This window comes from Dama dama, chromosome 8 (genome assembly GCF_033118175.1).
Source record: "Dama dama isolate Ldn47 chromosome 8, ASM3311817v1, whole genome shotgun sequence".
Taxonomy (NCBI): domain Eukaryota; kingdom Metazoa; phylum Chordata; class Mammalia; order Artiodactyla; family Cervidae; genus Dama; species Dama dama.
In genome coordinates this window covers 232,144-301,605 of record NC_083688.1, presented here as the reverse complement: position 1 = coordinate 301,605, position 69,462 = coordinate 232,144, and the positions used below count along the sequence as shown (strand labels likewise).

The window sequence follows — 69,462 nt, the reverse complement described above, 5'->3', positions numbered from 1 at the left end:
GGTGAAGAGAACACGCACTGCCCCCCAGCAGCATTCTCTGTCTGGGGTGGACCCCCCAAGTCGGCCAGGTGCCAGGCCGGGCCCCCAGCCCATTGCCCTTGCCTCTTTCCCAAGGAAATGCCATTTTGGCCGGGGGGCGGGGGGGGGGGGGGGAGGCGTTGTCTGTGAGAGGCGCGCAGATCTGGCTTCTGGACGAAGGATGATGTGTGTAAAGCGCCCGGGACATCGTGGATGCTCAGCAAACACTGGCTGGGTGGATTGGGGGCAGCAGGAACTCCCTGGAGCGTGGAAGAGAACAGATTCGATCAGGCGTGTTCCACAAACGTTGCATTCCAGGCCTTGATCTGGGCACTGGGGCCTCAGATTAAAACAAAGTCAAACTGAGCCCTATTCCTCCCTCCCCTCCAGGTGCTCGCTCGCCCGGTACTGCAGAGGCTGGGTTCTGGGTCAACAGTCGATTCCAAGTCAGCGTGGGGTGTGCTGGGAGACGAGATGTAGGGAGAAGCAGCAGGAGGGGAAAGCCTGGGCCACTTCTCAGAGGTGATCTTAGTTAGTGCCTGTCCCTCTTTGGACTCAGTTTCCCCAAATATAAAGTGGGCTTGAAAATGACCAGATCACTGCTGGTTCTGTGCCAGGCACATGGCTAACTGAGCAGAAGGGGTAATGATTCCAGGGTGGTCTCTACCTGGACGGAGGTCCGTGGGCCCTTTCTCCCCTTCTGAGCCTGAGCTGGGGGAGGGCTGGGGGTCGGGGATGAGGCTGTCTGTTTCCACAGAGTTCCTGCAGTTTCTTCCCCAGGAGCCCAGTCCCGCAGACCCCAGGTCTCAGGGGCAGGGTGAGGGGCTGGGGCAGACCCTGAAGTGTGCTTGACCGTGCTTGACCAGACGCAGTCAACCCCCTCAACTACGGGGGTGTGCATGTTTCTGGTGACCGCAAATCTGGGGAAGTGTTAGAGGTGTCCTGACCCCTGGAAGCACTTGGTCTAACAGAAGAGGCATGGATTTCCTTCTGTGCCCCCCAGCACCCAGTCAGAGGGGGCAGGCAGTACGGCAAACTCACCCTCTGATGAGGTAAGTCTCTCCAGAATGTCAGAGCTGGGAGAACCTCTCTTGAGTCTCCAAGGCTTGGCCTGGAGAGACCCACTCAGGATCCCAAGGGCTGGACTCATGTGGGGAGAGAAGGTGTGTCTCACGGGCACGGGGGCAAACTGCAGCCAGCAGCCCCCCAAAGACCTCCAAAGTCAGGACTGTGCAGACAGCCCTCCAGACCCGCGACCCCCAAGTCTGTGGTCTGGTTCCTGCCCTAGGCTGGGCAGTCGGCAAGTGCAGGTCCTGCCTCCCTTTTACAGGTGGGGAAACTGAGGCCAGAAGGAGGAGGTAGTTTTCAGGCCGTGAGACCTTCAACTGATCTCTGCCAGCCTGTCTTTGCCTCATGCTAGCTCAGTGCCTGGCTCTGAGATAAAGCTCAGTGAATCTCACTGTGATTATTACTAATCATTATTGTTGTAAACCTCCAATGAGGCCCCAAGCGAGGCGGTTAGAGGCCCAAGGCTTTGGGAAGGAGGGGATTTTTATTTATTTGGCTGCATGTGGGATCTTATTTCCCAGATCAGGGAATCGAGCCGGCGGCCCTGAAGGGGAAGCGCAGAGTCTTAACCACTGGGCCACCGGGGAAGCCCCTGGAGGAGGTGATTTTTAAAGGGGAGGCGAGAGAGGCCTGGGGGGAGCAGCGGCCGGACCGAGGGCAGAAATAGGCACAGCGCGCACCGCACCGGGGCGCGGGTCCCGGGCGCCTGGCCCCTCGTCGCCATCCCCGGGGGCCCTCGTTTCCACGGTGACCGGGCCGCCCCAACCTGGCGCCGACCCCTTTGCGGGGCGCAGAGGCGGTGCCTCCCAGCGGGGAAGGGGGCTCAGGCCGGCTGCACCCAGCCCGCGGCGACCCTCAAAGGCGGCACCCGCGGGGCCGGAACCGGGCTGCGGGGCGCGAGACGGGGCGCGGCGGGACCGGGCTGGGCTTGCCGGCCCGAGCCCTCCGCCCCTCCCGCCGGCAGGTGAGCGCCGGCCCCGGGGGGGCCGGAGCCGACGCTGCCCCCGGCCCGCCCCGCTCCCCGCGCGCCTTCCGGGCCGGCCGGGCTCTCCCGCAGCGCCCGCCTCGCTCCGCTAGCCCCGTCTCCGGCCGCGGGGAGGAGGGAGAGCCCCTGATGGGCAGGGTGGAGGGCTCCAGGGTTGGGGGCGCCTGGGCCCCCAGTCCCAAGGGGGCGGGGGCACTGGTCCGCTTCCTCTTGAGGAATCAGGAGACAAGACTAGAGATTGGATTTTTTTTTCAAATTATGTATTTATTTTTGAATAGGTCACTGAAGCATACGTTGTAACTGCAGTTACACAGGAAGAATACACAGTAAAATAGCCAACCACCACCCAGGTCCACACCAGCCTTCCCGGTTTACACACACACACACTCACACATACACACACTTCTCAAGGCAGGGTTGTGTCCAAGTCCCTAGTCCCCTCACTCTCAGCACAAGATCCAGCACAATGCATATCAGGGGTCTTGGAGGTTATCTACCCATGTGAGCATGTGTGTGGCCACACACACACACACACACACACACACTCACCATACCCAGAGCTGGCTGGGGGCACCTCAGGGGGTCCAACCAGGAAACATGCAAATGGTGGCAAGTTTGGACAGGTGGCTGAGGCGTGATGAATGAGATGGCAGACAGACAGATGGATGGGCTGGTGGACAGACAGACAGACAGGAGCTGCCAGGAGGTGACTGCCTGGCTGGGAAGGGCTGTCTGGGAAGTGATGGATGGGACACAGAGGACTGAGAGGGACCAGGAGGATGGGGGAAAGAAGGAAGTGGGACAGATAGATGGACAGACAGACTGACAGATGAGGGAGACGGATGAGGGGTTGGGGAGGGGTGGATGGGGGCAGGGCCGAGTGATGAGCGGCCCTGATGAGAGAGGGGACAGGGTCCTGCTGGGGGACTGCAGTGGCGACGATGCACAGAACTGGTGAGGGTGGACCTCTCACTGCCGGCTGGCTGCAGACAGATGTACAGACAGAGGGGCCTGGGGGTGGGCGGATGGGGGAGGGGAGCAGCTCCTGTCCTGCCCCAGGTGGTCTCTGCCGAGCCCTCTGGAGCTGCATGCCTGGATGGGGGTGTGTGCGTGCGCGCGTTCAGTCATCCGCGGTGCTGGCGGGGCCGTAGCTGTGTTTCCAGCACTGGTCAGTGTGTGTGCGGACTTGTGAGGGCACAGGGCCGGTGGCGGACGCGGGAACAGAGGCCCAAAGTGTGGGCTCCCTGCCCTTCCCTCGGGACTGACAGGGCCCTGCTGGGTTTGTCCAAGGCATGGTGGGCAGGGGGCTTCAGGCAGGGCTTCCGGGGAATGGGGCCTGGTGTGCCTGTCAGTGTTGTGGAGGGGGGGCAGGGGTCAGGCTTGGAGGTTTTCCGAAAAAAACAGAGCAGCATCCCTCCCTTCCTCCCCGAGTGCCTCCACCAGGTCTGCAGCCAGACTGACAGGACATGGGCAGGGAGTGGCACCTGAAAGGTGCTGTGCCCCCGAAAATGGTGTCAGCGATAAAAATAACCCCGGCTGACATTTGCTGAAGACCCACCATGTGCCAGGCCGTGTGCCAGAGTTGGTCACACTTTCCGGGCTCCCCCACAAGGTGGGTGTTGTCTTATATTTATCCCCACTTGACTAAGGAGAAGGATGCTCTCACAGGAGGTGGTGGCTGCGGGAAGCCAGCAGGGCACCCTCAGCCCCTCTCCAGCCGCTGCTCTTACCACGTCCGCACAGAGGACCCTGCTTGGCTGGGGGACCCTTAGAACACAGAGCAGGGAGCTGACCAGGCCAGAGAGAGGACGGGAGTGACCTCTGGAGGCCCCTGGGTTAACGCTGGGGGCCACAGAGCCTGATGGGTCCTGGCTTTGCACACTTGAGTGACTTGAGCAGTTTCCTTGTCTAATCCTCAGTTTCCTTGTCTGTGAAATGGGAAACATGCTGCTCGCAGGGGCTGTTGTGAGGATGACACAGGATAATGTAGGAACAGCACCTGGCAGGTCAGAGCACCTAAGGGCCACAGGAGAGGACCCTGGAGCTCAAGTAGAGCCAGGGGGGCCCCTGGTCACCCCACCTTCAGCAGTGGCAGGACCCCCCCCCCACACACACACACTTAGTCCCATTGATCCTTGTCTCCGGAATTCAGCCTGAGCCTCTGGGCGTGGCTGAGCGGCAGACAGTAGCCTGGACCATATTCACACCTCTTTAAGAGGGGGAGCCACCGGTACCCCCCAAAGTACCCACGAGGAAAGTGAGGGAGAGACGGAAGTGGCTAGCCAAGATCACACGGTGCAGTGAAGCCACCACATGGACTCCTTCCCTGCACACAGCTGCAGGCCGGCCTGTTGGGGGGACCCCTGGATGGAGGTGGGCTGCATCAGGCCCCCAGGGAGCTGCCGTGCCAGTGGGGGTGGGGGATAGACGACAGGCTAATCCACAATGACATGCAGAGTGCTCAGCGGGAGGGGAGTGAGAAGGGGAAAAGGAAGAACGCAGGGAGGAAGGGAAGTAGGGCGTCCAGGGGTGGGTGGCTCCTGCTGGTTTATGTGGATCAGTCAGGTAAAGGAGGCAGGGAGCCCGCCCTGGAGACTAACTGGGGAGGGAGTGATCCCGGTTAAGGGAGAAGTAGGTGCAAAAGCCCTGGGGCAGGGCTGCCTGATTCCTGTATCCAGGTTCAGTCCCTGCAAAGGTGTTGAGGCTCTTGCCTGCAGCTGAGAGCCTCTGAAGGTCAAGAAAAGTGATTAGTGGGGCTTCCTTGGGGATCTGCTGGTTAAGACTCCAGGCTTCCATTGCCTCCACTGCAGGGGGCATGGGTTTGATCCCTGGTTGGGGAAATAAAATCCCACATGGGGAGCGGCCAAAAAAAAAAAGAGAGAAAAAAAAGAGGGAAGTGATTCCAGAGAAGGGGCCAGGAGCCAGAGGCCAGGGGCCAGTCTGCACGGTCTCTGTAACCTCCAGCATGTCCTTTCCCCTTGGCGGCCTCAGTTCCCTCCTTTGTAAAATACAGCACTTGGACTTTATTTTTAAGACCATTCTGTGACTCCGTCAAGGGTGGGTGGGAAGGTAGGGGTGGAAAGGGGCGTCCCCCACGGCTTTGAAGATGCTCCTGACCTTGAGCGGGAGCTCTAACCTTCTGAAGCTCTTTGCCCTCCTCTGCAGAAGGGGTAGAATCCTGCTTCTCAGGGCATTTGTGTGTCTCTGAGGTGGCGCTGCAAAGCTCTGAGGTCAGCGCCTGGCCTAGAAGCGGGGCTCAACGGATGGGCTCTGCTTTCCTCGGAGTTTTTAAACACAGGGTGAAGACTGGCCCCCAGAAAAGGGAGGAAAGCCAGCTGTTCAGGGTCAGCAAAGGCTTGTGGGAGCCGGGTCTAAACTGGGCTTGGGGGCGGGAGAGACTGTGGCCAGGTTGGGGAGAGAAGGCCAAAAGCAATGAGCAGCTTCGGCCGGGAGTCGGGTGTGGTGGGAAGGGGGCTCTGAATCCGGGTGGGAGGCGGGCGGAAGATGGGTGCCTGGGAACATTGAGGGGAGAGACATCTCATTCCTCCCCGCCCTGGACTGTGGCCCGACCCTTCCCCACCCCTGATCCAGGCCCCAAGGGCAGGATTTGCAAGGAACCCACTTCAAAGGGTCCCTGGAAGCTTGAGCAAGCCCCAGAGGAAGCAGCGCAGCCTCTAGCCCAGCTCCGGGGGCAGGGGAAACCCTGCTATTATGGGGGGCTTCCTCCCACACTGCCTCCTCTCCAAATGTGGGCGCCCACCTTTAAGTTCCCCTTCCCCGACCTCAAATCACCACACCAGGGGAGCGGAGCTCAGGAACATGTCTGTTCGGCCAAGTTCACCCCAAAACCCTCACCTGAACAGCTGCCCTTCAAGTCTGCTTTGCAGCTGCTGCTGGGGAAGATGTTTATTTGAGAGAGATGCAACCCTAGTACTTGCATGTGTGTGCAACGCACAGACATTTCCTGAGCGCCTGCTGTATGCCAGCTCCACGGGGCATGGCCAGATGGAGTAAAACTGGGCTTCTGTCCCAAATGGAGTCCCTCTGCCTGAAGGGGAGGGAAGGTGAGGAAGTAATTATAACACCGGGTGAAGCTGAGGTTTGTTCCAGGGTGAGATGATTGATTCGCCTGGGAGTGCCCAGCTGGCTTTTCAAAGTGACTTTTGACTGTAAAGGTAAAAGTAACTAAGATTTAATGCTCACTCACCATATGCCAGACACTATGCTAAGGGCTTAATGTGTAATCTCCTTTAATCCCAGCAGCCATCCTGGAGGCTGGAAGCCATTATTATCATGCCCATTTTACAGACGTGGCAGTTGAGATTGTAAGACTTGCCCAAGGCCACACAGTTGGTTAAATGGCAGAATTCAGGTCTGCTGGACCCGTGATTCGGTCATTCACCTACCAGATCTGTCCTGGCCCACACTGCCGGCGAGATGCTCTCCTACATTTGGTGGCCGGGGGGAGGGAGGGGGGGTGGGATGGGGGGCCCAGTGTCTCTCCTCCTATGTTGCTCCAAGGCAAGACTTGACGAAGGAAAAGGAGAGGACCTCCCTGGTGGTCCAGTGGTTAAGACTCCACACTCCCAATGCAGGGGGCCCAGGATCAATCCCTGGTCAGGGAACTAGATCCCACATGCCACAACTAAGACCTGGCACTGCCAAATAAATGATTTTTAAATAAGTAAATAAATAAAACAAGATGGCTAATTGTAAAAATAGAAGGGACAGGAGTTGCCAAAGTGGAAAGGGCATCTGGGGAGATGATACAGTTTGGACAACGGGAGGCAGATATGAGACCACATGGTGTGTTAAAAAAAGAGAGGCTAGACCGGGCTCTGGGGTGAAACACACTTAGCTGTTTAGTTCTACCTCTGTGGTCCTGGCAGTATGACTTTAGGCAGGTAAATTCTTCTCTGAGCCTCAGTTTCGTCACCTGCAAAAGTGGGGACAATATTAACTTCCCCTTCTAGGGATGCTGGGAGGATTAGATGAGTTCACATGGGTAAAAGTGGCTTGGCACATAGTCGGCGTTTGAGAAAATGAGTGCATAGAAGGGAGAGAACTGGCTTAGAGGATCAGCGTCAAACGTGACCGTCTGTGGAGAGACTCCTGTGTCCGGGCACTGTTCTAGCTGGTGCCAGGACTGAGAAGGGCTGTTGGATTCATTCCTCGCCTCTGGGAGCTTACAGTCTAGTCCAGAGACAGTGCAGAGGCTCCGAAGACAAGTAAGAGTTGAGCTGGCTGAGACCAGGGTCCTGGGGGGCATGTAGTAGGGAGTTCCAGGGGTTCGAGGAGAGCCCCCATCCCTGGGGGCTTCACTGCAGAGGTGGTCGCTGGATTGGCCTTGGAGACTGCTGCAGGGCATCATTCCAGGTATCCAGCCGCAGTGGCCCTCTGGGTTCTGAGGAATTCAGCACTTCCAGAGGCCGTGGAGAGAGGTACCTGGGAGACGGCATGCCAGATCTATCTAGGCTGCCTGGGCTAGGACTCCAGTTATTTTCCAACTTAAAAAAAAAAAAATCTGTTTGGCTGCAGTGGGTCTCAGTTGCAGCACACGGGCTCTTCATTGCATCAGGCAGCCTCTTCCATTATGCCGTGCAGGCTTAGTTGCTCTGCAACACGTGGGATCTTTGTTCTCTGACCAGGGATCAAACCCATGTCCCCGGTGTTGCAAGGCAGATTCTTAGTCACTGGGCCACCAGGGAAGCCCCTATTTTCCAGCTTTTACAAGCAAGCCTGATCCTTTGCAAAAGGATGCAGGAACAGTGCTTCCCTCATGGGTGAGACTGTGGTTTCAATGTTTACCTTTGTCATCTGGCTGCCCTCAGCACTTCCGTCCCCCAATAAGTCCTAGCAAAGGTAGGCACCTGAGCAGGCTGGTGGGCTGAAATTGGGGATTAGCAGGTGAGACCCCTGCAGCCACATCCACACACTCACACTCACACACACACACTCACACTCCCACACACACACTCACACCCCCCACACCCCCAGACACATTGACACACACTCACTCACACACTCACACACACTCTCACACCCACCCCCCCACACACTCTCACACCCACACACTCAGACTCTCACACCCACACACCCCCACACACACTCACATACTCTCACACCCACACACTCACACCCACCTCCCACACACCCACACACTGACACACCCCACACACACTCACTCACACACTCACACACACTCTCACACCCACATACTCACACACACACACTCTCACACCCACACACACCAACACACTGACACACACACTCACTCACACACACACACACCCACACACTCTCAAACCCACACACACTGACACTCCCACACACACCCACACACTGACACACACACTCACACACTCTCACACCCACACACACTCACACTCACACACACACCCCCCACACACTGACACACACACTCACACTCACACACACTCTCACACCCACACACACTCACACTCACACACATACCCCCCACACACTGACACACACTCACACACTCTCACACCCACACACACTCACACTCACACACACACCCCCACACACTGACACACACACTCACTCACACTCACACACACTCTCACACCCACACACTCTCACACCCACACACTCACACACACACACACTCACCTGGGCCCCACTTGCCTGTAGCGGAAGCCCTGCTTGCTGCAGTGGCGCTCAGGCCCCAGGGCTCTCTGGGGCCCTCACGGGGTAATTCCGTCTCCATTAGGGCTTATTATGTCACTATAAATACCGCCTTTCGTGAGCTCTGTAAGACTCACTGAAGAACTCTCCTTCTCAGCACCCAGTCAGCAGAGCGGGAAGGACTCAGGGTCAGACAGGAAGAAAGCAAAGGGCGTGTCGCAGGTGAGTGACTAAAGGCCGAGGTGCCGCGCCACGCCCTCCGGCCGCCGACCATCCCGCCCACAAGCCTCTGCTCCTGTCCTGTGTCACAGATGAGACGCAGCTCTAGGCTCTTAGCCCCCAGCTGGGCACAGCCTCCAGGCACTCAGCTCCCAGCCAGCAGGGCCTGCCTGCAGCCGGCATGAGGGTTCCAGGAAACGTACACATCCCGCACGAGGCCTGAACAACACCGCAAGGTCTTTCACACACCTTACCAACCCCTTCCTTCACTCCTCAGTTCATAAGTTCAGCAGAAGTTTGCTGGATTCCAACTATGTGTCCGATGCTCTTTCCCACAAACTTCCCTGCCCTCTTGGACAGCATCTTCTGGAGGCACACCCAGCATACAGAGCCTGCAGTGGTGTACAACACAACATGTACAGTCTTACAACATACCGGAAACCTTACACTCACCATGCAATGTCCATAACCCAGAGGTCCAACACAACTGCAAAACCCTTATGCATACCATGTACTACAACACGCACACACATACACGCACACACACACACCCCTCACCGGCATCCACAGGGCCCTGTGCACACCTCCCGCCCCCTCCCCTCAGCCACAGAAGCTGCTTCCTCTGGCTGAACCACGTGTAACCATAATAACAGCTGAGATTTAAGAAGTGCCTTCCGTTGTCCTGGCCTCTGAGGTTAACGTGCACAGTCATTTTCATCTTCATAATAACCCTCTGAAGTAGGTTCATACATCTTCCAGATGAGCAAACAGAGCCTGCAAGAAGTGAAATGTCCAGAAACTCATAGACTGACTCCACAGGTTACGTTCCCGACCTCTGCCAAGTACGACACGCTCACAGTCACATGTAAATCCTCTCTTGTCCACACCTGCTTTCACACACACACACACATCCACATACTCTCACGGACACTTGCGCACTCACGCGCTTTCAGAGGACAAGACTCTCCTCCCATTATCTTGGTCAAAGGCTTTAATTATACCGCCCCTACACCTGTAATTAATCCCTCCCCCCTTTTCCTGGGGAGATGTCTGAACCCGCTTCCCAAGGGCGGGCACCAAGGCCGAAAGACCGAGATGTCCACATCTGGCAGGGAGGACCCAGGAACCAGAGTAGCCCAGTGTGGCTATTGGGTGAGAAGGTCTAGGGGGTCAAGAAGAGGATGGGGTGAGAGGGGAGGTGGGCAGAGGGGGCGGTGGTTTCCAGGAAGCCAGGCCCGCTACAGCAGCTCCTCCCGGGCTGGGCTGGCCACGTGGCGGGTTGGGCAACGGGCAGTGGTGGGTGGACAGGTAGTCAGGCAGGAGAGAGGACACTTCCCGTTTGTTTCACTAATGCCAGGCACTTCTGTCAGGAAGGGCGATGAGCTCACATCTAGGAACCTTTGGAGAGAGGCTCCTTGAAGGAGCAGGTGGGAAGCCAGTGTCCTCCAAAGTGTTAAAACGGACCAACTGATTCTACCATTCCACGGCCGGTGGGGAGGGGTGCTCTGCACGGCAGCCTCCAGGCCACCCTTTCCCAGCATGGACAGCAGTTAAAGTAGAGACTGGGTTGGTGTAGTTGCCAAGTCGTGTCCGACTTTTGCGACCCCATGGGCTGTAGCCCACCAGGCTCCTCTATCCATGGGATTTTCCAGCCAAGAATACTGGAGTGGATTGCCATTTCCTTCTCCAGGGGATCTTCCCAACTCAGGAATCAAACCCAGTTCTCCTGCATTGCAGGCAGATTCTTTACCGACTGAGCTATGAGGGAAGTCCATAAACCCAGATTAAAATCCTCACTTCTCTACCTTTGAGCTGTGCAACCTTTGGGCATATTGTTTAGGCTGTTGCAGCCTTAGTTTACTCCTCTTGTTCAGTCGCAAAGTCTTGTCCAACTCTTTGAGACCCCAGGGACTGCAGCAAGCCAAGCTTCCCTGTCACTCACCATCTCCTGGAGCTTGCTCAAATTCATATCCATCGAGTCGATGATGCCATCCAACCATCTCATCCTCTGTCATCCCCTTGATCTTCTGCCTTCAAGCTTTCCTAGCATCAGGATCTTTACCAAAGAGTTGGCTCTTCGCATCAGGGGGGTCAAAGTATTGGAGCTTCAGCTTCAGCATCAGTCCTTCCAATGAATATTAAGGGTTTGACCTCTTTGCTGTCCAAGGGGTTCTCAAGACTCTTCTCCAACACCACAGTTCAAAAGCATCAATTCTTCATTGCTCAGCCTTCTTTGTGGTCCATCTCTCACACCCATACGTGACTACTGAAAAAACCATACCTTTGACTATACGGACAGGGATAATGATATCTACCTCCCGGGGAGAATTAAGTGATACGCATGTCTGACTCGTCCTTAGACGCGGATGCACTCAGATTCCTGAATTCTTAGAGGCGCCTGAGCAGAGAAGCTCTCTCTGACCGCCTAAGGTTGGGTGCACAGTTCAGAAATACTAGGAAGCGGGACGTCAAGCTGCTTCTTGAGCCTTTAGGCCATTTCAGCTCAGACCTGCGGGCCAATGTTGAGCTCGGCCCCGGTGGCAGAGGATAAGAGCGGGGCTCAGCGCAGGATCCCTTAAGGCTAGCCTCGGTTGCACCGGCTCTTAGAGGCGCTCAAACCTGCGGGGACCTGGGGGCGCCAGCGAGTCCGGAGGGCCCAGAGAGCCTCCCCGCCCCCGCGGGGCGCCAGCCCGGCCCCTTCGGAGACACCGGGGGCGTGGCCCGTGACGTCACCCGGGCATGAATGGACAGGGGCCGGTCCGCTCTCCGCCCGCATTAAGCTCTCCGGCGGGCTGGAGGAAGCTGCGGGCGGGAGGCGGACCGGGGCCGGCGGGCGGGCGTGCTGAGTGGGGCGCGGAGCCGGGCGGAGAGCGAGGAGCGCGGCATGGGGCGTCGGGCGCCGCCCGCCTGCCTCGCGCTGTTGTGGGGCTGCGCGCTGGCCGCGGCCTCCGCGGCGCAGGGCAAGGAAGGTAAGCGCGCGCGGCCCGACCCCGGTCCCTGCTCCGCCCCGAGCCCCGCGCGCCACTTCGGAAACTCCTGTCCCTGCGTGCTGAGGTCCGGAGGGCTCGCAAGCTGCGAGCCGGGCGAGTCTGGGACCCCCGCCCCAGCCCACTCGGGCTGTAGGCGCTCCTAGGACTAAGAGGCTGGGGCCCTGGCGCGCGGGGCTCAGAGGCCGCAGAGAAGGGGACTCGGCGCCGGCCACGAGGCTTCAGGAACGCGTCCCGGCGGGGGCGCGGGGTCTCTTGGATCAGGAGTTGTCCGGGGGTCTTTCCGGCGGGCTCAGCTTCGTGTTGACCTGAGTTCGCGAAACCGCTTGCCCGGATTTTGTGGAGAAGGCGTTTCTGTGGAGGCCACTCACTTTGGGGAGGGGCTCTTCGGCCGGCGGGGACACCCTTGCAGAAGCCCCAGCCCCCTGAAGTTTTCTCCACGCCCCGCGATGCCTCCAGTCGGGCAGGAGAGCTCGCGGGGAGTTTCGGGCCAGTTTGCCCACTCACAGCCCTCCCTCCTTCCCGCCCCGCACTCCGGGACTCGGGGGGCAGGTCCCCGGGCCGCGAGTGCGGACAGGAAGTCCCAAAGTGAAGCGTTCTGAGCGAGGGGTGATTCAGAGCCAGGAAATGCAGCAGGTGGGGGCGCGGCCTCCCAAGGTGTGGAGCCGGCACCCCAGGGCCACCGCGGAGTCGGGCACCCGGGGGGTGGGGGACTGACTCACCCGCCCCCGCCGCTGCGCTGGGTGAGGGGCCGCGCGGACTTCGCCCAGGGCCGGGCCGCTGGTGGGTGGGGGCGTTGCCGCCTCGGCTGGGGTCGCGGAGCGGACGGGGGCTCGTGCCCTTGGCCGAGGCGCTTCCTGTCCACCCGTCCACCCAGCCGAGACCGGCTTCAGTTTCCGACTGAGAAGGTCTGCCCGCCCGCGGGGGCAGAGGAGGTTTCCGCAGGCTCCACCAGAGGGAAGTGCAGAGGAAACCCGGGCCCCGTGAGAAGTTTCCTTGAGCCTTGCTTCCTTTTCCGCCTCCCCACCTGGGGTTGGAAGTTTTGCTGTTCCAAGTTGGGAGTAAAAGAGGCCCCAGGCGGAACTCTTTGAGGGTGAGGGTGGGGGCGCCCCTAATCAATTGGGGTTCCTGGTCCCAACTTGCAGGCTGAGTGGGTGGGCTCTTCTGTGACCCTCAATATCCCCCCACCCCGGCTTTTTGTCCTCCTCCTTCTGGGGGGTTGTGGTTGGAAGGAAGGAGGGAGACAGCCGCATTCACTGCAGGCCTGTCCTGAAGGCCCTGGGAGGTGGGGTAGGGGGACCAGGCAGGACTGGTGTCATGGGTGATTGTGCTGTAGCCTTGCCCTTGGGCCGTTGTCGAGCCCCCCCCCAGCCAGATGACTAGTGCCCACCACACCCCGACGTGCGTGGCAGAGGGGGGAGGACAAGGTCCAGGGAAGGTTTCTGGTCAGGCTCCCAGAGTCCCTGTGAGGGCCTCCCCAGGGAGCTATGCCTGTGGTGGGGTGTGGGGGACAGATGCCCCAGCTGGGATGCCATGGATGTGGTGCCTTGGCCTGGAGGTGGGTTGAGGGTGCAGACCCAAGCCCCTTCCACCTTCACCAGGCTGCTTTCCTCTCCCTCATCCTTCCCCGTAAGCGCAGGACCAGGCTGCCTTAGGAGGCCCCATGGAGCCTGTTAAACTCTCAGCAGCCCCTGAATCTGTCCTTTTACAAGCTGGGAACCTGAGGGCGGCCTGATCCCTTTTTCTTCAGAGGGTTAGCTCTGAACATCCGGCTTCTCGGGCTCCAGAGCCCGGGGCCCCTGCACCCAGGTGCTGGGCTGGGTTTTCCTGAGATGTGAGAAGATGTGCAGGGCTTGCTGGCCTGAGCTGGGAGGTGGGCTGGAGAGCGCTCCTGAGGCTTGGGAGTCCTTGGCCTCTTGGTTCTCTCAGAGCCCAGTGTGCCCTCTGTCCCCTGTCCCCTCTTTTCTTCGTTCCTCTCTCCGTCCTGTCCCCCAGCCTCAGTCTCCCCGCCTCCCTGCTTTAGGAACCAGCCTGTCGGAGGGATGGGGAGAGCAGGGAGATGATGCCTTTGAGTAAAGAGCTCTCAATGAGGTGGACCCACGAGGTTGATATTTGCGATGGGACTTCAGACCAAGAAGAAGGTTTTCCTGGGGGTGGGGTGAGGGACAGGGGCCCCTGGATGAGTCCAGCTTAGCCCAGGCCTCGGTGAAGCCATCAGGTCCTGCGGAGGGGCTCCCGGCCCCCGCCGGTACCAGCTAGGTCCCTGGAAGCAGCTCAGGGAGAAGCCGCGCCCGTCAGGGTGGAGAGACCAGGCCAGGCGCCTGTTCCTGGTGATCAGCTCTAGGGAATTTCCCCCGGGAGGGAGGGGGCTCCTTCCTGTGTGAAGGCTTCTTTTCTTCTCCAGTGAGCCCTGTGATATTTCTCAGGCTGGAAGGGGAGTAAGCTCTGGCAGGGGCCGTGGGGGTCCCTCCGTGCCAGGTTAACCCTTCAGCACCCTGGAACCATGAGCCCCCTCCCCCAGCAGTGTAGCCTGCAGCTTCCCACCCCTCTAGGGAAGCGGGGCTTCCGGATCTTGAGGACCTCTCACCTTTGTCCTCCTACTTCCCTGGGCTGGAGCCAGGAACCCCCAGATTCCTTCCTGTGGAGCCAGAACATTCCATTTGCTAGTGGGGTTAGTGAATTTCCCAAGCCTCAGCCTTGGGCATGTCCGAGCAGATCCTTGCTCCTGCCCACCCCCCAGTCCCCCTCCTCTGTCCCCTCAGCCTTGGGCTCGTGCCACGTTGGCTTTCCTCTCCCCAGCCGGGCTGTGGGCCTTTCCTAGAGAACCTGGCTGGGTCAGCAGCGGTCAGCTGGTAGCACTCCGCTCCCAGGCCCGGGGGAGTGGGGTGGTCTGCCCTCAGCAAAGGGTTTCTCAGAGTCTGCCTAGGCTCCCCTCCCCGTCCCCCGCATCTGTCTAAATCAGCTCCATCTCCACCTGCCTGGGATTCCACCCTGAGAGGCATTCTTTCAGGTCCAGGCCTTGAGGAATGCTGCTACTTGGGGCCATGTTCCTCATGTTTCAGAGTCCAGAAGAAGTCAGCACTAGGTCCCCCCCCCCCCCCAGGGCTTTTCCTCTGAATCTGGGGACCTTACAGAGGGTCATGCTTGTTCTCCAGGCCCCGGGCCCTCCGGGGAGTGTTGCTTCTATCGGGAGCTACCTGGACGTTACTTGGAAATGGAGCAGGTGGCTGCACCAGGGGTCTTGACTGCAGTCTATGAGGCTGGCAAAGCCAGGGGTGGGCAGTGAGAGGTGCTTGAGGGCACGGCTGGATCTCGGGAAGCCCCTGGCAACGTGTCCTTCCCGCGAATTCCGATGCCTCTCTGGGGACAGTGAGGTCCAGGCAGCTGTTTACTCTGGGCCTGGATGTTCCCTTTAAGGGTTTCCATCTCAGTCCCCAGACACCTCTGGCAGGTCAGTGGCCAGGGTGTCAGGGACGGAGGCAGCAGGAACGGGTCTCCAGGGCCGGGCCGCACCGGCTGTGTGTGTCTGCGGGTCCCTCCCGGAGGCCCCGTGGGCTCAGGGCTTTGTCGTGCCTGCTCTGTGGCTTTCGTGGTGGGAAGATCAGTTTCCAGACACCGCCGCCCCCCCACCGACCCCACCCCCCTTCCTGGAGTCATTCCCACCTGTTAACAGCTCTCTCTTGGAGGGCCAGGAGACACGTTATGTACACATGTGTGGTGCATCTGTGTGGTCTTTGTGGGGTTGAGGGTACTTTGTGCTGTGTGTGGGGTGGGGGGATATGGCTGGAGCAGATAAGGGTGTCCCCAAGACCTGCGTGCGTGTGAACCGCTGCGGAGGGGCCTCTTCAGGAAGAAGGCAGGGGGGCGTGGTGTCCCTCAGGCCTAGCCGCTGTGCCCTGCTGGGCCAAGCTCTGCCCTCTTTGCCCAGCTGGGGCTGCAAGCGGGCGGCGTGGCTGGAGGGAGAGGCCTGGTCCTCACCCGTCCTGCGCTGCCACAGTGACGAGGCCCCCGTCCTCCCCGGGGCCCTGCCTCCCTATTCTGGAGAGACGGGTCTTCTTGGCTGTGCTGACCCTGAGTGGCGGGGTCTCTCTTTGGGGGCTGGGGAAGCCTTTAGGGCCATGTGGGATTCCTGGGGAGCTCCTGCCTTTCCCACCGTGGGCTGGTCTCTGAAGACGCTGCCCAGCTCACCCTGTCTCCCCTCTTTTCTCTCTTCCAGTCGTCCTGCTGGATTTCGCTGCAGCTAAAGGGGAGCTCGGCTGGCTCACACAGCCCTACGGCAAAGGGGTGAGCTGTCTGGGGCGGGTGGGGGCCTGGGGACAGGGGAACCGAGACCCGGGGGGGTTGGGGCCTGGCCCAGAGCCAGTGGCTCAGCCAGGGTTTAAATCCAGGCTCCTCACCAATTAGGCAGGCTGGGACAAGAGGGCAGGGCAGGGCCCCGAGAGGTGGGGAGAGCTGGGGAGACAGCCGGAGGCCGCAGCAGAACAGGACCCCAGGATCGTCAGAGGGACCCCCTCTGGCTCCCTCTATTCCCCTCGGCAGGCAGGGAAGGAGTTTGAGGCTCCCCCTGTCTTTGAGGTCCCAGCCCAGAAGATGAGGGATGAGCTAGAGACAGGGAACAGTGTTCCCAGGTCCCTACAGCCCCGGAAGCCAGATCAGGTTCCTTCCAGGCAGGCCTCTCTCCCTGCTTCTCCAGCTGTTGCTCCCCTTTCCTGCTTGAGGCTGAGTTTGTTTTGCTTTTCCACCAAGTTCATCTCCTGCGGTTAGTCTCCCCTGCCCTCCCCTTCCCTGCCCTGCTATGGCCTGGACTGGTGGGCAAGACCCCAGGGTCCTCTCCCCAGCTTTGCGTGTGACTGCTGTGTGGCCTTGGGGAGGATACTGATGCTCTGGGCCTCAGTTTCCCCCTTATTGAATTTGTTCTGGGGCCTGAGCTGTCTCCAGGGGGTACTCGAGACCGTTTCCATTGCTGGCCAGATCTGTGAGTGAGCTGGGCGCTGGGCCCTGGTCACCCTAACTCCTTAGGCCTGGAGTTTAATGTCAGCAGATTTCCAGGATCCTGGAATGTCATCCAACCAAGTCATGACACAGAGTAGGAAACTGAGGCCCAAGGGCATCTGAGGCCAAGGTCGCACAGTGCAGCCCAGGCCTTTCTCCTTGGCCCCTTCTGCTTTTTTCATACATATGTTCATTCAATCAACAAATACTTTCCCAAGTACTTACTATATTTGAGGTAGGCCCTGGGGATACAGAAATGCCCTAAGGAGCTCAGACTCTGCTGTGGCAGCAAGATGTAGTTGTCACCAAGTAGGTGCTAAGATAATGGAGGCCATGGGAGTCTGAGGGAAGCACTTGCCCCAGCCTTGGCCCAACCTGGGAAGCCTTCCTGGAGGAGGCTGAGCAGTGATCTGAGCAGTGGTGCGGAATCACCTGCTGTTCCTGACCCGACTCCTCCCTCCCACTCACATACGCCTACACAGTGAATGATGGTGGTGGTGGTGATACCAGTTGCCTTGTGTGCCTGTCACCCATGCCAGGCAGCGTGCTCAGTTTTGGTAGACGTTCTGTCATTTATCCTCACAGCAAGTTTGTGAAGTGGCTCTGGCCCCCATGGCAGGATGGGGACTTTGAGGCTCAGAGGGCTAAAGCCGTCTGCCTCAGGTCACATGGGACCCCCAGCCTCCATCCTCAGCTCACTGTCTAATATAGGGGTTTTAGCACCCCGGCACCGGTGTCAGGGGGCACACCAAGGGGTCAGATCCAGTTCAGCCACTGGTAACGTGTGAGGGAGACTTGGAGCCCCTTCCTGGACCTGAGAGTGAGGCTGGCAGGAAGCGGAGAGCCTGGCGCCCGGTCCACCTCCTGGCTGATGCCTCTGGGCGCCTGCCTCCCTGCCCACACTCCCCTTTCGGCCCCGCACAGTGGGACCTCCTGCAGAACATCATGAACGACATGCCCATCTACATGTACTCCGTGTGCAATGTGGTGGCCGGCGACCAGGACAACTGGCTCCGAACCAACTGGGTCTACCGCGGGGAGGCCGAGCGCATCTTCATCGAGCTCAAGTTCACCGTGCGGGACTGCAACAGCTTCCCTGGAGGCGCCAGCTCCTGCAAGGAGACCTTCAACCTCTACTATGCCGAGTCAGACGTGGACTACGGCACCAACTTCCAGAAGCGCCAGTTCACCAAGATCGACACCATTGCGCCCGACGAGATCACAGGCAGCAGTGACTTCGAGGCGCGCAACGTGAAGCTGAATGTGGAGGAGCGGTCTGTGGGGCCGCTCACCCGTAAGGGCTTCTACCTGGCCTTCCAGGACGTGGGCGCCTGCGTGGCGCTGCTGTCCGTGCGCGTTTACTACAAGAAATGCCCTGAGCTGCTCAAGGGCCTGGCCCGCTTCCCCGAGACCATCGCTGGCTCCGACGCGCCCGCCCTGGCCACTGTCGCGGGCACCTGTGTGGAGCACGCCGCGGTCCCCCCCGGGGGTGAGGAGCCTCGCATGCACTGCGCCGTAGACGGCGAGTGGCTGGTGCCCATTGGCCAGTGCCTGTGCCAGGCGGGCTATGAGAAGGTGGAGGACGCCTGCCAGGGTAAGTGAGAGTGCATGGCGGAGGCCGCGTTCCCAGGCTCCAGTCTCTGCTCTTGGAGCCGGGGACCTTGGTAAGGTTGTCCTTGCTCTGACATGGGGTGGTTCTGTTAGTGGAAATCTCAGAGGCTTCCTAGGCTGTATTCACTCGTTCACGAGAATGAATCCATTGAGAAACCGACAGTGTGCAGAATGTGAGTGAAGACTCTCGGGCAGGAGTGGAAGTGAGAGTGTTACTCGTTCTGTTGTGTCTTGACTCTGCAGCCTCATGGACTGTAGCCCGCCAGGCTCCTGGGTCCATGGGATTCTCTAGGCCAGAATACTGGAGTGGGTTTTCCTTTCTTTCCTTCTCTAGGGGATCTTCCCAACCCAGGGATCAAATGCAGGTCTCTCGCATTGCAGGCAGATTCTTTACTGTTTGACCAGCAGCAGGGAAGGCCCCAGACAGGAGTGCGTGAGTTCGCATCTCTGTGCTGCACTTAGGTGTGTGACTCAGCCAGTTCTTTAACCTCTCTGTGTCCGGCTTTCCTCATCTGTACGATGGAGGTGAACATACTGCCCATCTTGTAGGGTTGTTATGACAGTCAAATGACTTAGTACTCATAAAATGCTTAGGTCAGTGTCTGACACAGAAGTGTTTTTAAGTGTGATTGTTGTTTTTGGTTCTTCCCAGAAGTTTATCTTGATCTTCTGTTATGAAATATCACGGTGGGTACAGTGCATTCAGGCTCAGGAGCTGGTTCCTTCTCTGTTGACTCACCGTGTGACACTGGGCAAGTCACTGAACCTCTCTGGGGCTCAGGCCCCTCTTTGGTTCTTGGAGGTGAACGAAGTGGACCCAGGATTTGCATTCCCTGGCCGCACATGAGAATCACCTGGGGCTTTCTGAAAAAGGCCTGCTTGGGAGGGGTGCTCAGGTCTGCCTTCGCTGCCTGCCCCACCCCGGGCAATGGACCCAGATCAGCCCACTGGGGCTTCTGCTGATGACGACGGGGCCGGCATCATCAGACTGTCTGGGCACAGGGCCTGAGCTCTCATCGAGAGGTCATGGCTTGGCACAGCCAGGCCTGTGATAGCGGAACGCGCTAAAGCAACGTGGATTTCTTTCAGTGGTGACTTTTTCTGGAAATGGCTGCAGGGCAGGGCATTTGTGGAATGTGGGCCGACCTTTGGCTGGCTCTGGGAGCTTCTTTGCTGAGATAAGCGGGGTCTTGAGAAATCAGGGGTTCGGGGCCTGCACTTACACATACCGACCAGTGACCTTTGGTGAATGTCTCACCTCTGGCCTCAGGCTTCCTGATTGAAAGATGAGAAGTTCAACTGTTCTAGCAGACTGTATTCTTACCTAGTAACCATGGATCTTTCTGGGTTTCAGGTGTTGGAGGGCCCTGAAGTCCTTTCTCACGGGCTGCACTTGCCTCTTAGAGCCAATCCTCAGAACCTTACTTAATACAGTCTACAGCCTCAAATGAGAAGTCTGCTCAGAGCCTCTCTGCCTGTGGCGTAGTCTCTGCTCCGGCCCTTCCACTGCCCTTTGTCCTCCCAGCTGTCCTCTGCTCCTTAGCTGGCCCTGCCTGCGGTGACCTCAGGTGCACGCCCCCGGGTTTCAGACAGTGACTGCCAGGGGCGGGGGTGGGGGGGAGGCCTCCCTGGGTGAGCAGACTCCTCCCCATGACATCCTCACACAGGAATGCAGTGGGGGGGTGGGGGGCAGCTGAAAACTTTCCACAGGCTGGTGATTCAGGCCAGTCCGTGATAAGTGGACAGTTGAAGTGGGGGGTGTCTCTCTGCAGGAAGGGGGGTCGGGCTTCCCTCTCTGGGAGCGGGGGTTCAGGGCCTCTCAGGCTTTGTTTGTGACAAGTTGAGTCACCCCAGGAGGGAGGCCTGGTTTCCAGGACCGGAATCTTTGACTTTGGTCGGGGGACCCTCTGCACCACCAGCCACCTGTTGCCCTGATTTTCCCCTTTGGAGTCCCTCTCCCTAAATTCCCTTCTGTGTGGCTTGGGGGCCCTCTCTGTGGTTGGGAACCCCCAGCCTGGCGACTCTGCCCCTGCAGACCTTCCCCAGCAGCCCAGGACCTTGATGGTGGGGGAGACCCAGCTGCAGAGCTTGGAGCTGCCCCGGGCAAGCGCTCCATCTACCTGCTCCTGCAGGTCTGTGCCGCTGCTCTGAGAGGCGGGACTGCTGCCCGTCCCATTTCACAGACAGGGAACTGAGGCTCAGAGAGGTGAAAAAACCTGCCTGGCATCACACAGTTGAGACCAGTCGCCCCAGGACTGGATCTAGCCGACGCAGCCACATCCAGGCCAGAGGATGGCTCAGGAGGCGGGCCGGGAAGTGGCCAGCTCCTCTGGAATCCCTGAGTCAGCGCCTGGCCCGGATGGACGCCCCGGGCAGCAGGGTGGCAGGTCCTGGCACAGGTGGCAAGGGGGCTGGCGTGGGGGCTCTTCCTGAGCATGTTACAGAGGAAACAGGGAGCTGCAGGGTCTGTTCCCCGCCTGCCCTCCGCAGAGCCATGGACCGAGAGGCTCCCGCTGGGGCTTTACTGGTGACAAGCCAAGTCCAGAGCGGGGCTGGGCAGGCCGAGGCCATCCGGACCAGGTGATTGCCAGTTCCTCCCCAGGGTTCCCTCCCCAGGAGGCTCAGGAAAGAGTTAAATGGACAGCGGAAGGGAGCCACCTCCCAGGTGCTGTGTGGACAGGTGGGCACGGGCAGCCGCGCTCTGCTGAGCTATGTCAGGAATGAGCCCGTTTCCCTCCAGTGCCCCCGCCCCCAGCCCTACCTCGGGGACGCTGGAGCCGCTCAGGCTGACCGCCATGTCCCCCGGGGTGGCTCTGTCTCCCTGTTTGTCTCGGCTTCCTGTCCTGGCACGGCAGCTGGCGCCTCGGCCCGGGGACTGCGGGCCAGGTGAGCAGGTGGCCAGCAGCTTGGGCCAGAGGCTCGGTCCAGCAGCTGGGGGTGGGGGCTTGGGGGTCAGGAGGTCCCTCTTTGGGAGCCCTTGCTCCTTTGAGGGGCCCAGCCCCTCCCCGCTCCAGTCTCTTTGTCCCCCAGTTCGTGGACACCTCATCCCATGCTGAGCATTTCCCAAGCAAAGTTTCCTCTGCCTTCACAAACAACCCAGAGAGCCCGAGCACTCCCCTTGTTTTACAGTTGGGGAGACTGAGGCCCAGGGAGAGGAAGTGAGTGAGGGAGCTGGGGCCTGGCATGGGGAGGGCAGTGCACTGTCTTCAAGTGCCCTTGGCATGTAGCTTTCTACCTGCAAGCCCTGTGACCTTGGTGAATCCCCTCTGGGCTTCACTGTCCCCACCTGTAAAATGGGTGGGTTGGAGCCTTAGCACTCAAAGCCTACCTCCTGTGACTTTCTGCTGTGGTTCCTCCTGAGAACCTGGGTTGCTCTGGCAATCTGCAGATGGGATGACCTCTGCATGGGTGGCACCTGACTGGCTGAGACCTGGCCCAGGGTCCAGAGCTGAAGAGGAGGCACCCCCTAGGCAGGCAGTGGCTCTGGCTGAAGGGGTCCTTAGGTAGGATGTCCCTGAGCACGCAGGGGCTGATCCCCAGGCTGAGCGGGTGGTGGTCTGTGATCTGTGACTTGGGGGTTTGTCCCCTCCCAGGGGAGTGCCCCTGGCCTTATTTCAGTGGTTTCTATTGGCCTGAATGGGGGTTGGAGCCGTGGCAGCCCCCACCCCCCGCCCAGCCCTCAGCTCACACTGAGCGCAAAACCTCCGTGGGGGGCCCTCTCTTCCTCCCTCACTGAGGTGAGCAGCGGGTCCCGGAACGGAAGGAAGGAGTCAGGGAAAGCAAACAGCAGATGAAAGGCTGGTGCCGGGGAGGCGGAGTCTGGCTTATCGCAGCTGGTGGAGGAATGTGCCCACAGAATGTTCCCCGGGATGTGTGGGAACAGGGCCGCTGGGGACCCGCGTTTGCAGGGTCAGGAACTTACGGGGTCGCTGACTGCTGCCCGTCAGGTGTGGGGCAAAGTTCAGGCTTTGTGCCTTTGGGCCGGGGTGGCGCACGTGGTGGCCAGCTGGCCTGGGCTGGGGTAGGTGACTGACCACAGGTGGATTGCCACCGCCCCTTCTTGACCCTGTGCCCGTGCCACCGCTGGCCGGGCGAGGGGGCTGGGCCTGGAGGAGGGGCTCTGCCGCTGGATTTGCGTCACGCCAGAGGGTGTATGTCCCTGAGTCATCCCACGCTGCCACCTGAGGGGCGGGCATCGGGAACTGGAAAAACCAGGGTACACCCCTGGGCGCAGCCACCCTGCCCCCGTTCCCCTGCTCAGAGAGGCCTGGGCCTGCCAGGGACTCGGGCCAGGGAAGTTCCCCACGGGTGTGCCAGAGCTGGGATCTGGAGCTGGGCAGGTGGCATCCTGGGCACCATCCCCCAACACTCTCCTGGGCACTGAGACGCTCGTTTCTGTGGCCCTAGAGCCCATTTGTAATGAGCATGTAGGTTCTGGACACATTTTCATTCATCTGTCCAGTCAGCAGACGTTAGCTGAGCACCTGCTGTGTGCCAGGCCCTCTGCTGGGCCAGGGGACACAGGGAAAGCGGATTCCACTTCTGCGCCCCACCAGCTGCCTGTCTCATAGAAGGTCCGAAATCATTCCAGAAGGAGTCTGAAAGCCAGGGGTGTAAATTTCCCTGAAGCAGAAGCGGTGTTTGTTTTTCTTGCCATGGTCTCCCAGCAGCCAGCATTGTGCCAGACACGTAGGAAGTGCTCAGTTGCTGTTTGGTAAACATAAGATTGAGTAAGAGTTGCCCTGATGGTCAGAAGGGGGCCAGAGATTGGAGAGTCCAGGAGGGCTGTGTAGAGGAGCTCAAGCTGGGTATTGAAGGATGCATAGGAGTTTGCTGATGGGTGAAGGGACAGTGGGTATTTTGTGAGTGTGAGTTATGTTTGGGAATGTGTGACCACCCAGTGTGTGACCCCTGTCCCCACTCGTCTGCCCAGAATGCCAGGAAATGCAACCCTGGAAGATCAGGAAGACCCGGGGCCTACCAGTGGCAGACACGTGGACTCTGGGGCCCCTGAGCAAGGGCACACTCTGGTGGGGCCCAGGGAAGGCCCCGTGGAGCTCTGCGGCTGCAGGAGGGGGCAGCTCATTCCCGTCAGGCTAGCACATGTCCTGCTGGAGCTGCCTCTCTGCTATTCTTTGGCACATGCCCAGCGGAAATCTCTCCAAATTCCCTCTTTCCTGCCGGCAGCAGGCGGGCCACCCCCGGCTCAGAGACCACAGACCGGAGCCCGCCTCTGCTCCTGCTTCCTCCTCTGGCCTGGGGCTGGGGGGCCGGGGAGCAGCCCCTGGGGAGCAAGAGGCCCTGTGGGGTTTACAGGTGCTGAAGGCCTTGTGGGGGCTTGGGGTCCCTCCCCAGCCTGAGGGCCTGAGCTGGGGGGTATGATTATGTTCTTGGGGGCCCCTGAGCACCCCGATTCTGCGGGGCCTGGACCACCTGCAGCCAGTACTCACCCAGGGTGTAAGCCCCTCTGGCAGACAAGTCAGGGCATTTGGGGGAGTTGAGATCCCAGGATAAACAGGGCCCAGCTTTCTGAAGTCTCACTTTTACTTGTAGGTTTGGGGGAGGAGAGAGCTATTTTTGTATTGTAACAGATAAGTAATGAGGAAGAAAGCAAAATACACAGGGATTCCTTAAATGCAACTGGAGACTTGGAAAACCTTTGGGCCTTGAAGTAGGAGGTCACGCTGGTGGGCCCGACCAACCCCCTCCCACGTGGCCTGGGTGTGATGTCACTGTTTTCTCCCCAAGGACATAGAGGTGCCGTGTGTTAGGAGGTGTCACCCCCTCCCCCCTCCCCTAGCTACTCTGAAATCTATCTTGGGATTTTCTGGTGTTGTAGCGGTCGGGCCTCCTCTCCTCGCTCTTCGCTCTTTGGGCTTGTTTAAGAACTTTGATTTCTCTTTGCTCCAAATTGACATGTTTGTGGGGAAAGGAGGGGGGTTTGAGGTTGGTATCCAGGGTTTAGGTTTTTGTTTCCTGTTTAGGAGCTCGTTGACCTTGACCAAGGTGTTTTACGTCTCTTGAGCAGCAGTTTCCTCACCTCCAGAGTGGAATGAATCATTACAGCACCTGGTCTGATAACACTTATTGTGACGACTACATGAATGTCGAGTGCCTGGGCCAGAAGCGGCACAGAGCAGCTCCTGATCAGTGGTCGCTGCGTGTGACGGGCTCCAGGCTGCGCCGTCCTGGACAAGCCCCCTCCCCTGTGGTGTGTGCCCAAGCTCTCTCAGGGCCTGTGTTGACATTCTGCCGTGGCAGGACAGGCAGGAGAGGAGGGAGCAGCTTCCAGGAGAGTCCCCTTGGGCCCCGGCAAGCAGTCATTAACGGGGAGGTGTCCTTTAATTCCTTCCCCTGACTCCCCACCTCTGCTTGCATAGGGAACTAGACAAGGAGGGAGACTGTCCCCACCTTTTTTCAACAGCATAGATCTGACCGTACCATTATTCTCTACATCAAACCTTCACTGGCTCTCACTGCCCCTAGGATAAAGTCCCGGTTCCTTGATCTGACAGTAAGGGCCTTTCTCAAGCTTGTCCCTTGAGATGGCTCAGACTTACTCCCTGCTACTCTCCAGACTTGTGCCCACCAAGCCACACACACTTCCCATTAGCCTTGCTCTTTCTCACCCCTAACTCCTCCTCCCCCCAACACTTCTGCCCTGCTGAACTCCTACTCAGCTCCTAAGCCCTGGCTGAAATATCCCACATTTGACTCCACCAGCCTCTGGCCAAGGTTGTTTCTACCCCTGTAGGCTTTTGCCCATCCCTTTCTGGTGGGCATCGTCCTGTGCGCCTGCTCCCTGAGGTCAGGGGCTTTGTCTCAGGCTTCCCTGGTAGCTCAGATGGTAAAGAATATGCCTGTAATACAGGAAGCCTGCGTTATCCTGGGTAATCCCTGGGTCTGGAAGGTCCCCTGGGGAAGGGAATGGCTACCCACTGCAGCATTCTTACCTGGAGAATCCCATGGATAGAGGAGCCTGGTGGGCCACAGTCCATGGGGTTAGAGAGAGGCGGACACGACTGAGCGACTAACACTTTCACACTTTCACAGGGTCTGTGTGTAGGGCTGGACATAAGAGCCAAGGATCAATGTTTGATGAACATGACACTGAAGCTAGAGGTGTCTTATTCCGTGTCTTCCCACTGAATAAGCTGAGGGTGGGGGACAGTAATTGTAGGCTTGGGGAAGAGGACACTGGGGGACCCCACCCCATTCTGGCTGCTTCAGCAGCTGCTCAGCCCCGGGACAGCCCTGCGCAGTGTCTGGGTAGTTTCCTGCCTGTGGGGCCAGGAAGGGGACCTGGGGCCGGGGCAGGATAGGGCAATGGGAGGAAGAAGCCTCTGGAATGAGGTTTCTGGGACTCTCCCCTGCCTGGCTGGGACCGTACCTGCCACCAGGGAAGGAAGAGCTGCTTCCTGGCGGCCCTTGTGAGCGGAGGAAGTGATTCGGTCCCTGAAAGCAGATCCAGAGAAAATGCTGGGGGTCTGGCCTTTCCTGTTTCCTGGGGCCAGCCCCAGGACAGGAAGGCGGTCCAGCCTCAGGGTGGCGGGAGCACCCGCAAAGCTGACACCCTGATGCTCCTGGCTGATCTGCTGGGGAGCTGGGCTGGGGGTGGTGATCGTCAGTCAACAAACACAGATGGGGAAGAAGACAGTTACTGCCTGGGCGGCTCGTAGTCCAGGTGGGACCTGCCAGGCTGGCCTGCACAGACTCAAGGAGGTAAAGCAGACAGGCCGCTTCTTGGGGAGCTGGAGGCTGAGATGCGGGCCTTGAACGCCAGGCGTGGGGGCGGGGCATTTCTTATAAGAGCCCGTTGGGGGCGTTTGCAAAGGTTTGGAGCAGGCTGGCCAGGCACTTCTGGGTGCCCTGCCTGAACTGGGTGCTTACCACGCATTTTGTCATCACTCTCGCCAATGACCAGACTGGCCCATAGCGGCTCAGTGACTTGCCTGGGGGCCCAGGGCAAGGGAGAGGAAGAGTCGCTGGGTCTGGGAGCAGGCTGAGCTGACTCTGTCCCCGCACCCCCAGCCTGCTCGCCGGGGTTCTTCAAGCCCGAGGCGTCCGAGAGCCCGTGTCTGGAGTGCCCTGCACACACCCTGCCATCCTCTGAGGGCGCCGCCACCTGCGAGTGTGAGGACGGCTACTTCCGGGCTCCGCAGGACCCGCTGACCCTGCCCTGCACGCGTGAGTCTCCTAGGGGTCAGGGCGGGCGGGCTGGGGGTGGTGGCTGATGCTGACCTGTCCGCTCCCCACACCGCCCTGTGCAGGCCCCCCGTCCGCCCCGCACCACCTCACTGCTGTGGGCATGGGCGCCAAGGTGGAGCTGCGCTGGACGCCCCCCCAGGACAGCGGGGGCCGCGAGGATGTTACCTACAGTGTCTCCTGCGAGCAGTGCTGGCCCGAGTCCGGCGAGTGCGGGCCTTGCGAGGCCAGCGTGCGCTACTCGGAGCCGCCGCTGGGGCTGACCCGCACCAGTGTGACCGTTAGTGACCTAGAGCCCCACATGAACTACACCTTCACCGTGGAGGCCCGCAACGGCGTCTCGGGCCTGGTGAGCACCCGCAGTTTCCGCACGGCCAGCGTCAGCATCAACCAGACTGGTGAGTGCCTCGGGCTGGGGGCCATGCCCGTGCGACCCGCCCAGGTGGGGGGCTTCCCTAGGATGGTGACCCAGAGCTCCGCTGGGTTCCGAGGCAGGCAGCACGGAGCGCTCAAAGGCGCGGCCCCTGGCGTCTCTTCTGAGCTCCGTGACTGTGGGCGAGTCCTTGACCTCTGAACCCGTTTCCTCACCTGTAAAGTGTCAGTGGCTCAGCCGTGTCCGACTCTCTGCAACCCCATGGACTGTAGCCCACCAGGCTCCTCTGTTCATGGGATTCTCCAGGCAAGAATGCTGGAGCGGGTTGCCGTTCCCTTCCCCAGAGGATCTTCCCGACCCAGGGATTAGACCCGGGTCTCCTGCACTGCAGGCAGATTCTTCACCACCTGAGCCACCAGGGAAGCACCTGTAAGATGGGGGTTATTTAAGGGCTGTTGAGAGAACTTAATAAGTCCTTATATGTAACCTGGTCCATAGAGACGTTATTGTTCTCCTTTTAGTATTTATGCACTCGTAAACACTCGTGGGGCACCCCTGATGTGCCAGCCTGTGTTGGGGCCCCAGGCTGGGGCTCTGTGCTCTGGGGATGGAAGTTGAGAACCCCAGGTCAGGCTGTGGATGGGACTGGGTCTGGGTGCTCCCTCAGTGCCCCCCTGCCCCTGGGTGGCTTCTCACACCCCTTCCCACCACCGCTGTCCCGCCCAGAGCCCCCCAAGGTGAAGCTGGAGAGCCGCAGCACCACCTCGCTGAGCGTCTCTTGGGCCATCCCTCCGCTGCAGCAGAGCCGTGTGTGGAAGTATGAAGTCACCTACCGCAAGAAGGTGACGCACGCAGGGCCGGGGCTGGGCACAGGGGCGCTCCCTGCACCACGCGGTCGTCTGGAGAAGCAAATGGGGTCTGGGGTCTTCCTGAGAGTTGCCTCTCCTAGGCCAGCCAGCAGGGGTTTGTGGGAGAGAAGACGCAGTGTTCTGGAATCCCTGGAAGAGGTGCGGGTGCAGGAGAGCCCTGTCCTGGAGATCAGGCAGACCTGGGCTTGAGTCCTGGGTCCTGCATTTGCTGGCTGTGACCTGGAGCGAGTCACTTCGCTTCTCTGCGCCTCAGTTGCATCCTCTGTAAGAAGGGCACCAAGCCTGCTAGCACAGAGACTAACCTTGCTAATCTGGAGTTGCTTTCTGGCAGGCTGAGCTGACCGCCCTTGCCTGTCCTCACGGTCTGTCTCTCCAACTGCTAAACACCCACAGGGCGACGCCAACAGCTACAACGTGCGCCGCACGGAAGGCTTCTCCGTGACGCTGGACGACCTGGCCCCGGACACCATCTACCTGGTGCAGGTGCAGGCGCTGACGCAGGAGGGCCAGGGTGCCGGCAGCAAGGTGCACGAATTCCAGACGCTGTGTGAGTCGGGGCCTGGGGTGCAGGCTGGCCCAGCGTCCCGACACCACCGGGACATCCTGGGCGGAGGGAGTAGGTCAGAGAACTTAGAAGCGCCCCCTTGCTGGTCAGCCGGGGCCTCGGATGGCCCTGCATGGGTCAGCCCCAAGCCTGGGAAGGGGGCAGGATGGAGGGTGGGGGGGAACCAGGGCCGTGTATTCAGGGCTGTGTTGTGGGAAGAGAAGGATGTAGGCTCTGGCATTGACAGGCCCAGTTCAAATCCTACATTGTGGAGAGAGTCCCCCACACCTGCTCTGTTCCCTGGGGAGGGCCTCTCATTGGCCATCTGTGAAATGGGATAAATACCCTCATGGGCCGTCAGTAATAGAGGCACCCAGCAAGTGTCTGGGGCTCTAAGTACAACCAGGGGATCATCATGGTCTGAAGTGTGGGGCTCCTTTGTCACGTCTGGTCTCCCCTCGACAGCCACGGGAGGGTCTGGCAACATGGCAGTGGTCGGCGGTGTGGCTGTCGGTGTGGTCTTGCTCCTGGTGCTGGCAGGAATTGGCTTCTTCATCCACCGCAGGTTTGTGGGAACCCGTGGCTGAGCTCCCCAAGGACTTAGGCGGGACACAGGGATGAGAACCTGTTTCCTGAGGGACAATGAGGTTGATAGGAATCTAGTCCCTGCCTCCCGGGGTGTGTGTGTGTGTGTGTGTGTGTGTGTGTGTGTGTGTGTGTGTGTGTGAAGATGCAGTGACTTGTGAAGGGCTCCGCACAGGGCCTGGGGGGCCACGGGGGCTCCGGGCAGAGTGGTCATCAGAATGGCGTGTCCGTACTTCCTCGGGACACACGGGCAGGAAGCTCCGGGCGCTGTAATGAAGGAAGCCTGCATTACAGCCACTTAAGGGCCATTACAGGGTGTAGGTGCCAAGGAGGGAGCCAGCTTGCTCATTTCCTCTGCCTGGCTTTCCCCACGCCCTCTGCCCGAGGTCAGGAGGCTCTGAGACAGGGGTCACTGAGCTCCCTATGTGTCTGGTCTCCCATGGGATCTCACAGGAGGAAGAGCCTGCGGACACGCCAGTCCTCGGAGGATGTTTACTTCTCCAAGTCAGGTGAGCTGCGACCCCTGCTGCCCTCCTGCGGTCCTTACGCCTCCGGGTCTGTGGCCAGGCGATGGGCCTCCCTCGGGGTCCCTGGTCCATCACCTCCTCCTCCCCCTGCTCTGGGGCCCCTCCCCTCCCCAAGCTGTCTGTGACCCTGCCTCTCCTTCCCCTCCTAGAACAACTGAAGCCCCTGAAGACCTATGTGGACCCCCACACCTACGAGGACCCCAACCAGGCTGTGCTCAAGTTCACCACCGAGATCCATCCGTCCTGCGTCACGCGGCAGAAGGTGATCGGAGCCGGTGAGGATGCGCGCCGCGGAGGGGTCTGGGGCGGGTTGGGAGTGCCCGATGCCCGGGCTGACGTGGGCGCTTCTCCCATCTCGCCTGTCTGCAGGAGAGTTCGGGGAGGTGTACAAGGGCACCCTGAAGGCATCGGGGAAGAAGGAGGTACCTGTGGCCATCAAGACGCTGAAAGCCGGCTACACGGAGAAGCAGCGAGTGGACTTTCTCAGCGAGGCCAGCATCATGGGCCAGTTCAGCCACCACAACATTATCCGCCTGGAGGGCGTCGTCTCCAAGTGTGAGTCCTGGCTCCGGAGTGGGGGTGGGGGACCTGTACGGGACGGGAGGGGTTGCCCCCTGGGGGCCCCGGTAGGGCCTCTCCTGAGAGCTGCTCCCCTGCCCTGACACCTGTGCGCACCTCCACAGACAAACCCCTGATGATCATCACCGAATACATGGAGAACGGGGCCCTGGACAAGTTCCTGCGGGTGAGACTGTGGGCCCGGGTGGGGCCCTGGGATCCTGGCTGGGGGCTGGGGGCCCAGGTGGGCGTGGCCAGGCTTGGGGTCCCAGTGGGCATGGCCTGACTGGAGGCTGGTGTCCCGGTGGGCGTGGCCTGGCTTTGGGGGGGGGGTGTCCCCCCCAGTGGGCGTGGCCTGACTGGAGGCTGGTGTCCCGGTGGGCGTGGCCTGGCTTTTGGGGGGGGTGTCCCCCCAGTGGGCGTGGCCTGACTGGGGGCTGGGTCCCGGTGGGCGTGGCCTTGCTGGAGGGCCGGGGTCCTGGTGGGCGTGGCTGGCTGGCGGCTGAGGCCCTGTGCCCTCGCAGGAGAAGGATGGCGAGTTCAGTGTGCTGCAGCTGGTGGGCATGCTGCGGGGCGTCGCGGCCGGCATGAAGTACTTGGCCAACATGAGTTACGTCCACCGCGACCTGGCCGCCCGCAACATCCTCGTCAACAGCAACCTGGTCTGCAAGGTGTCCGACTTCGGCCTGTCCCGGGTGCTGGAGGACGACCCCGAGGCCACCTACACCACGAGTGTGAGTGCTCGGCGGCTCTCGCCAGGACGGGGGCTTCGGGCTGGCGCAGCCTTTGCCCTCTCACACCTGGGGCCTGGGTCTCCGGGGAGTGCGGCCCTGACTGGGATCGTCCCAGGGGTGCTGAAGGGACAGTCGTGACCGGCCTGGTCCCTGCAGGGTGGCAAGATCCCAATCCGTTGGACAGCTCCGGAGGCCATTTCCTACCGCAAGTTCACCTCGGCCAGCGATGTGTGGAGCTATGGCATCGTCATGTGGGAGGTGATGACCTACGGGGAGCGGCCCTACTGGGAGCTGTCAAACCACGAGGTAGGCCCCTCGTCCTCCCAGCCCCATCCGGACCTGGGCTTAAGCCTTTACTCATTGCCAAACCCCAGGGGTTGGGCAGAGAAGAGTTTGGGGGGTTGGTCTTCATCTGGTACGGCCCTTCATTGGTTCAGTGAATGTCTATTGAGGGCCTACTGTGTGTCAGGCTGAGTGCTAGGCTCAGACCCAGTCCTTGCTTACACTTAGCAAGAGATCAAAGAAAGAAGTAGTGGGGTGGGGGAAGTGTGTGTGCATGCATGCATGTGTGTATATGTGTGCGCTTGTGTGTCTGTGTGTACAAGTACCTGGTACCTCATGCAACCAGGAGGCCTAGAAGACTTCCCAGAGGAGGTGACATCTCAGCTGAGACTGAGGCATAGTAAGGCAGCAGCCAGGTGAAGACACAGAGGGGGAAGAGTGCTCAGGCTTAAAGGGGGCAGTGTGTAGGCACCTGGAGACCACAAAGAGGCTGGCTACAGGGCTCACGGCATGGCTGTTGGCCTGGTGCCCAGGAGGAAGCACAGTCAGGGGACCCTGCCTCCTTTGGACATAGCCTCTTAGCACCGAAGTTTGTGTGTCAGGCTCAAGAAAGGAGACCCGTCCCCTCTGTTCTGGGCTCCCCTTCCTTCTGCCAACCACTGTATGGGAGTCTGGGGGCTGTGAAGGCACCCTGACCACCCTGCCCACCCCCAGGTGATGAAGGCCATCAATGACGGCTTCCGGCTGCCCACGCCCATGGACTGCCCCTCCGCCATCTACCAGCTCATGATGCAGTGCTGGCAGCAGGAGCGCACCCGCCGCCCCAAGTTCGCCGACATCGTCAGCATCCTGGACAAGCTCATCCGTGCCCCCGACTCCCTCAAGACCCTGGCTGACTTTGACCCCCGGTGAGTTTGTACTTTCGGTCCAGGGCGGCCCCCCAGGCATCCTCCTGAGCCACCTCAGTGTGGCAGGCAGTGAGGGGCGGGGGTGCAAGGACTCAGAAGTGACACGTGGGCATTACTTAGCCTGGACCAGGGTAGCTCAGGCGATACTAATGGAAGCAGTCAGCATGTGTGTGTGGTAAAAGGGCTGGCCTGGTGCTTAGCATGTTTTAACTCATTTAGACAGCTTAGGAGATGGTCCTGTAATTATCCCCCTTTTGTAGATGAGGAAACAGACACGGGGCAATTAAGTGTCTTATGTGCTGGCAAATGGTCAGGCTGGGACCATGGCTCTGAAAACCTGAGTCTCTTACATTTGGTTCTTTTGTGGTAACTGGTGCTGCTTTCAGTGGAAGCAGGGGGCGGAAGGAGACAGAGACGCTGAGTGCTCCCGGCCCACCAGGGCTGTCTCTTGGAGCCTTTCCTGACTTGGCTTGCCCATCGCCCAGATGAGGAAACCCAGGCGGGGCAGCTGGGTGGCTTGCTGGGGTTTAGGAGCAGCTCCGGGGGCTCACCTGTAGGCTGGTGTCTGCTGTTGCAGGGTGTCCATCCGGCTGCCCAGCACCAGCGGCTCAGAGGGCGTGCCCTTCCGCACGGTGTCCGAGTGGCTGGAGTCCATCAGGATGCAGCAGTACACAGAGCACTTCCTCGTGGCCGGCTACAGCACCCTCGAGAAGGTGGCGCAGATGACCAGCGAGTGAGTCTGCTCCGGCCCTGCCCCGCCTGGCCTCGCCGAGACCCCAGGCTGCCTCCAGCTCTCCCACTGCCCACTCTTCTCTCTACCTGCCCTGCTCTGCCCCTCGTCTCTTTCTCTCTCCTTCTCTCTCCGGGAGAGTGGCTTTGCAGGAAGGGCAGAACCAGGCCAGCAGCCAGCAGTCCTGGGCACTTAGGTGGCTCCGGTGAGAAAATAATAATTGTAATCGTAACAGTGGCATCTGTTGAAGGCTGACCATGTGCCAGCTCTGCTTGAGCACTTGGTTTTGTTTTTTCAAATGCTTTATTGCTATAACTTAGATATTACGGAGAGCACATATCCTCACTGTACAGATCAAAGTTGGGTTTTTTGGCCGCACCCTGTGGGATCTTAGTTGCCTGACCGGGGATTGAGCCTGTTCCCTCTGCGTTGGAAGCATGAAGTCTTAACCGCTGGACCACCAGGGGAAGCCCATGTGCTTGCGTACTTTGACTCAGCCTTCGTGATAACTCGGCAGGTGGCTCCTGTCAATAGCCCCACTATTGACCGTAATAGTGGGCAGGGCGTGTGGCCGGTGAGAAACAACACAGCCCAGGGTTCCGTGGCCGTTAGGGGTACTCCAGCCCGGGGCAGTCAGGCTCAAGAGGTCAGAAACCGTGGAGGTCGTTAGTGAAGTGGAGGCTCAGAGGTTACGTGGCTTACTCCATCCAGGTCACACAGTTTATAGCTGAGAAAAGAAAGACTTTGTTTCACAGCCATCACCTGGTTGAATTCCCTATTTGACTCGTGAATAGAGGCTATTGTTACCCCCCCCCCCCCCCCACTTAACAAGTAGGGAAACTGAGGCTGAGAGGTGACGCAGGTGGCCCGAGGTCACACAGCCAGTGAGGCGCACCGTTCTTCTCCAGGATGCTGAGCAGACTGGGCAGAGGGCTTGCACTTTCCTGGCTGACGTGAGGGGGGGGCGCCGCCCTCCCACCCCTGGCCCCTCTCCTCGTACAGTTGCCTCTCAGCCCTGTGGTCCAGCGTGGCAAGTAGTGCCAGCCCGCCAGCCCTGCCCCGGCTTCTGCCCTGCGGGAGCTCTCCTCTCCTCCCAGCTCCAGCATCAGGGACCCTTCCCGACACGGCCTTGGCGCAGACACCTCTTCCTATCCCGGGAGGGAGAAGACACTGTCCTCTTGGCCTTTTGTGCTTGTAAAAATAGTGGTAGTTCCCAGCTGTGTCAGGCCCAAGGTCGTGGAGGAAACGAGCCTCGGGGCCGAGAGGCTTTGGGAATCACATGGGAAGGGCTGACCCAGGCCCCTTGCAGTTCTGGGTCACAGTTCTGGGGCTAGGGCCTCTGTCTGAACATTCTCCAAGGCCTCTATAAATTGCTCAGCTGGACTTCTGACCTGCTGGTCAAGGCCTGTCAGAGCTAGCCCTGGCCTGTCCCAGGGGACAGCCCGGATAAGAGTCAGGCAGGGACAGCTGACCCGAGGGAGGCATGGAAAAGTGGAGAAAAGAGACAGATCTCTTTCTTTGTTACATAGAAGTTTCGTTGATGCACGATGCTGGCCAACCTCTGCTGTACGGCAAAGTGACTCAGTGATGTCCACGCACACATTCTTCCTTTGTATGCTTTTCCATTGTGGTTCTGAATACAGTTCCCTGTGCTGTAACCTTGTGAGATGGGTATCTTGCATCGCCAGCCACCTGCAGGGTCCAGAGCTTGGGCTCTGCAGTCACAGCTGGGTTCGAGTCCCACCCTGGCCACTTCCTAGCAGGTGGTTTTTGTCAGGTTAGGTTTCATCTTTGAGCCTTGGTTTCCGTTTCCCTTCTTGGGTGTAATGAAGATGATCCACTTGGTACACAGTAGGGGCTTAATCCATGTCATGCTCCCCTTTTCCTCCATTCTCTTGCCTTCCACCCACAGCCCGTGGGCAAATACCAGGGTCCCTCGGCTGCTTCCTCTAACCTGGGAGCCTGGAGTGGCCGCTTTGCCCTCCCGGGGCCCCACTGAGGACAGCAGAGCCTCTCTGCCGGGTGAGCAGAACTGAGGTCAGGGAGACGTGCTTACAGGAGACTCAGCTCCTGGAAGCTTCCTGAAATAGCCCGGTGGGGCTCCTAGGCCAGTTCTTTCCCATGAGCGGGAGCAGGGCTGTCTTGGACCGATGGGGGTGAGTGTGTGTTGAGATCTGAGCAGGCCTGGATAAAGGCAGGAAGTCCTTGCACGCTCCCCCACCTTCTCTCAGCCCCACTGGTGCTCCGGCCCGGGGCCTGTGTGACTCATGCCGCTGCCCCTGTCTTTATCTCCAATTAGACAAGGGAAAGGGGGACCTCAGAGTACTTTTTAACCCTGGAGGCTGTGTCTACACATGCTGTGGGTCCCAGCGGGAGGCTCTGCGCTGCTCTCAGAAGTCAGCCCTCCTGGGATGGGATGTGGATTTCGGCTCCAGTGCCTCACCCTTGCCCTGAGTCCATATCCGTCACCCGTCCCAAGGGGCAGACTGCTCAGTCCCCTGGGGTCCCACTACGTGCACAGTCAGTCGTGTCCGACTCTTTGCGACCCTCTGGACTGTAGCGCACCAGGCTTCTCTGTCCATGGGATTCTCCAGGCACGAATACTGGAGCCGGTTATCAATTCCTTCTCCAGGGGATCTTCCCGACCCAGGAATTGAACCTGTGCCTCCTGCTTGGGAGGCAGACTGTTTACCACTGAGCCACCTGGGAAGCCCCTGTGGCTGGTCCCACAGTGGCTATCTCTTCTCAGCTTGAGCATTCGCCATGTTATTTTGGGATCACTTGAGTTTCTAGCTAGACTAGTGAGTGGTTCTGAATGTTTTTCGGGGAGCTAATGGAAGTCATAGGTGTTGCACCCCAGAAAAATACCCAGTCCAACAAAGGGCCTCTGCAGTGTCTGGGGCTGTGGCCCACCGCATCCTGGGGTCTGGGGGCACTGGCTGACGGGTCTTCCAGTCTCCACGTGCCCTCAACACAGCCTGATGCTGATGGGACGTTTGTCGAGAGGATGAACGATCAGGCCGCGTTCCCTCCGCCCTCCTGTCTCCTGCTGCCTGTGGCCAGTGCACAGTAGGTGCTCACTGGGCAGGTTGTGGCCTCTGAACCCCCCCGGAGGGGAGCGGGCCGGCATTGCCAGGGCTCAGGAAAATGGTGGCCTCGGTTGTGTGCGTCCCCACCCCTGTGATGGGAGTTGATCCAGGGGGTGCCTGCCCTGGGTCTCCCAAGACAGCATCTAAGGCTGGGGCAGGAACAGACTTGGATGGTCTGCCAGAGGCCACAGGCGTCAGCCGCTCTATGTGGGGAAAGCAGTGCCGCTTTTTCAGCACCCTCCGCTGTGCAGGTTAGCAGTGGCGCCGCTGTGGTGGGTGAGGAAGTTCTCCCAGGTGTCTGACTTCGGGCCTTCCTACTGCAGTCCCGGGGCTGCCCTCCCACACCTCCGCCCTTCCGAGCTCAGCACTTCTCCAGGGGCTCCCAGAGCCTGTGGGAAAGTCGTGTCTCCGGAGTTGCTTGCACCATGTAATTAGCTCCCTCCCAGGAGAGGGCCCATAAAAACCAGGGTGTTTTCATGGGTTGGGGCTGATGGGTGAGGATGGTGAAGGGGGAAGCTCCCAGCGTGAGCAGTAAAGGTCTGCTCCAGGGTTCCTGGGCATGTAAGTGGCTTTACGAGGGGATGGAGGGTCTTGGGGGGAGGCAGCAGAGGACCCTGGGTCCCTGGGCACGTCTTTCTGCCAGCGCTGATGCTGCCTTCCCCTCTGCCACCAGTTTCCAGGGTCTCCCACCCTCCAGTTAGGCACAGTTGCCTCATTTTACAGGTGAGGAAATCGGGGTTCCTAAAGGGAAAGCCCGTCCTGTTAGAGACCCGCATAACTTTAACCTCTGATGGCCCCTCAGGGGGCTTCCCAGGTGGCACTAGTGGTAAAGAACCCGCCTGCCAATGCGGGAGATGCAGGAGATGCAGGTTCGATCCCTGGGTCAGGAAGAGCCCGTGGAGCAGGGCATGGCAGCCCACTCCAGTGTTCTTGCCTGGAGAGGCCCAGGACAGAGGAGCCTGGAGGACTGCAGTCCACGGGGCCACAGAGTGGGACACACAAGCACCCACGGCCCCTCAGTAAGGCTCTCCTGAGGCCTTCCTCTGCTGTGAGAGTTGGGAGGAGTGGGGGTGAAACGAGGCGGTGGCTGTGAAGAGACCTGGGGCAGAGAGCCTTCAGGGGCCCCCCCGAGGGTCCCTGGCGTCCACCGATGGCATCCGTGTTGCCTGGGGAGGAGCCTTAGCTGGGCTTTTAGGACAGACCCAGGGTGGAGGGGACGGCCTTCCTTCTCAGCTGGCTTGTTCAGCTCTTCCACCTCTCAGCTATGTCCCTCTGGGCAAGTCAGTTCACCTTGCTGAGCCTCAGTTTTCTAATCTGCAAAATGAGGGCAAAAACAGCACCTACGGATTTTGTGCTGATTTGATTAAAAAAAAAGCTTGCACTCAGTGCTCTGTCATTTCTGAACTTGTCGGGGTCCCAGGCTTGTAGGGCGTGGGCGCTCCTTACGAAGCCCCCACCCAGGCGCCACGCCCCCCTCCCCACGAGCTCCCCATGCCCCCATCTCCCCGCCCCCTCCCCACGCGCTCCCCTCTCCCAGCCTGCCCCCTCTCCCCGTGCCCCCCTCTCCCCACGTGCCCCCTCTTCCCACACCACCCCCTCTCCGCCCCCCTCTCCCCTTTCTCCCCACGCCCCCCTCCCCATGTGCTCCCCACACCCCCCCTCTCCCCGCCCCCATCCCTCCCACGGCTGCCCCCCTTCTCAGAGCGGCCCCTCACTGTCTCCTCCTGTCTCGCCCTGCATAGCGACATCAAGAGGATTGGGGTGCGGCTGCCCGGCCACCAGAAGCGCATCGCCTACAGCCTACTGGGCCTCAAGGACCAGGTGAACACGGTGGGGGTCCCCATCTGAGCCCTGAAGGCCCTTGCGAACCATCTGCTGAGAATACTTGAAGAAACAGACTGGCTTCCTTCCGTGCTGGGCCACCAGGGACCGTATTTATTTCCAGTTTTTCTTTGTCGACGCCATCCTGAGGCCTCTGCTGCGGGGAGGTCTTTGACAGTACCTTGGCCTGAGCTGAGGAGATGCTCAGGGATCCTGGGCTGGCTGCCTCTTCGCTGACGAAGGACTGACCTGGCCTCCACGCACACAGCGGCTCCGGAGCATTCCCAGCACCCCCGTCAAGACTGCGGACCCACACACGGGCCATCACCTCGTGGGCCATCGCTACAGTGACCATCACCTCGCTGGCCATCGCCACGGTGACCATCACCATGGTGACCATCGCCTCACTGACTGCTGCCTTCCAGAGGCGGAGCAGGAACCTCATGCCAACACGAGGAGGAGCCACACTCAGCGGGCAAGACCCAGCGCGGTCCTCCCACCCCCAGCCCCGTCCTCAGCCCCCACAGGCCGAACACTTGCTCCCCTGGGGCCCCCGCAGGATGCTTGGTTGTGTGGAGATTTTTAAAAAATATCTATATATTTTGTACCTTGTGGAGAGGATGTGTGTGAAGCGGGGGGACTGGCTGGGGCTCGGGGCAGACAGCGCCTGTGTTGGACATTCCCAGACCCGCTCAGACACCATTTACTACTCTGTCAGTGTTAATGATTTTGTTCTGTTGGGTTTTTTTTTTTTTTGAACCTTAATTTATTATTTTTTTATATTTATTGTTAGGAAACGACTTATTTCTGCTCTGGAATAAAGTTGCAGATTGTTCAAACTGAGTTCGGTTTTCAGCCTTCGGAGGAGCAGCGGGTTTGAGAGGCTGTGCCTGAGGTGGGGGTGGGCACGTGCCTAGGGTCCAGTGGTGAAGAGTCCTCACCTCCGCTGCAGGGTATGGGATGGATCCCTGGTCCAGAAACTAAGATCCCACATGCCATGTGGTCGAAAACTGTTTTACAGGTAAATAAATAAAATAAAACTGGGTCTTTAAAAAAATGAAGTGGGGTGGGGAGGGCTCACCCCCACCCTGGAGAGTAAACAGAGCCTCGTAGGCAATGCACAGGCCACGTGGCCCTGGGAGTGGGGTGGGCGGGAGGCGGGCAGGGGACGGGGAGTCAGGCCTCCACGCCAACAGGCCTTCATCACCTTTGATCCCAAGGCTTCTGGAGGGCAGGGGCCGATGGGGGAGGGTGGGTGGGGGGGAGCAGGGGGGTGGGGTGATGGGGGAGGGCACTGCATGCAGCCATCAGCCTCCCTCCCACACATCTCCGCAGAGCTGTTGAAACAAATTCTTCATCCATGTCGGGCTCTGAGGTTTACAAAAGCTTTTCACAAGTTTGGGCTTGTTGGAGCCTTAGCACTCCCGAGTTTCGAGTTTCGTGGGCAGCCCCGTTTTACAGAAGAAAACTGAGGCTGGGCCCAGTGAAGGGGCTTGCCCAAGGCCATGGTGAGTTAGAGGCAGAGGCCAGACTTGAAAGCAAGGCCTTGTGTCCCAATTAGGTGCTTTTCCCACAGAGGGGAGACTCAGGCTCAGAGATGTGCAGTGACTTGCCCTAAGTCACGCAGCAGGGAGGAGCAGGAGCCTTGAAGTCACAGCCCTGGTCACACCCCAAGCCTTCTGCACTATACCAGGTCACTGTCCAGGACACCAGAGGTCATTCTTGGTGGGTCTTAGGAGGGTGTCATACCCAGGGCATCAGAGGCAGGATCAGATGGGCAGAAGTGATCCAGCGCACAGGAGGAAGTCTTCGGAGGAGGTCATCCAGAGCTAAGAGCTCAGGCACAAGTAGGAATTAACCAGTGAAGCAGTGGGAAAGGGTAATGCAGGCAGGGTAAATTGTGGAGGTGTGAAACTGTGATTGTGCAAGCAGGAACCACAAGCAATTTGGTGTTATTAGGGCGTGACGCAGAATGCCGAAGTGATCTCCAGGGAAGGCAGGTCCAGCAATGGGGATTTTAAGTTGAGGGCAATGGGGAGCCAATGAAGATGTTAAGCAGGGTGAGACGTAATTACTGTGCCCCAAACAGAAGTCAGCACTAGAGAGGCCCAGACCTCTTGACTCCCAGCCTAGAACTATGGGGAGACAGGAGACATTCTGGCAAAGGTGGGAGGGCGCTCAGCTTGCCTTGGGGCCTCAAGCTGCCCACTCGGCCCTGACCCCCTGCAGCTGCAGGAGAGCTGCCTCTGTGGGGAGCCAGTTCTGGGCCCGGCCCACTCAGCACCAGTGTGTCCTGCGAGGTTGGGCTGGACCAGGCACGCGAAAGGTGAGGGGGCGCCGGGACCAGTGCCCCAGGCCTCGCACTCGTGAGCACCGCCCACCTGGCTGTGCTGAGGCGGGCGGCTGAATCAGGCCTTCCTGGGAGCTGACCCTTGCCTGGCCTGCCCCGGGTTGCCCCCATGGCTCTGTTACTGTGTTATGGCTGCTGCCGCTACCACTGACAAAGCTGTCGGTCCAGCAAGGAGCAGGCCTCCCGCAGTGTGGAGGCCTGGCTGAGTCCAATCTCCAAAGCCACTCAGCCCCCGATGGCCCCACTGGGGAGCGGGACTGGCTCAGCCTGGGGGGAGGCTGGCGGCACGTGTTCCCCCCTCGCTGTCTCTCTCAGAGAGAGAGTGTAAGACCCTCCAAGGGCATGTGAGCCTGCGCAGGCCTGCCTATGGGCCACAGGCTGGAGCCTGTGCTCAAAGGCCAGGAGGCAGCTGTCTGGAGCCTCCAACAGACCCCACAGTTGGCAAGAGGGGAAACTTCATTTCTTTTTGCCGCACCATGTGACATGGGGCATGGGGGCTCTTAGTTCTCTAACCAGGGATCAAACCCACACCTCCTGCAGGAGAAGTCCAGAGTCTTAACCACTGGACCACCAGGGAAGCCCTGGAAACTTAATTTTTTATATTAAAGCAAATCTAGTTCTCCCCCTAGAGAGCCAGGAAGTAGTGACACCCTGGCAGCAATAAGCACATTCGGCCTCTAGATCTTGGTTCCTACACACCACTCTAATAATACGAACCAGAACTCCCTAGAGAAATGACTGATTCAGGGGCTGAGGCAGGGAAAAGAATAGATGAGCCTGGATCATCTTGGAGTGCTAGAGAGTAACTGTGTGTAGTTGCTCAGTCGTGTTCCACTCTTTGCGACCCTGTGGACTGTAGCCCACCAGGCTCCTCTGTCGGAGGAAATGCTAAATTATAATAATAATAAACGATGGGGTTTCAGTACAGGAGCCAACCTGAAAGAGATCCCAGGGGCCAAACCTAGGCCAGGATGAGCAACAGAACAAATAACAGAATTGGATTATAATCCAACACATAAACTAAACATCCATGAGTCCACACTGATGTAATGATTGAAGAAACAAATAAATGGGGGAGACTAGGCCTATCTTCCTTACAGAAGAATTCTGAATAATTCATGTAGGTTTCCCCCCTCTGGGAGGTGGAGCTTAATTCCCCATTGCTTTGACTGTGGACTGAACCTAGTGAAATCTTCCAAACAAAGGAAATATAAAAAAGATTTAAAAAAAAGAAAAAGAAAACAATTTCACAGTAGAGAAACCTGACAAATACTACCATAATCGAGTTAACATCACCATTAAACAGACAAACTCAGAGCAACAGGAACATGTTCCCGGAATTTGATCAGGTGTCAGCAAACGCGCAGAGGCTACTGGGCGCCACCCACCGCTCCAAGTGTTCTGCCCTCAGTTCAGTTCAGTCCAGTCCAGTCGCTCAGTCGTGTCCGACTCTGTGACCCCAGGACTGCAGCACGCCAGGCCTCCCTGTCCATCACCAACTCCCGGAGCTCACACAAACTCATGGCCATCGAGTCGGTGATGCCATCCAACCATCTCATCCTCTGTCGTCACCTTTTCCTCCCACCTTCAATCTTGCCCAGCATCAGGGTCTTTTCCAATGAGTCAGTTCTTTGCATCAGGTACACAAAGTATTGGAGTCTCAGCTTCAGCATCAGTCCTTCCAATGAATATTCAGGACTGATTTGCTTCAGGAGGGACTCAACTCATTGTAGTCCAAGGGACTCTCAAGAGTCTTCTCCAGCACCACAGTTCGACAGCATCAATTCTTGGGTGCTCAGCTTTCTTTATAGCCCAACTCTCACATCCATACATGACTACTGGAAAAACCATAGCTTTGACTAGATGGACCTTTGTTGGCAAAGTAATGTCTCTGCTTTTTAATATGCTGTCTAGATTGGTCATAACTTTTCTTCCAAGGAGCAAGCATCTTTTAATTTCATGGCTGCAGTCACTATCTGCTGTGATTTTGGAGCCCCCCCAAATAAAGTCTGTCACTGTTTCCATTGTTTTTCCATCTATTTATCATGAAGTGATGGGACCGGATGCCATGATCTTAGTTTTCTGAATGTTGAGTTTTAAACCAACTTTTTCACTTTCATCAAGAGGCTCTTTAGTTCTTCACTTTCTGCCATAAGGGTGGTGTCATCTGCATATCTGAGGTTATTGATATTTCTCCTGGCAATCTTGATTCCAGCTTGTGCTTCATCCAGCTCGGCATTTCCCATGATGTACTCTGCATATAAGTTAAATAAGCAGGGTGGCAATATGCAGCTTTGACGTACTCCTTTCCCAATTTGGAACCAGTCTGTTGTTCCATGTCCAGCTCTAACTCTTGCTTCCTGACCTGCATACAGATTTCTCAGGAGGCAGGTGAGGTGGTCTGGTATTCCCATCTCTTGAAGAATTTTCCACACTTTGCTGTGATCCACACAGTCAAAGGCTTTGGTATAGTTAATAAAGCAGAAATAGATGTTTTTCTGGAGCTCTCTAGCTTTTTCAATGATCCAATGGATGTTGGTAATTTGGTCTCTGGTTCCTCTGCCTTTTCTAAAACCAGCTTGAACATTTGGAAGTTCATAGCTCACGTACTGTTGAAGCTTGGCTTGGAGAATTTTGAGCATTACTTTGCTAGCATGTGAGATGAGTGCATTTGTGCGGTAGTTTGAGCATTCTTTGGCATTGCCTTTCTTTGGGATTGGAATGAAAACTGCCCTTTTCCAGTCCTGTGGCCACTGCTGAGTTTTCCAAATTTGCTGACATATTGAGTGCAGCACTTTCACAGCATCGTCTTTTAGGATTTGAAACAGCTCAACTGGAATTCCATCACCTCCACTAGCTTTGTTCATAGTGATGCTTCCTAAGGCCCACTTGACTTCACATTCCAGGATGTCTGGTTCTAGGGGAGTGATCACACCATTGTGGCTATCTGAGTCATGAAGATCTTTTTTGTATAGCTCTTCTGTGTTCTTGCCACCTCTTCTTAATATCTTCTGCTTCTGTTAGGCCCATATCATTTCTGTCCTTTATTGAGCCCATCTTTGCATGAAACGTTACCTTGGTATCTCTGATTTTCTTGAAGAGATCTCTAACCTTTCCCATTCTATTGTTTTCCTCTATTTCTTTGCACTGATCACTGAGGAAGGCTTTCTTATCTCTCCTTGCTAGTCTTTGGAACTTTGCATTCAAATGGGTATATCTTTCCTTTTCTCCTTTGCCTTTTGCTTCTTTTCTTTTCTCAGCTATTTGTAAGGCCTCCTCAGACAACCATTTTGCCTTTTTGCATTTCTTTTTCTTGGGGATGGTCTTGATCACCGCCTCCTGTACAATGTCACGAACCTCCATCCATAGTTCATCAGGCACTCTGTCAGATCTAATCCCTTGAATCTATTTGTCACTTCCATTGTATAACCATAAGGGATTTGATTTAGGTCATACCTGAATGATTTGGTGGTTTTCCCTACTTTCTTCAATTTGAGTCTGAATTTGGCAATAAGGATTTCATGATCTGAGCCACAGTCAGCTCCCGGTCTTGCTTTTGCTGACTGTATAGAGCTTCTCCATCTTTGGCTGCAAAGAATATAATCAATCTGATTTTGGTATTGACCATCTGGTGATGTCCATGTGTAGAGTCTTCTCTTGTGTTGTTAGAAGAGGGTGTTTGCTATGAGCAGTGCATTCTCTTGGGAAAACTCTATTAGCCTTTGCCCTGCTTCATTTTGTACTACAAGGCCAAATTTGCCTGTTACTCCAGGTATCTATTGACTTCCTACTTTTGCATTCTAGTCCCCTATGATGAAAAGGACATCTTTTTAAGGTGTTAGTTCTAGAAGATCTTGTAGGTCTTCATAGAACCATTCAACTTACAGATTTGAACAGTGAGACAGAGGGAAGTGAAGGAACTCGTCAGAGCCATCAGCTCAAGCACAGAAAAAGCAGGACTCAAGCCCAGGTAGTTGGGGCCTTTTGGTAAAACAGTTTCCCGTTTGCTGCCTTCAACAGCCAAGACAGGACATTGTTCTCTCTCTGCCATGATGGGCATCTCCCTAGAGATGCTTAGAACACTGGTCTTGGGCAACTGAGGCCACATAACCTGCCTGAGGTCTCCAAATGCCATAGCATTCCACACCCCAGGCATCCACATTGGAGGGAGGAAGGGAAGGATGGGGATGGTTTGCAGTTTCCTCCTGCTCTGGGCCAGGCTGGGCACTGGGGTCATAGGGATGAATCAGGTCCTTCTCTGCCCTCATGCAGCTCTTAGTCAGGTGGAGGCAACAGTGGCAACACAGGGATCCTGGCCTAGAAGGAGAAGATCTGGGTGTCATAGGAGCCAGAATGGGGCACCTGACCCAGCCTGGAAGACTCAGGCAGGCTTCTTGGAGGAAGAGGAGCCATCCAAGTTGAAGCCAAGGTCACGTGGAAGTCCCCCGGATAAAGGGCAGAGAGGGGTCCCCAGAAGGGCCTGCCCTTGCCCTCCACACTGCAGACCTCTGAGACTGGGGCCTGCGTCTCCCCCATTTGACCAGGACAAGCCCTAAGCTGGCTCTGACACCATCCCAGCCTCTGGCTATCATGCCATCAACAGCCCTGTGATGCCAACCCTGATCTCATTCCCAGAGAGAACCTTCATCTCTGGCCTCAGTCCTCTCAGCTGGGAAGTGGGCCTGCAGCCCGCTGCCCTCCCTGGGCTCTGAGCTGCAGGGGCCTTGGCACCCTTTGATGCACCCGGCAAAGCCCTTAAGGAGGCCAAGGCAGCAATTATGAGGGTGCTGGGTGGGAAGCTGCCCTCATTCCTGCTGCTCCCAGTCTGAGTGGCAAGTCAAAACAGTATCACCAGGCACCAGCCTTGCATTTTCTAATTAATTAGTAAACCATAGAGGAATGCCCCACTCCCAACCTCTTGTTGCAGCCCCAGGGCTGAGGATGGGGCCTGGAGCACGGTAGATGCTGTGAGAACAGGCTGGGCGTTTGCCGGGTGTAAAGTGCTTGCATTCTCAGCTCTGGCCTTCTCTGCCTTTGTCCATGATCAACATGCCTCCATCTCCCCCTCCCTAGAGCAATGGCCAGCACAGTAGGCCCTCAAGAAACATCTGCTCAATAAACAAAGAATGAAGAAGAGAGCGGCCAGGCTTCGGGGACCTGGGGGCCCAGTGGATCCACGTGTGTTAGTCACTCAGTCAAGTCCGACTCTGAGACACCATGGACTGCTCTGTCCATGGGATTCTCCAGGCGAGAATGCTGGAGTGGGCTGCCATTCCCTTCTCCAGGGATCTTCCCAACCTAGGGATCGAACCCTGGTCTTCTGCATTTCAGGCAGATTCTTCACCGTCTGAGCCACCAGGGAAGCTAGGGGAGCCATATGGAGGCAGATTATTCAATATCCCTCAGTGTGGGTTGTGCCGGGAGACGTGCTATGCAGACGGCAGGCTGCCCAGAGCCATGCTAGCAGGAAAGGAGAAGGGATCCAGCATTTCTGAGCACCTACTATGTGCCAGTCAGCATGCCAAGCCCGAGATGCACGTTGTCTTACTGAAGGATCACAATGACCCTGCAAAGTAGGGATTATCCCCATGTTACAGATGGGGACCCTGAGGCTCAGTGAGGTTATGGTATCAGAGCAAGATCCCACATAAGACAAGGGCCATCTCATCCCACTGCCTGCTGCTGAGTGACATCTGGGGAGGTTTTGGGGGGGTGGTCCTAGGAAGCAGGAAGACCCCTGACTGGAAGAGGAAGAGGGGCTCTGATGGGTCATCTCTTGATGACCTTGCTGTAGGACCTGGGCACGTCCCTCAAGGGCACTGGCTCTTGGTCTGTCCACTTGTCATGGGGAGGGCCTGGGGAAATCCTGAGGGCTCCTGATGCCCACCACAAGTTGCCCCCCACTCCTGGTACCCGCTCCCAGGCAGCTCCAGGCGGCGGGCCCCACTCCAGCCCCCCGGGGTCTGGCTTGCCAATGCAAACCTCGTCAGCGCTTCTCTGTCGGCAGAGCCAGGGTTTCTGGGAAACCGCGAGCGCGTCCCCTGCCGGGGGCCCTATTTCAGCAGCCTCATCACATTCCCCGGCGGCTTCGGGAGTCTGGATGATCGGATGCAGTTTCCACTCTGGCCTGGCAGCCAGGCAGTTGCGTGACCAGGTCCCCTGCTGGGTGGAGGGTTCCTCCCCCAGGGACCAGGCCTTGGGGGCCAGGTAGACCAGTAGACCCCAGGTGGTTACATGCCAAATCTGCACAAGGGATCCACCGGTCTCTCCCCATACCCACACCCCCCGCCGCTCCTTCCAGACCCGCAGCCTGTCCTCAGGGCTCACCCGAGCCCTCCCTGCATGGACCACCCCCCCCAACCCTTGTTTATGCTTGCGGAAACAGCACTCACTGCTCCAGGCCAACTCGAGCTCTCCAGCCTCTTAGAGACCTCCAGAACCAACTGATTTGGCAAAACTCAGCCCCGCTCTTCCATGTGGTTTCAGCACACGGACCACAGCGGAGCTGGAATGGCATTCAGAGGCGGGGCCCTGCAGCCCCGGCCGCTCCTCCCGGCAGCCCCAGTCCCTTCATTTCTGCAAGAACTCCGTGAACTAGAACAGCTTTCATCTACCCCGTGAGTGGGGGGGCTGCCTACCCCTTTTGTCCAGGACCAGGTTTAGATCACTTGTCCTGTACAGTTAGCAACAGCGCCCCTTTCCCCTCTCTGTCTCCATCTGGATGATCACTCACTCACTCACCCTACCATGAGGTACACAGAAGAGAAGTGTGTGCTCAGCCATGTCTGACTCTTTGTGACCCCCTGGACCGTAGCCCGCCAGGCTCCTCTGTCCTTGGGATTTTCCAGGCAAGAAGACTGGAGTGGGTTGCCACCCTCCTCAGGGGATCTTCCCGACCAAGATTGAGCCTGCGTCTCTTACATCTCCTGCGTTGGCAGCGGATTCTTTACCACTGAGCCACTTGGGAAGGGAAAGCTTTGCCCAAAGCCCCAGGGCCAGAAGGCGCAGAGTCAGGACAGGAATCCAGCATCTTGCCCTGAGCCCTGCTGCCCACGGCTGGGGTTTCGAGTGACCGAGACTAGGCTTCCTCCAGGGCCCGCTCTGTGCCACCTGCTGCCTGGAACTGTCCCCAAGACCCTTGGCACTACCCACCAGCTTTCTCTGAGCTTTTAGCTCACCCATCACCCAACTTAAAGGTACCCCTGACCCCCCACCCCCACCATCTCTCCTTCATGCACTTCTGACTCTTTGCAGTCACAGGCTCACATAATGTGATTATCTATCATAGACACAACTTCCTGCCTGGCAGCCAGTTCCATGAGGCCTGACACCTGGAGGTCGCCCCACCACGCTTTTCACGTCGGGATCAGTGACTGGATCTTGGTGCCAGGGAAAGTGTGGGCGGCGAGAGAATCCAAGTGGTCCCCTCACAGACCCTGCATCGTAGCTTCCCCAGGGAGAGACACTCATGCAAGAAGAATACTCAGAAGTCCAACCTGCTATGACCCAGAGAAGGAGCAACTTGTTCAGTCTGGAGTGGGTCAGGGAAGGCTTCCTGGAGGAGGCAGTTTCTAAGCTGACTTAAAGGATGAGGTGATGGGGGAAGAACGAGGGTGTTCAACTCAGGAGCGAAGGGAGGCCAGTGTGGCCGGTGTCTGAGCCGAGACCTCCGCTGCCGTTCTCAGGGTTTAATTTTGATCCTGAGGATTGGCGCCAAGGAGCAGCTCAGTGGTTCTTAACTTGAGGGTGGGGGGATGGGCAGGAAATATGTCAACTTTTATTTTTTTCAGGGTTCTGCTACCCCCTTGTGAAGAAAAAATCAGCTAAGCATCGACTCTTAAAAAGAGAAAAGTCGATTTTTTTTTTTTTGGCTGCCATTTGTGAGGCTGGAGCCGCGGCCTGCCGGGCCCTGCAGGGCCTGATCTCAGAACAGGACTGAGCTGCAGGTGCCCCGGCACCCCCATCCCCGGCCATCTGTCTGGGAAGGCCCACTGTGGGGGCTCTGACATCACAGCGGGGGGCAGTATGATGTCACAGGCCCCATTGTGGAGGCAGAGGCGCCCCCTCCAGAGGCAGCCGCCCAATCCTATTAAGCACAGGCTGCGGACAAAGGCAGGCGCTTTGTGTTCCAGCCCCGTATGAAGCAAGTCCCGGTGCGGAGGGCGGGGCAGAGAGGGGTTGTGCATTCCAGAGGCCGCCGCCCCCCCGCCCGCCGCGGCCCGGTCGGGCCAGAGGCCCTGCTGCCCCCCGGGGCTGCTTGCTGTCCCCGTGGCCCAGCCCTGCTCACGGGACTCCCGGCAAGTAGGACAGCAGAGATGAGGAGGGCCGGGGTCCTGCACCTCCTGCCCCATGTCCAAGGCCGCCACCTGTGATGGGAGGCCAGAGACAGAAAGTCCTGGACCCCCCAGTGGGACAGGCCGCCTTGAGACAGGGGGAGAGGCCCCTGGGCAGGGAGAGGGGGCAGGGGCAGCTGGAGTCAGAGGGGGAAGTGCGGGGAACACAGACGGTGGGGGAAGCGGCCTCGGCCACAGGTGGGGACTGAGGCCGAGAGAGGGCAGGACTGGTCACCCAGCAGCGTCAGCGAGCAGCTATGAGCACCTACTGAGCGCCACAATGGCCTGGGCCGTGGATTGGTCATCTGATCCTTCAAACCCTGGACGGTGGTGCCCAGCGCCAACTGCACGCCTGGCCACTTCCAACAGGGACTCAGGGGACTCTGAGGGAGGCGGGGCTTGAGCCCCCTGAGGCTCAAGCTTTGGGTTTGCAATTCCTCCTCTGCCACTGAGCAGTCTCTCCCCTCACTGAGCCTCTGTTTACACAGCCATAAAGTGGAATATTCACTGGAAGGAGTACTGCTGAAGCTGAAGTTCCAATCCTTTGGCCACCTGATGCAAAGAGCTGATTCATTGGAAAAGACCTGATGCTGGGAAAGATTGAAGGCAGGAGGAGAAGGGGACGACAGAGGATGAGATGGCTGGATGGCATCACCGACTCAATAGACATGAGTTTGAGCAAGCTCCGGGAGTTGGTGATGGACAGGGAGGCCTGGCGTGCTGCAGTCCATGGAGTCACAGAGAGTTGGACAGGACTGAGCGACTGAACAGCAACGGTAAAGTGGGACTCAGTGTCTCCCTCACAGGGCTGTCCTGACGGCTGGATGACTTAGTGTGAGCCCTAGACGGGGAGAGGGCAGGGACTCCTCCGATCCTGGCCCCCCAGCCCCATCGCCTTCTCTCCTGGGATTTCAATCTTCTCAGCTGGCATCTGCATCCTTTGAAGGACCTGTCAGCTCGGCTGGAGGCAGGTGGAGCTGACTGGGGACACCTAGGTGTGGGGGGCAGCCCCTCTAGGAGAGGCCTGTGCACCGCCCTGCAGCCTCCCAGTGGGTCTCTCCATCCTTGGCAGAGTGCCCGGGCGTGCAAGGAGGCCAGGGATAGCTTGGTTGCGGACAACAAAGTCCTCTTTCTCCCCGGCCTGAGGAATGCCTGGCACCCCTCCCACCCCCGCCCCATCCGTATCTGTTATCCAGACCCAGTGCTCACACCGCGGGGGCCCAGATTGGGCACGGGCTCCTCCCTGGGCCTCTGGGGCAGTGAGGACCCCCTGACAGGGACGTGCCCCTGAGCAGCCTCCCCTGCCAGCCATCTCTCTCTCTCTCTCTCTCTCTCTCACACACACACACACACACACGCACCTCCCAGAACAGCCCAGCCCTGGGCTGTCAGGCCTGAGCCCCGTTCAGAACCTGCGGCAGATCCAGTCCAGGCCACAGACGCCCGCTGCAGCCTGGGGAGGAAGCCAGGCCCCAGAGATCGAGTACCCACCTCACCCTGCTGTTCCCATGTCTTTGCACTTGATGATGTTTTTAAAAATATCCTAACTTGGCAAAGCAGGAAGTCACAGCCCCTCTCACGACTGCCCCCATTCTCTGAACCTGCATGTGAGGTCCCAGGGTCTGAGCTCCTGACTTTGTTCAAGCCTCTCATGTCTATCAAGGAGGGTGCAGAGGCCCAGGACAGGCAGGAGGTTTGCCCGAGGCCTCGGAGCCTGGTAGGGCTGGGCCCACAGGAAGGATGGGCCGGTGAGGCCACGCAAGCTCTGATGGGACCTCAGTCTGAGCCCAGCCAAGGGCATGAGGAGGGCTGACTCCCATCTGTCCAGGTGGGGACACTGAGGCATGGCGAGGAGCTGCCCGAGGCTCCCAGTGGGGAGCAGTGAGTATGCGTGCTCCGGTCCCACGGTGGAGGGGTGGTCAGAGACACTGAGCCCTGGGTGCCCTCCCTGCCCCCCACAGTGCCCAGGACGGCCCGAGGACTCAGCGGGGGCAGGCCTGACGGGGCGGCAGGGAGGGGGGCCTTCAGGTCCAGGCCGCTGCCCTGGTCTTGACCCCCGCGGTGGGGTCTGCCCTCTTGCCATGGCCCTGGGCAGACTCTGCCCAGACACCTCAGGAATGTGCAGGGAGCAGGGCTCGGGGAAGATGGGGCCTGGGGACCGAGGGTTGGGGGGTAGAATACAGGAGCCACGTGTCTGGACTCTCCCTGCGCCCTGGGGCTGGACCGCAGCCAGCAGAGGGGCCCAGGGGCACGCAGGCGTGTGTCCCTGAGTGCTGTGTGACCCTCGGGGTGTGGCTACCCGTCCTTGGTTTCCCGGGCTGTGAAGCAGAGCCTGGCAGCAGGGGATTAAGGCCTAGGAGCCTGCAGCCGGCCTGAGGTTGGGACTTTGGCAGGAGGGGAGACAGAGGTGGGGGCAGCCCCGCGTGGGCTCTGCTCCCTGCCTCCCGCCCACAGCCTCAGGAATCGCCTTAATTACAGCGTCAGCCTCCCTGCGCTTCCTGCCATAAACCCAGGAATCTAAATTAGAAGGCAGCAGGCCTGCTCCCCCTTCTCTCTGACCCCCCAAGTCTGCCGGGAAGTTCTCCTGGAGACAGGCCGCCAGCGGGGGGCTGCCGACAGAGGTGCCCAGGGCTTAGACGGGGGTGGGGGCCCGCGGGCGGGAAGCTGCCCCCAGAATCCCCGTGCCTGTCCCTGCGAGTGCCCGCTGTGTGCCAGGCATGGGGCTGAATGAGCACGTTCCCTCCTCCCTCCCGGCAGTTGTGTTAGACTGACGCCAAGGCCCCTTGTACAGAGGGAGAAACTGAGGCACACATTCAAGGTCACCTGGGGTGTTGGAGGCTAAGCCAGCTGCACTCAGGGCCCCAGGCCGGGGCTGGCCCCTCAACAGAAGGCAGCACCCATCCTGGGCCGGGCCGACCTGGAGCCCGCTCCCAGGCAGCCCCAGCGGGAGGTTGCTGGGCTGGGAGCGAGGAGCCTCTGGGCAGGTGGTACCAGGCAGGGCCGGAGTGATGCCTCCAGCCAGACCAAGTCACCCAGCGCTGGGGCTGGGCCCTCAGATTTGGGGTGAAATCCAGTCAGAGACCAGGGTGAGTGCATGTGTGTGTGTGTGTGTGTGGTTTGTGTCTGTGTGTGACAGTGAGTGTGTGTGTGCACGCGTGTGGTGGGGAAGTGAGGTCATCTAGGCAGAAGGCAGCTGAGCCTGTCCAAACCACTGGAGCCACTGGGGAGAGTGGGACAGACGTTTGGGGGGAGGTGGGGGTGCTGGGGGGGGGGGAAGGACGGACGGAGCCGGAGGGCTGGGGCAGGAGCAGGAGGCGGGAGGTGGGGGTGCTGGGGGGGAAAGGACGGACGGAGCCGGAGGGCTGGGGCAGGAGTGGGAGGCGGACAGACGGACAGGATGCTGGAGGGGTCGGGAAGGTGCGGGGGAGACAGCAATGCCCAGGGACAGGGCGAGTCTGAGAAAGAGTGAGCAGAGACTGGAGGTGGGGGGGCACCCCAGAGGGAAGGGGGCCGCTGTCCAGGCAGCTTCCACCCGTGCCTCCCTGAGTAGGGGCCCAGAGAGGACCCCTTACGTCTGCTTCTGGTCGGTGGGTCTGAGATCACTCCTCACCTGCACGTTGCACCGTGTGGTCCACCTAAAGGAGTGAAAACAGAGGCTGGGCGGTCAGGGGGTGGTCCCAGGGTGACCCAAGAGCGTGGGGACAAGCAGGGGAGGTGGGAGGGCAGAAGGGGCTGCTCAGAAGCAGGAGTGGCACAGAGGCTGCTCAGGAGGCGGGTGCAGAGGTGGGTCCATCCCAGACCCTGGCAGGGCAAGGCAGGGACCACACAGCTGCTTCTCAGCAGCCACAGCCCCGTCGCGCTCTGACCTCTCGTCACCCAGCTCTCCAAGCGGCTTACTGGGCGCTGGGGGCCCGGCTGACTGCTCACTGTGCTCGCCCTAACCCCGCAGCTCTCAGGCATCATGATTTTGCCCCTATGGGACATCTGGCAACGTCTGAAGACATGTTTGGTTGTACAACTGGTGTGTGTGTGCATGTTCCTGGTGTCTAGTGGTAAAAGCCAAGATACTAAACATCCCATAGGACACCTCATGTAATCAAGAAGAAGCTGAAGTTGAACAGTTCTATGAACACCTACAAGACCTTCTAGAACTAACACCCCCCAAAAGATGTCCTTTTCATCATAAAGGAATGGAATGCAAAAGTAGGAAGTCAAGAGATACCTGGAGTAACAGATAAATTTTGCCTTGGAGTACAAAATGAAGCAGGGCAAAGGCTAATAGAGTTTTCCCAAGAGAACGCACTGGTCATCGCAAACACCCTCTTCCAACAACACAAGAGAAGACACTACACATGGACATCCCAGATGGTCAATACCAAAATCAGATTGATTATATTCTTTGCAGTCAAAGATGAAGCTCTATATAGTCAGCAAAAGCAAGACTAGGAGCTGACTGTGGCTCAGATCATGAACTCCTTATTGCCAAATTCAGACTCAAATTGAAGAAAGTAGGAAAAACCACTAGACCATTCAGGTATGACCTTACGATTATACAACGGAAGTGACAGTCAAGGGATTAGATGTGATAGAGTGTCTGAAGAACTATGGATGGAGGTCCGTGACATTGCACAGGAGGCGGTGATCAAGACCATCCCCAAGAAAAAGAAATGCAAAAAGGCAAAATGGTTGTCTGAGGAGGCCTTACAAACAGCTGAGAAAAGAAGAGAAGCAAAAAGCAAAGGAGAAAAAGAAAGATATACCCATCTGAGTGCAGAGTTCCAAAGACCAGCAAGGTGAGAAAAGAAAGCCTTCCTCAGTGATCAGTGCAAAGAAATAGAGGAAAACAATAGAATGGGAAAGACTAGAGATCTCTTCAAGAAAATTAGAGATACCAAGGGAATGTTTCATGCAAAAATGGGCACAATAAAGAACAGAAATGGTATGGACCTAACAGAAGCAGAAGATATTAAGAAGAGGTGACAAGAATACACAGAAGAACTGTACAAAGAAAAGTTCTTCACCACCCGGATAATCATGATGCTGTGATCACTCACCTAGAGCCAGACATCCTGGAATGCGAAGTCAAGTGGGCCTTAGGAAGCATCACTATGAACAAAGCTAGTGGAGGTGATGGAATTCCAGTTGAGCTATTTCAAATCCTAAAAGACGATGCTGTGAAAGTGCTGCACTCAATATGCCAGCAAATTTGGAAAACTCAGCAGTGGCCACAGGACTGGAAAAGGGCAGTTTTCATTCCAATCCCAAAGAAAGGCAATGCCAAAGAATGCTCAAACTACTGCACAAATGCACTCATCTCACACGCTAGCAAAGTAATGCTCAAAATTCTCCAAGCCAGCCTTCAACAATATATGAATTGTAAACTTCCAGATATTCAAGCTGGATTTATAAAAGGCAGAGTAACCAGAGACCAAACTGCCAACATCCATTGGATCATGGAAAAGCAACAGAGTTCCAGAAAAACATCTATTTCTGCTTTATTGACTATGCCAAAGTCTTTGACTGTGTGGATCACAACAAAGTGTGGAAAATTCAAGAGATGGGAATACCAGACTACCTGACCTGCCTCTTGAGAAACCTGTATGCAGGTCAGGAAGCAACAGTTAGAACTGTACATGGAACAACAGACTGGTTCCAAATCAGGAAAGGAATATATCAAGGCTGCATGCTGTCACTCTGCTTATTTAACTTATATACAGAGTACATCATGGGAAATGCCAGACTGGATGAAGCACAAGTTGGAATCAAGATTTCCAGGAGAAATATCAATAACCTCAGATATGCAGATGACATACCCTTATGGCAGAAAGTGAAGAGGAACTCAAGAGCCTCTTGATGAAAGTGAAGGAGGAGAGTGAAAAAGTTGGTTTAAAACTCAGCATTCAGATAACTAAGATCATGGCATCTGGTCCCATTACTTCATGGCAAATAGATGGGGAAACAATGGAAACAGTGACAGACTTTAGTTTTGGGGGCTCCAAAATCACTGCAGATGGTGACTGCAGCCATGAAATTAAAAGATGCTTGCTCCTTGGAAGAAAAGTTATGACCAATCTAGACAGCATATTAAAAAGCAGAGATATTACTTTGCCAACAAAGGTCCGTCTTGTCAAAGTTATGGTTTTTCCAGTAGTCTTGTATGGATGTGAGAGTTGGACTACAAAGAAAGCTGAGCACCCAAGAATTGATGCTTTTGAACTGTGGTGTTGGAGAAGCCTCTTGAGAGTCCCTTGGACTGCAAGGAGATCCAACCAGCCTGTCCTAAAGGAAATCAGTCCTGAATATTCTTGGAAGGACTGATGCTGAAGGTGAGTTTGGCCACGTGATGTGAAGAATGGACCCATTTGAAAAGACCCTGATGCTGGGAAAGATCGAAGGCGGGAGGAGAAGGGAACAACAGAGGATGAGATGATTGGATGGCATCACTGACTCAATGGACATGAATTTGAATGGACTCCAGGAGTTGGTGATGGGCAGGGAGGCCTGGTGTGCTGTGGCTCATGGGGTCGCAAAGAGTCGGACACGACTGAGGGACTGGACTGAACTAGCATACCCACCCCCCTCTGTTGTCAGGTGTGCCATCTTAGTTCCCACCTCAGGGCCTTTGCAGCTGCCTTGCACCTGGCCCTACTTGGAATTCACTCTCCCCAGATCATCATATAGCTGCTTGCCTTCTCATCCTTCCAGAATCGGCTCAGACATTCCATCCTTATTTATCGTTTGTTTACCCTCTACTTGTCTGTGAGCTCCATGAAGGCTGGGAACCTTGGCTCCCAGTGGGACCCAGGCTCTGAGCTCTGGGTGATAAGATTCAGAACTCAGCTAGAACAACAGGGGCTGTTTTGAGAACTTTGCTTAGCTCAGTCCCATGAGGTAGGCAACGCTGCAGTGCCCACTTCACTGAAGAGGAAACCAAGGCTCAGGGATATCACATGACTTGGCCAAAGGGACACAGCAAGCCAGTGCCTGAGCTGGGATGGGAACCCAGGCAGGCTGGCTTCAGAGCTCACGCCCTGAGTGGCCAGCCTTTCTGCAGACCTGAGTGGGGCGGCTGTGTGGCCTGGTCACCAGGACGCATGTCCGTCTCTCCCTGAGAGGGCCCCCCCCCTAATGTCCGCTTGCTCCCCATGTTTGGTGGAGCGGAGGTTTTGACAAGGAAGCAGTCAGGGCACCTTTATCTCCCAGTCGGCAGGGAGAAACGGCTCCTCTGGGTAGCTCCTGACAGTGGGGAGACTTGGGGACCCAGAGTGGAGGGCTCCACCCTGTGGGGCTCCCCAGCCCCAGTCCCCGCACTGGGGCCACATGCACGGCCCTGAGTCCCCGCCAACTCTGCCAGGTGCTCCTGGGGCCTGGAGAGGAGGGGGTCCCCCTGTCTCCCTGGCAGGGCAGAGGGGCTGAGCACAGGCTGAGTCGGGGGCTGTCACAAGCCCCCGACGGGGGCCTCCCTGCCCAGTTGGCAGCCTCTAAGGAAGAGCTATAACCATGAGGGGCCCCCGTGGCAGGGCAGGAGCAAGCCCTCTCCAGCAGGCTGGGTGCCGGTGTGTTGGGCAGGGTGGGGAGAGGACCTTGGAAGGCTGCCCAGAGCTGCTTGCCACCCAGATTCCTGGCAGGAAGCCCCTCCCAGTCCCGAGCCCACCGTCCGGCCCTTCTCCGTACTCCTGGGCCCTGTCTCCCCGGCTCTGGTGCCTCCTGATTTCTCCAGCAGCCGTGCTGCCCTGCCCTAGTTTCCCCACTCTGCTTTCCCCTGTCCTGTCCCCTCCGCCAACATCTGTGGTGCCAATCGAGCGACGCCTGGGCCTGGGCTCTGCCAGGGGTGCTCTGCTCGGTTGTGTCCAAAACTTTGCGGCCCCATGGACTGCAGTCTGCCAGGCTCCTCTGTCCATGGGGTTTCCCAGGCAAGAACACTGGGGCGGGTTGCCTCCTCCAGGGTATCTTCCGGATCCAGGGATCGGACCCACGTCTCCTGTGTCTCCTGCGCGGCAGGAGGGCTCTTTACTGCGCCCCCTGGGAAGCTCACTCCTTCACTCGTGCATTCTTTTCTTGTGGGCTGGTTAAACCGTGGCTGCTAATCCCACAGGGCTGCGTTAATATTGTGCTTCATCACTGACTAGCTGTGTGATCTTGGGAAAGTATCACCATCTCTCTGAGCCCCCAGTTTTGCAACAATAAAAAGAGGGATGATAAACAGGGGTTTGGAGGTTTCACTGGGGTGAGGCATAGAGCGATGAGTGTAACGCCAGACTTGAAGTGTTACAGCCTCGGAGCTATTCTTTTTCTAATTTTTTGCAAAAACTCCCCTGGGGCTTCTAGGAGCACATAGACTCCTAATAGCAACCCTCAACCTAATTCTGAAGGCCTCCTGAAGGAAAACGGGCAGCGGCCCCCGGGTTCTAGTCCTGACTTTGCATTGGGGTGCTGTGTGACCTGGGTGTGTCATCACCCCTCTCTGGGCCCCAAGTTCCCTGTCTGAACCCAGTGACTTGGAGGATCTTAAGCACCAGACCTTTCTCCATCTCAGTTATCGGTAAAATGGAACAGTGACAGTACCTACCTACAGGAACGCTGAGCTGGACAAGTGAATTAATCTATGTAAACTACTCAGAAAGGGTCTGACATGTAGTCAGTGCTTCGTAGATGTTAGCCATTATTATTAGCCAACCTTGTCTTTGAGGGCCTTTTAAGAATCTGAGATGTAATTTGCATACCTTAAAGCTCACCACTTAAAAATATGTGATTTGGTCGTTTCTAGCACATTCACAAGGTTGCTCAGCCATCAACACTGTCTAATTCCAGGACATGTTCATCGCTCCAAAATGAGACTTTGTACCTGTCAGTCTCACTCATTCTCCACCCCTGGCAACCACTAATCTATCTTCTGTTTTATTGTTTAATTTTTTAATTGAAGTATAGTTGATATACAGCATTATATGATATGTGTATACAATATAACGGTTCATAATTTTTAAACTCCATTTATAGTTAATATAACATATTAGTTACATTCCCAGTGTTATACAATGTATCTTTTACCCCTCTATTCCTAAATTGCCACCCCCCCCCCACCGACTCCACCACCAGTGGTAACCACTAGTTTGTTCTCTGCATCTGTGAGTCTTTCTTTTTGTTATATTCACTAGTCTCTCTTTTTTTTTTTTTAGGCTGAGCTATGCAGCACCTGGAATCTAGTTCCCTAACCAGGGATCAAACCCCTGCCAGTCGCTTTGGGAGCATGGAGTCCTAACCACTGGACTGCCAGGGAAGTCCCTGTCGTATGTTTCAGACTCCATATATAAGTGGTACCATACAGTACTTGTCTTTCTCTGTCTGACTTATTTTATTTAGCATAGTATCCTCCAAAGGGCTTCCCTGGTGGTTCAGTGGTAGAGAAACCGCCTGCCAATACAGGAGACCAGGGTTCAATTCCTGGATCTGTGCAGGGTCTGTAGCTCAGTTGGTAAAGAATCTGCCTGTAATGCAGGAGGCCCAGGTTCAATCCTTGAGTCAGGGAGATCCCCTGGAGAAGGAAATGGCAACCCACTCCGGTATTGTTGCCTGAAAAATTCTATGGACAGAGGAACCTAGCAGGCTACAGTTCATGGGATGACAAGAGCCAGACATGACTTAGTGACTAAACCAACACCAACAAACTCCAAGTCCATCTGTGTTGTTGCATATGACCAAATTTCATTCTTTTTCATGGCTGAGTAGTATTCCATTGTAAATATATATATATATATATATATATATCACATCTTCTTGAACACATTCATCTGTTGATGGGCATTTAGGTTGCTTCCATATCTTGGCAACTGTATTGTGAATAATGCTATAATGAACATTGAAAGGCATATATCTTTACAAATTAGTGGTTTAATTTTTTTCTTGATACATACCTAGGAGTGGAATTGCTGGATCATCTGATAGATCTATTCTTAGTGTTTTGAGAAACCTTCCTACCATTCTCCACATTGGCTGCACCAACTTACATTCCAACCAACCGTGTGTGAGGGTTCCCTTTTCCCCACATACTCACCAGCATTTGTTTTTTGTGCTCTGTTTGATGATCATCATTCTGAAAGGAGTGAGGTGATATCTCATTGTGGTTTTGATTTTTATTTCCCCAGTGATGACCATCTTTTCACATGCGGTTGGCCATCCGCACTTCCTCTTCTTCTGCCTAAATCCAGTTTTTCTTTTTGTAATGTTGAGCTGTATGAGCTGTTTATATATTTTGGATATCAACTCCTTATCTGTCGTATCATTTGCAAATATTTTCTCCCATTCAGTAAAGTTGAATTTTTTGTTTTGTTGATGGTTTCTTTTGCTCTGCAAAAGTTTTTGTTTTGTTGTTGTTCAGTCTCTTAGTCGTATCTGACTCTTTGTGACCCCATGAACTGCAGCATATCAGGCTTCTCTGTCCCTCACTATCTCCTGGAGTTTGCTCAAACTCATGTTCATTGAGTCAGTGATGCCATACAACCATCTCATCCTCTGTCATCCCCTTCTCTTCCTGCCCTCAGTCTTTCCCAGCATGAGGGTCTTTTCCAAAGAGTCAGCTCTTCACATCAGGTGGTGAAACTACTAGAGCTTCAGCTACAGCATCAGTCCTTCCAATGAATATTCAGGACTGATTTCCTTTAGGACGGACAGGTTGGATCTCCTTGTAGTCCAAGGGACTCTCAAGAGTCTTCTCCAACTCCATAGTTCAAAAGCATCAATTCTTTGGTGCTCAGCTTTCTTTATAGTCCAACTCTCATGTCCATACATGACTACTGGAAAAACCATAGCTTTGACTAGACAGACCTTTGTCGGCAAAGTAATGTCTCTGCTTTTTAATACACTGTCTAGGTTTGTCATCACTTTTCTTCCAAGGAGCAAGTGTCTTAATTTCATGGCTGCAGTCCCTGTCCACAGTGATTTTGGAGCCCAAGAAAATAAAGTCTGTCACTGTTTCCATTTTTCCCCTATCTATCTTTTATGTTTAATTAGGTCCTATTTGGGCTTCCCGGGTGGGACTAGTGGTGAAGAACCCACCTGCCAATGCAGGTTAGACATAAGAGACTCAAGCTCCATCCCTGGGTTGGGAAGATCCCCTGGAGGAGGGCAAGGCAGCCCACTCCAGTATTCTTGCCTGGAGAATCCCATGGACAGAGGAGCCTGGTGTGCTACCGTTCACAGAGTCATAAAGAGTCGAACATGACTGAAGTGATTTAGCGTGCAGGTCCCATTTGTTTATTTTTGCTTTTATTTCCTTTGCTTTAGGGAAACAGATTCAAAGAAAAATATTGCTATGATTTATGTACCACTTCCCTGGTGGCTCAGACAGTAAAGATTGGGTCTGATCTCTGGGTTGGGAAGATTCCTTGGAGGAGTGCATGGCAACCCGCTCCAGTATTCTTGCTTGGAGAACCCCCATGAACAGAGGAGCCTGACGGGCTACAGCCCATGGGGTCGCAAACAGTCGGACATGGCTGAGCAGCTAAGCACAGCATAAACTGGTTTTTATCTCTACGACCTTCCCTATTTGGGACATTTCGTAAAAAAATGGGAACGTGCAGTTCTGCATTTGGCACCTTTCATTTAACACAATGTTTTCAAGGCTCATTCACAGTGGTATCAGTGCAATGTTCCTTTTCATGGCTGAATAATATTCCATTGTATGACTATACCATTTAGGTTGTTTCCACTTTTTCGATATTATGAATAATGTGGCTATAAACATTCATGTAGAAGTTTTGTGTAAACATATGTTTTTTATTCTCTTGGGTATCTCTGTTGGAATGGGACTGCTGGGTCACATGTAGCTTTCTGTGGAATTGCCACTCTTTTCCAAAGTGATTGCACTAGTTCATATTCTTACCATCCATGTATGAGGATTCCAGTTTCTCTTTAGGCTTGCAACCCTTGTTAATGTCTGTCTTTTTTATTGTAACCATCTTAGTGGGTGTAAATGGTGTCTCCTTGTGGTTTTGATTTACATCTTCCTAATGACTAATGGTGTTGAATATGTATTTATTGGCCATTCATGTATCTTTGAAGAAATACCTATTCAGTTCCCTTGCTCATTTTTTAAATGGGGTATTTGTCGATTTCACTCTTGTGCTATAAGAATTCTTTTTTAAAAAATTTATTTTTAATCAAAGGATAATTGCTTTATAGAACTTTGTTGTTTTCTGTCAAACATCAACAGGGAAGAATTCTTTATATATTCTACATAGTAGGCCCTTATGAGATATCTGAATTGCAAATACTTTTTCTCCCATCCTGTGGGTTGTCTTTTCATTTTTTGGATGGTACCCTTTGAAGTGTAAAGGTTTTAAATGTTGATAAAGTCCAATTTCTCTATTTTCTCGTTGCTTGTGCTGAGTCGTCATTTCTAAGAAACCATTGTCAAATATCCAAGGTTACACAGATTCACACTTGTTTTCTTCTTCTTTTTCTGGCCACATCACGTGGCTTGTGTGACTTCAGTTCCCCAACCAGGGATCAAACCCATGCCCCCTGCACTGGAAGCTCAAAGTCCCAACCACTGGACTGCCAGGGAATTTCCTACTCTTGTTTACTTCTAAGAGTTTTATAATTCTAGCTCTTAGATTTAAAACTTTGGACCATTTTGAGGGGATGGTGTATGTGAAATATGGGGTCAAATAGAAGTCCAAGTCCATTCTTTTGCATGGGAAAATCCAGTTGTCCCACCTTTATTTGTCGAGAAGTCTATTTCCCCATTACATTTTCTTGGCACCCTTGTCAAAAACCAATTGGCCGTAGCGTATGGTTTATTTCTGGGCTCTCAGCTCTGTTCTGAGGGTCTAAACGTCTGTCCTTATGCCAGTGTTACAGTCTCGATTGCTATGGCCTTGTGGTAAGTTTTGAGGCTAGGAAGTGTGAGTTTTCTAAATTTGCTATTTTTCAAGATTTTTTTTTTCCTATTCTGGGTCCCTTGAATTTCCAAATGAATTCTAGAATGAGTTTGTCTATGAGGATCTTTGAACCTGTGATTCTGAGGCCTTAATTTTTGAAAATTCCAATATCTGAAGTCATTGTGGTCTGTGTCTGTCATATTTTTAAGAATTTATTGAAATATAATTGATGTATAACATTATGCAAGTTTAAGGTGTACCAGATGTTGGTTTGATACACTTATGTATTGCAGTGCAATTACCACCTTAGTATTGGTTAACACCTCTACCATGTTACATAATTATTGTTTACAGTGCCTCTGTTTCTGCTGACTTTGTCTTATTTCCTTATGTACCCAGTTATCTTTGACTGTGTTCAACTCACTGTATTTGCAAATTTGAAATAATTTGAAATTATTAAGATTATAATTTGAAAATTATTCATGAAAATAACATGAGGCCTAAGATGATGACATCTCTAGCCAGATAAGTGCTTTGTTTGCTTCCACCGAGCACCTGAAGACACTGCTAGTCCACGGCCACTGTTATTCGGGTCTTGAGTTTCATGAGTCATCCTGGTGACTGGGCTCCAGGCTGGGTTTTCTTCTGGTTCACCTTATTGTGAGGGTGTCTCTGCTTGAAGATGCAGGATATCAGGCTTCCCGTCTTGGGCAAAAGCTAGGTTACCCTTTTATTCTTCCTCTTTCCCTGCCTCCTTGAGGCCATCACAACAAGAGCTCAGTTTCAAAGCTGATTCTTCCGGATTGGCAGTTAACTTCAGGGCAAACGGGATCTCCAGACTGGGCTTTCCCCTCTGGACTTTTGCCTTCTGGAGATTCTTACTATGGAATTCCTTTTTCTTTCTTTCTTTTTAAAATTTTATTTTTGGCTGCACCACGGGCATGAGGGATCTTAGTTTCCTGACTAGGGATCGAACCCAGGCCCCTTGCATTGGGAGTATGGAGTCTTAACTGGTGGACCATCAGGGAAGTCCCATTTCTTTCTTTTTAAAAGATTGATTTATTTATGCACTTCCTGACTGTGCTGGGTCTTCGTCGCTGTGCATGGGCTTTCTCCAGTTGTGGAGAGCAGGGGCTACTCTCCATAGTTTTGAACTCACATCCCCTGCACTGGCAGGTGGATTCTTAACCACTGGACCACCAGGGAAGTCCTTGGAATTCTTGTTAGTTGTTCGATGGTCTTAAGAAGATGATCTTTTTGAATTGGATCTAGGGACTCTGGTTGTCCTCAGCAGGAGGGTTGTTCCAAATTACACACCCCAGGAGGCCTGGTGTAGGCGTCCCTGCACTTCTGCCTTCACGGGCATTTTCTTTACCCTCACCCAGGCTGTGTCCTGGTGGCTCAGATGGTAAAGAGTCTGCCTGCAGTGCAGGACACCTGGGTTCAATCCCTGGGTTGGGAAGATCCCCTGGAGGAGGGCATGGGAACCCATTACAGTAGTCTTGACTTGAGAATCCCACAGACAGAGGAGCCTGGCGGGCTACAGTCAATGGGGTTGCAAAGAGTCGGACACGACTGAGCGACTAAACTCAGCAGCAGGCTGCGTCCAGGCTACACCCCCTCCCTCCTCATCTCGGGCACGCCTACTCTCAAAGCCCTACTCAGAATTTTGCCACCACTGGCTCTCCCAACTCAAGGTCCCTAGAGTCCACATCTCCATGCCTGTGTTTATTTACCATCAAACATGTATGTGGTACTCACAGTCTGCCAGGCCCATTCCAGGCCCTGGGGACTCAACCGTGAACAACATAGAGGCTGCCCCTTGCCCTCCAGGAGGGTAATGACAAGTTGGCTGCAACGCAGGAGGAGGAAGCAGGAGCCACGCAGTACATCGCAAGGAGATTCAAGCAGTGGAGGCTTCCAGGAGGAAGTGATATTTAAACTGAGGCCTGAAGGATGTGTAGCAATTATCCAGCAAACACGTCTGTGAAGGTGCTGAGTGGAGCCAGTGAATCAGCCTGGAGGTCAGCGGGGGTTGAGGGGGGCCACAGGGAGAAACTGGGAGGCGACCGTGGCGCCCCGACTGCCTTTATGGGTTCCCCTCTCCCCGCCTCCCCCCAGAGATGGGCCTACAAAGATGAGAGGCCCCACGCTTGAGGTAAAGCAAACGCCCTTGACCTTCAGCGCCACGCAGCCTCTTTCAGGAAAGGTCACTGTCCTTGGCTCGCCTCAGTCCTGGGCTCCGGCCTCCTCCTCCCTCCTCTGCTCCTGCTGGGGGGGGGGGGGGAGGGGCGCGGAACGGGAGTGGCCACGTCCGCTCATCTCCAGAGAAGCCGGATGTAGGGCTGAATGAAGCCACAGAGCCGGCTCCCTCAACCGCGGCTGCCAGGGCGCCCTCTGCTCAGCCCCGAGGCCCTTCCTGTGCCACCTCCGGCTCCATCCTCCCGTCTGTTTGCCTTGGACGGGATCCGCATGCTCGGGAACCTGAGGGACGGGGTGACAGGGTGACGGGGTGCAGAGGAGGCTGAGCCTTCAGAGCAGGCTCCAGTGATGCTCCTCTCCGTGCAGCCAGGGGTCCAGCGGCTGGAGACACACAAGACCCCCAGTCCCTCTCTCGCCCCCATGCCCCCCTTGACGTGGGCATCAAGCCTAGAAGGGAAGGTTGGCTAACCCTCAGGAGCCAGGAGTTGAAGGGGAGAAGGGGAGGTCTCTGTCCTGAACACTGAAGGCTTATTGCTGGGAGCTGGGTAAGTGACCCTACCTGGGAAGGAACTCCTTTATCCCATCCCATTGTCCAGATGGATAAACCGAGGCTCAGGTCACATGCAAATGAGAGGCAGAGGCAAGAGCTGAACCCACGTGTCCTATCTCTTCTCCCATCCCCTCTACTCACACGCCCCACCATGGAGAGGGTGGGGGTCTCAGGGCTCACAGTCGGGCTTCGGTGGATGGGACCGCAGGAGTTAACCGAGGAGTTAACTGTTCTCCAGCTCCAGAGCCTGAAACAGCCTCCTGGGAACAGATGGGGATGATGGGCCCCTCTCCCACCCCGTGACATTTCATCACAGGCCGACACCTCCCTGGCCCACGGCTCCAGGGCCAACCACAAAATAGGCCGAACAAAACAGGTCCTGGTGTGCAGCTTCTCTAAGCCTTTGTCAGCGCCTCCCAGGCAAAGACCCCCAGAAACCCAGCTGAACAAAGTTGGCTTTGGTGCTGTTGCAACTCGGGCAACTGAGAAGCAGCTGGGCAGGACTTGGGGGGCTCCAGGCTGCTGTTAGGAGCTCTGGGAAGGGCTCGAGGGAGTGGAGTTTCACTCTGGGCTGGATGCGTCCAGAAGCGGGGGTGACTGTGTGACAGGGTACCCAATGGTTTTGATCTGGAAGCGGAGAGGGATGAAGTGAAGCTCAAGCTGTGATCAGCAAAGAAACAGTCTTCACTCACTCAGCTGGGACGTCTGGTCATTTTTGTGGTTTGGATCACATTCATCTTTTGTCTGCATTCAGACCTGATTATCGAGTGGTCTTGATTTTTGTCTTGCTCCATCATGGTCCTCGAGGGGCCCTGTCTGATGCTGGTGATCTGTGAAACTGCTTCTGCTTAACGGGAGTGCACGGGGCCCAGGCGGCAAGGCTGGGAGGCTGAGTTTCTTTTCTCAACGTGAAAGGAAGCTGCGTGGAGCCTGGGAACGCCGGCCTCCTCACACGGGAGACCCGTAATTGGATACATGTCGGCTGGGCCTGGTCTGTGGGTCCCAAGGCTGCAGAGGAGGTTCAGCCAAGAGAGAAGCCAAGAGCCTCTGGAGTCAGACCTGGGTTCAGAATCTGCCTCTGTTCAAGCTCTTAGATAGATCACCTTCCTCCTTGCAACTACATCCTCCCACAGATACTTAGCGAATGCCTACTGTATGCCAGGGATGGGGAGCCTTGGGCGAGACCTTAACTCTCTGGACTCAGTCTCAGTTCAGTCCAGTCGCTCAGTCGTGTCTGACTCTTTGCGACCCCATGGACTGCAGCACACCAGGCCTCCCTGTCCATCACCAACTCCCAGACTCATGTCCATCGAGTCAGTGATGCCATCCAACCATCTCATCCTCTGCCATCCCCTTCTCCTCACACCTTCAATCTTTCCCAGCATCAGGGTCTTTTCTAATGAGTCTGCTCTTCGTAGAGGTGGCCAAAGTATTGGAGTTTCAGCTTCAGCATCAGTCCTTCCAATGAATATTCAGGACTGATCACCTTTAGGACGGACTGGTTGGATCTCCTTGTAGTCCAAGGGACTCTCAAGAGTCTTCTCCAACACCACAGTTCAAAAGCATCGATTCTTCAGCGCTCAGCTTTCTTTACAGTCCAACTCTCACATCCATATATGACCACTGGAAAAACCATAGCCTTGACCAGACGGACCTTTGTTGGCAAAGTGTCTCTGCTTTTTAATATGCTGTCTAGGTTGGTCATAGTTTTTCTTCTGAGGACTCCGTTTACCCCTCTGGAAAATGGGGAGAAGGTTGGTCCCTAAGATTAACTTCTGTCTGTCTCCCAGGGTTGCTGTGAGGTTCGCTGAAAATCTGTGTGGAGTGTCTCAGGCATGTCTGGCACATGCCATCTGTTCTTCCCAGGGGCCCCCGCCTCAACTGACCACCTCTGCCTCGTGGGCCTCTGTTGGCGGGAGAGCAGGAGAAGAGGCCCGTTCCAGGTTCAGCCTGCTCGGGGGAGCGAGTCCCAGGACCTGAGAGCCAGCTGGTTGCCGAGCAGGTCTGGGGCTCGTACCGCAGGAGGAGGGCCTGGCCCCTGTGGTCGGTCTGCTCAGCTGCTTCCTGGGGCTGCACCATGTGATACAGAGGGGTGGGAGTGATGACCCCAAATCTTGGACTTGCCCTGAAGACAGCTGGCCCCCCAGCTCTGCCCAGGTGCCAGGTCTGCCTGGCTCCACCGTGGTCTGGATGCTGCCTGTTCTTAGGCCCAAATCTGTGCCCTATCGGGGTTCCTTCCCAGGCCTTCTGCAGAGCAGCAGTGCCAATCGCTTACCGGGTCCTGGGGAGGCCGAGAGGGCACCGGGTGTGGGGGTGGAAGGGGGCATGCCCCGTCCTGCCCTCTCCCGGTTGTGGAGGAGGGTGGTGACAGAGGAGGGCGTGAGGCCAGCCCTGAAGGAAGCCTGTGTATCAGCCGGAGGTGGCGGAAGGGCAGGCCCACTGCAGGGCTTCAGTGGGGAGGCAGACGGGGCCCCCTGCAGATGGGACCTCCACTGAAGGCTGTGTGGGGGTGCTTGCATGTGCATGAGGAGGTGCACCGTCACTCGTGTCCGTGTGAGGCCCCCCGGTGGTGGGCGGGTCTCAGAAACAGCCTGGGTTGAGGGTTTGAACTAGCCAGGGTCGACTCAGTAGAGCAACCTTCTGGCTGTGTGTCCCTGGCCAGGTTGCTTGCCTTCTCTGAACCTCTTTTATTCACTCCACAAGTGTCACTTGAGCTCTTGCTGCGTGGCAGGCATGGGGAAGACAGGGATGGACAGGTGAAAGTGGGTCCATTCCCTCAGGCAGCCAGCAGTCTCACCTGAGCGTCCCCATTTTTAAAGTGGGGGTGGCAATGTCTGCCTCCCAGGTAGTGTGTGCCAAGGGCAGGGCCTCGGGTCTCAGGGGTCCGTGGAGACTGGTTTTCCTCCTTGTCCTGGAGACCTTGGAGCCGCACCCCTCCTTCCACAGGACACAGTTCTCAGCTGCTAGGGACAGAAGGGGCCCCTTCAGGGGACGACCCAGCGCCCAGACGGCCCTTGTCCTGCTCCGCAGACACCGGGAGCCAGTGGCAGAGGCAGGTGGGCTGGGATGGAGGAGGTGGTGGCCTGGGATCCCAAGAGCCTGGCACCTTCCCGGCACCAGCGCAGGGAAGACGCGGGGTGGGCGCGGCCTGGAGCATAGAGAGTCTCTGTGGGCCCCCCGCCCACCCCCACCCCACCCAGGACGGGCACCAGGGAGGGATGGAACTCCTCGAACGAGTTGGGGCACCCTCCTCTCCCTGGGCGGGGCTCCGGGGAGGGGGCTGGGGAGAGGGCAGCGGAGGCGACTGCCAGCTTCCCACTGGGTCTTGGCTTTGCTGCCTGCTCACCTGGCCAGGTATGTCAGGAGAGGCTGCCCGGAGGCTCCACAGCACCCAGCGCTCTGACCCTGCTGGGCCTGGGCCAGGAGGGGCAGCGGTGGCGGAGGACTCTGGGCCCCGCTTGGAACTGGGCGTCTGATTTCTCTCGCTGCCTGCTTTCATCCTGGGCCCAAGGCAACTCCTCTGAGTCTAAGGAGCTGCAGAGCCTCTTGCGGGGGGAGGCGGGTGGTGCCTCAGGCGCCCCTGGGCCGGCAAGGCGATCCCATGGGGGAAGCTGGTGCCCTCTCTTCCGCACCTGTGGACTCGGGGTTTGGGTGCATCTCTGTCAGGGCAGCTGCCAGCTGCTGGCCCAGAGGCAGGTGAGGAGGAAAGAGACTGCAGCTCAAGCAGGAAAGATGCAAGTTAGACCTGAGAGAGTCAGAATAGCCAAGGCGGGTGCGGGGTCAGCAGAGAGGCTTGCTGTCTTGGGGCTGGCCTTTGACAGGAGTGGGGAGATGGTCCAGCAGAGACGGAGGAGAGACCAGGAATCAGGACCCTCTCCTGACACCAGGTGGAGGGCACGTGGATCCCGTCCCAAACCTACCTGCCCACCTGTTCTCTTCCACGTCCCAGCCATCGCCATGCAAAGAACCAGGCTTGGGAGCTGCTTGGTCAGAACTGTGTGGCAAACGACTTCAACCTCTCTGAGCCTCAGTTTTCCTCTTCTGTATGATGGGCAGAGTATATCTGCCTCTCAGGGCCCATGTGAGGCCATACTATGTCACACTGGCAGTCAGATTGTTGTTATCGTTCAATTGTTCAGTCATGTCTGACTCTCTGGACCCCATGGACTGCAGCACGCCAGGCCTCCCTGTCCATCAACTCCTGGAGTCTACTCAAACTCATGTCCATCGAGTCAGTGATGCCATCCGATCATCTCATCCTCTGTCGTCCCCTTCTCTTGCCCTCCATCTTTCCCAGCATCAGGGTCTTACCAATGAGTTGGCACATCAGCCAGCTGTGCCAGGCAATTCGTGTCTGCCACGCATGGTTTAATTTATTCCTCTCGTCAGGCCTCTGAGGCAAGTGTCAAATGAGGCAAGCCCCATTTGACAGACAAGGAAGCTGGGGCTTAGAGAGTCCAGGGAGACACACGGTGAGCTGGGAGAAGCGAGGCCTGTGGCCGTTACTGTTGTTCTCAGAGGGCAGAGGAGGGAGGCAGGGGCTCGGGTTGGGGCCTGGACGTGTGGCAGCTGCAGGAGAACCGACCCGCAGCGTACTCCCGGGCTACAGCTGGCCCCCTCGGAAGGGTGTCTCACCATCCAGACAGGGGTTCCCTTCCAGCCGCCTTCCCGTTTCACTTTCCGCAGCAAAGGGTCCCAGCTGCACGGCTGGCTCCCTAGTGACGCGGACTGGCACCCAGGCTCCCGCCCCCAGGTGAGGTTCTGCTCAGAACCTGGGCTTCTCGGTCCTTGCCCCAGGGGACACCGCTCCTCCCCGCCCATCTGCTGTCCAGGCTGGAGCCCTGCCTCCCACCCTGTGCTTGTTCCCCGCTTCCGTGGGCCTCCATCGCCCTGGTCTAGGTGTCCCCTGGCTGGGGCATTGATGCTGGGCCGTCCAGAGAGAGAGACGGGGAGGGGATTTGTTTTGGCCCAGTTCTGACCTCACTTTCACTTTATGTGCAAAGAGCAAGGTGCAGGGACTTCAGGCGCCATCAGCACACGGCCTCGGAGGAGGGGCTGGAGCGGACCCCAGGGAGCCCACCTGGTGCCCCCACGTCACCCCCACTCACTCGACCCCTGCCAAGCCTGCCCACCCCCTTTCCAGACCCCGGCTGCCGCCCCATCTGCGGCTTCCAGTCTGCCCCTTCCAGAAGCCACATCGGACCACCTCCCGCCCCTCTGCTGAATCTGTCAGTGGCTCCCCTGTGCTCCCTGGTGATATGCTGGTCTCCAGCCCCTCCCTGTGGTGACTGGCCAGGCCACGAACCAGCTGGGCCTGAGGCCTCCTCCCGGCCCTGCGTCCAGAGTGAGGGGGGCACCAGTCCCTCATGAGTCGCCAGGAGACCCCTCACGCTGCT

The 69,462-nt window shown here is 56.8% G+C and overlaps 1 protein-coding gene across 1 annotated transcript; it reads left to right on the top strand.

Annotated features, from left to right (window-relative positions):
• The first annotated feature begins 11,786 nt into the window (after positions 1-11,786).
• Positions 11,787-38,596, top strand: EPHA2 (EPH receptor A2). Its single transcript, XM_061147989.1, has 17 exons — positions 11,787-11,907; positions 16,142-16,209; positions 17,842-18,511; positions 26,560-26,715; positions 26,799-27,131; positions 27,833-27,948; positions 28,369-28,522; positions 28,985-29,084; positions 29,558-29,613; positions 29,781-29,906; positions 30,001-30,186; positions 30,315-30,376; positions 30,714-30,923; positions 31,080-31,229; positions 31,920-32,113; positions 32,691-32,846; positions 37,675-38,596. The coding sequence occupies exons 1-17, from the start codon at positions 11,823-11,825 to the stop codon at positions 37,778-37,780; spliced, it is 2,928 nt and encodes a 975-aa protein (XP_061003972.1). The 5' UTR covers positions 11,787-11,822; the 3' UTR covers positions 37,781-38,596.
• The last annotated feature ends 30,866 nt before the right edge of the window (positions 38,597-69,462 follow it).

What these genes read in the sequence shown, in the direction of transcription:
- EPHA2 (XM_061147989.1), top strand. Translation starts at nt 11,823, where the DNA reads ATGGGGCGTCGGGCGCCGCCCGCCTGCCTCGCGCTGTTGTGGGGCTGC. An exon ending in GGTGGAGGACGCCTGCCAGG is followed by an intron (nt 18,512 to 26,559) that starts GTAAGTGAGAGT and finishes CCGCACCCCCAG; the next exon opens with CCTGCTCGCCGGGGTTCTTC. An exon ending in CCCTGGACAAGTTCCTGCGG is followed by an intron (nt 30,377 to 30,713) that starts GTGAGACTGTGG and finishes GTGCCCTCGCAG; the next exon opens with GAGAAGGATGGCGAGTTCAG.